The sequence below is a fragment of the Harmonia axyridis genome, chromosome 1 (genome assembly GCF_914767665.1).
Source record: "Harmonia axyridis chromosome 1, icHarAxyr1.1, whole genome shotgun sequence".
Taxonomy (NCBI): domain Eukaryota; kingdom Metazoa; phylum Arthropoda; class Insecta; order Coleoptera; family Coccinellidae; genus Harmonia; species Harmonia axyridis.
Window position 1 is genome coordinate 26,179,866 of NC_059501.1, and position 58,068 is coordinate 26,237,933.

The following is a 58,068-nucleotide window of genomic DNA, read 5'->3' on the forward strand; positions in this document are numbered from 1 at the left end:
ATCAAGAAGGAGACCACATTTCCAAAATGGTTGTTACGGCGAGTCGACTACATTTCCTTGCGTCACATTTTGGAGCTTCGTGACCCCAGGAATCATTACACTCATCGATTAAATCATTTGTTGTAAATTATTTGTCTTTGTGACTTTGAAACTGGGCACAGATGGCAACTGATCAACTTAATTAAATTAAAAACAATATTTGAAATAGATCGTTTATTTAAGAACATTACTGCTTATGAATTAATTACGAAGAAATTGTTGTTCACAACTCAATTAAAATTAAAATAAATATTTAAACTAGGTCGTTAATTTAAGAATATTACTGCTTATGAATTAATTTGATAAAATAACCATTAATTAATTATGTTCTGCAAGCGTTGATATTCACACTCTGATTGTTAAGAGGTACATCAGGTACATTTTTCGTCACGATCAAATTATTCAATTCTGAATCGTCAATATCATCAGGTACTAGAGGTAGTTCCTCATTTTTCACATGACAATTTTGTTACCAACCTCAGTAAAGTTACATAGGTGATATTTAATTTTTTTTCATTCGAATGAATAATATTTATATGTTTTCGGAGGCTCTTATTTTTAACTGAAGCATACTCGTATGCGAGTATGAGTGTGGTTATGGGTATGAGTAGTTAAATATGTTAACACATATGTTCTTTTTTATTGAAGTGAATAACATTCATATCCTTATCGACTCCTCCCTTTTGTTCAGTTGCTTACTTCAAATGAACTGCATCTATATGCCTTTTCATGTTATGTTTATAAACTGAAGCAAATTTGCACAGGTGACATCTATGTTCCAGTTTATCCAAATGATCAGCCCTCATTTGTTTTTCAAGTACTTCCTTATGTTTAGCAGCATACTCACAAAACTCACATTCATGTTCTTGTTTATGCGAATGAACTCCAGCTATATGCCTTTTAAGGTTTTTTGTATAAGCTGAAGTATAGTTGCACAAGTGACATCTATGTTCTCGTTTATTCGAATGAACTCCAACTACATACTTTTCGATGTTCCCTTTATAAGCTGAAGCATAGTTGCACAGGTGACATCTATGTTCTCGTTTATCCAAATGAACAGCCTTTATATGAATTTCAAGTCCTGGCTTATGTTTAGCAGAATACTCACAAAACTTACATTTATATTCTCGTTTATTAAAATGAACTGCATCTATATGCCTTTTCATGTTATGTTTATAAGCTGAAGCATAATTGCAGAGTGAAATCTATGTTCTCGTTTATCCGAATGAACAGCCTTCATATGAACTCCAGCTATATATATGCCTTTTGAAGTTCTTTGTATAAGCTGAAGTATAGTTGCACAGGTGACATATATGTTCTCGTTTATTCGAATGAACTGCAACTATATGCTTTTCGATGTTCCCTTTATAAACTGAAGCATAGTTGCACAGGTTACATCTATGTTCTCGTTTATTCAAATGAACAGCCTTCATATGAATTTCAAGTCCTTGCTTATGTTCAGCAGAAAACTCACAAAACTCACAATGATGTTTTCGCTTATTCAAATGAACAACATTATAATGCGGTTTAGATTTCTCTTGTCATTTGTTGTATACTCACATACTAGACATTCTTGTTCTTGTTCATTCGAAGGAACAGCATCCAAATCATTCCTAGTTTGATATTTATCAGAATGTTCATCTTCACTACTCAATAACTTAATTTCAAAAGTAATTCTCTCATTGAAACTATAATCTCTCTTCATTTCTGTTTCATATCCAATACCAAATAGAATTTTATTCCATTCTCATCAATGTACTGGTCAACAATATCTATATCTTCAGTCTTTACGTCTTCGGTCTCCATATCTTCAGAATACTGCCCGTCAATTGCATACTGAACGCTAGAATCAAAGAAGTTATTTGTTAAGAGGAACAATGACATTTTTAGGATGTTAGGAGAAAACACAATTTCAACATTTTTGGACTTGAAAGGCTGTTTCATATAATCTGTTACCTGCAAATTCGCTTCTTTATAAGAGAATAATTTATAATGGCAATCAGAAAATTTTCAATTCCGGAAAAAGTATTCCTATTATTGAAGTTATATTATTCTCTTATATTTATTTTCAGACGTTAAAACTATTATTTTCATTTTTATGTTTGGGTAACTTAGCATCTGAAGTGACCCAAATATTTCACAAGGATTATTTGCCATCTTTCCATTCATTAAAAATTATATAATTATCGTACCAGTTCAATTTGAACCATTATTGATTTGAAATTAATTTTGGAACACTTCTCATTGTTCAAAGAAATCATTCTTTTTGTTTTTGATTTGCGAGTAATCTCTGAATTTTTGAATATTTTTAGAGTGGAAAAACATTGTGGAATAAAAAATAATCAATCACCATCCAAAAATAATACAGTGTCTTCAAAAAATATATACACACAGGCAAATTTAGGGAAACCGAAAATATTTCAAGGAAGTTTGTTGTTCATTTTCCCTTGAATACTTTGGCCGATTTCAGCAACAATTTTTTATGTTTGTAGCTTGAAACACAACAGTTCTCGAATTTGAGAAAAATTTCAGCCCTTCATATGGTACTATTTTTCGAGAATAAATGTATAGAATCGCAAAACTCTTCAAGTTAAATTAAATTGATACACCGGAAAATGTATGTAAGTTCCATGAAAAAATTAATTGTATTGATTCATTACTATAATGTTAGCTTAGAACATAGAATTTGTAGTTTTGTAGTTAATATAAACCAAAACATATTATGTTCAAAATTCTTGTATCCAATGAATTATTCATCGAACAGCAAACGCTCAACATCAATTTTGATTATTACCATTCTTTAATACAATTAACACTTTTTTTCAGTGTACTGAAACCACTCAAAATTGAGATATCGCAATAAATAAAAAGAGAACATCTTCAAAACATATGAAGCAATGTGTAAGTTTGAAGTAATCATATCTCGTTTCAATTAATTTGAAGATTAATTTTTCCTCAACGATTTCGTGCCAACACGAAGTGTTCGTAAACACTTTCGTTTGTCAACAATTCACACCAAAGGGAGTTGTCAATAATTAGTTACTTTTCATTTTTTTTTTGTTCTCCTCTGTATATAACAACAATCAAAGTAGCTGAGGATGACATTCGAGTAGTTATAGTTCTGAGAAATCAAACTACAAATAAAAAAAATGATTTCTGAAATCGGCTGAAGGGTTCAGAAGAAAATGAACTTCGTTGAGATTTTGCCCGTTCCCCTATTTTTTCCGGTGTGTATGTAAATAGTTCCTAAAAAAGTGAAAATATCAGGTTCATTCAAGTAAGATACTCTAGAAATATTTCATTAGTTTGTTGTTCAAACCAGAGATGAATACTCACTTATAGTCAAATGATATCCTATCATAGTCTTGTTCCATTTCTTCCAATTCTATCTTAACTCTATTATGATTATTCTCATTTTTTTCTGGGTAAACATGATGTTTATTGGAATACTCTAACAACTCTTCAAATGGAATGGTTAAGAACGTATACACGCATATAATTTACTGGAGTAAACTGTAATTATGGATCGTTTTGAGATAAAGCGCTTATTAACACAAGTTAAGGTTTTCTATGCTTAGTTCTTTCTTTCGTAAGCTCTGCGAACTAAGCGAGTAAAACATTCAAATAAATTTTTTTAAATGAATATTTCATTTTAATTTTAAGGAGTTTATTGGAAACTAACAACTCCAAATTGAATGGAAGTAATATATAATCATCACCCTACCATCTGCGTCCACTGCGGGACATAAGAATCTCTAATAATAACAAATAAATTAAAAAAAAAATTTCTCCGATTGACAGCAAATATTAATTTTGCAGACATATATCAATCAGCAAATCATTAATTTTCTTGTCAGGCAGCAAAGTAAGGAGTTTCCTACCTTGGCAGCAAAATGTATTTATTCTCACGGGCGTAGCCAGGGGGGGGGGGGCTTTTGGGCGTTCAAACCCCCCCGAAATGTTTAAGATGTCAAAATTTATTGAAACGAAACGTCAAGTTAACAAGAGTATATACACTGTGTCCGTAAAGTATGGAACAAATTCATTTTTAGCTAAACAGACCATTTTAAAAAATAATCCTGAAATTTACCCTATTTTAAAGTAATAATCTAATATACAGGGTGAATTACTTTCGAGTAATGACGTCACCGTCATTTTTTTATATGGAACCACTTTGTCTCAGTAATCTCCGATTACTCTAGGTGAGTTGATTCCAAAAATGTATCACATGTTGATTCCAATTGGTACAGGGTGGACAAAAATACAATAGTTTTGTGTGTGCTCATTAAGTAACGTGTAACATTCTTTATTAGTTAAATGAACAATATTATCAAAAATACTTATTGTCTAGCGACAATTGGTTTGAATGTAACACCCTGTAGTTTGTTACATTTTTAGATCAATAAAAATGAGCTGTTTCCAAACATGTTTGGTACTCGTGATCTAGCAGACAGAAAATGAAAGAAATTATTCCTTATTTTTATACATTTTTATTAATCTAAAAATGTAACCAACTACAGGGTGTTACATTCAAACCAATTGCCGCTAGACAAACTCAGCTAGAGTAGTCGGAAAATTGAAACAAAACGGAGGTGTTCCATTTAAACAAAAATTACGATGACGTCATCACTCGAAAGTATTCACCCTGTATATTAGATTATTATTTTAAAATACGGTAAATTGAAATAAAAAATCGACATTTTTCAGGATTTTTTCTCAAAATGGTCTGTTTAAAAATGAATTTTTTCCATACTTTACGGACACAGTATATTCGTAGTACCTTCAGTAACTTCAGATCGTTCACTTTGAAACTTATTTTTTTTTCAAAATCTCGAAAGTATTTTTTTTAATGGAATTCGTAAAAAGTAATCTGAAATCTGAATCAGATAACCTCTACGTAATGTAGACAATTTGTGCTCAAATGTGCCCCTCAAGGGAAAGTTATGGGGTAGTTGTGATTTCTTTGATCGTATGTTTTTTTGTTTTTGGGTGCTGAATTCGAATCTGAGGCTTAGCACCCAAATTTCGTGACGGAACATTAAAAAAAAAATTCAGAATAAAATTTCTTCTTCTGGCGTTTTCTTCCATCAAGTTTTTTTTTCGATAAACCTGGCTCAAACGATAGTTCAAAATTGGCGTATTTTATCTATCTCTGCTAAAATCCAGTTGATGGGTTAGTTCTGATTTATTCAATTTATTTTCTTTGTTAATGGGGTACAGAATTCGAATCTGAGGTTTGCCACCAAGATTTCATGATAAATCTTTGAAATAATTCAAAAAAGGTAAAAATTTTCATTTTTCGCCGGTTTTTTGCATATAAATTTGAATTTGAGTACTCTCTTGTATACTACGACGGCAAAGGGATCATCAAATTCTTATGCTATCAAGAAGAAGGATGAGTTGGAGAGAGTAGCCAAATCCAACCGTTAAATTTTTTTTATGTATGATAATTCAAAGAATAAAAAATACTTAATTATTCGCTCCTTAAGTTCTTGTATTCAACATAGGATTCTATTGAAGCCTGTGTAGGTTCCAACTCAATCGGTATTTTCAAGATTTGAGTATAATGATCAGTGTCACTGATCATATCATATCATTATATTGATCATATTTTTTTGAAATGTAAAACACCTGAGTTCAAGGAAAAGTGTAGGCCAATAATTGTACACTCACATATCACTGATTCAGTGATATGTGAGTGTACAATTATTGGCCTACACTTTTCCTTGAACTCAGGTGTTTTACATTTCAAAAAAATATGATCAATACACGAAGCAGACTTACCTTGTACTCTAATATCTTTGTTTATCATCGATTCAAAACATTCACTCAATATGTTTAGATCCTCCGATACAATTTCGTCATCCTCAAGTCCGATATTTATGTTCATATCACCGACAATAATATGGTAATCTGATGTTTTTTGTCTTGATTGTTCCAGGTAAAGTTTGAGTTGATCCAGAAATAGTATTACGTTCGTGAAAGGAGGTCTATAAAGAGCTATGATTATTAGTTTCTTTCTGTTACGAGTATTGATTTGAGTTTCTATTGCTTTGCATTTATCAATGTGGATAATGTTCGTTACGTAATTAGAATTTTCCTTTATATATACAACAACACCATCGTTTTTATTGTCATCTCCTCCATTGTAAATAGTCACGTAACCATTTTTACTGAAGAAATTAATATATTGAATCAACCAAGTTTCTGTCAAAATGATATAATCGAATACTGTATCGGTTTCACCTAAATATAAATCGAATTCATCAATATTCTTTGCTATGCTTCTAATATTCTGGTGTACCAAAGAAAAAGTGTTGTTATCGCAAGAATCAACAGGGTAATCCAATATACTGCACATTTGCTCGACCTCGATCGTATTGACTGTCTAGTATTCGCAATCTCTAATGTACTGATCCATAGTGATTATATAATATATTAAATTACAAATGAAGTATAAGATAGTAACCCAGTATAAAACAGCATTATATATAGATAGAACAAAAATTACTAATGGCTTACAATTATGATGATGATAATATATTATTTTTTTTTTTTTATAATAATTCAACAACAATAATAACTGAAATGTTTATTTTATCTATTTCTTTATTAAGTACCTACTTTGATTTTTTTCCAATATGCAATGAAGACGAATCAGAACAAAGTTTCATAATTTTATCCAATTTTATTTGGTTTTTCTTGAGTTCGATTGATACGTTTTCTTTCGAAGCCACCAATGAGGTTCGTAGTTGTTCCCCCGGAGTTTCGGGCTGTAGGAGCAGTTTCTGTGTCGGTGTGGCAGAGGTACTTTTTGTCTTCGGTAAGGCTTCGTCTTCTTCAATTCCTAGTAACTCTTCAATAATAAACTCATTTCCATTTACAACCAACTTTTTTCCGTTCTCTGATAATACGTATGAATATTTCAAATAATTATATTTCAATGCTTTTCCATGGATTGAATCAAATGATTCTTCAGCCTTATAATGTTTTCTGTAGTACTCACGTGAGTATAAAATTTGGTTATTTTTTAAGCAGAGATTCCACTATTTTAGTTCACTTTTACACAGCAATATTGAAGAACATCTGTAAGCGAAGACTTATCTTATTAAATCATAATTATGAAGTGAATACTGTTGTAAGTAATTTTGTTCATGATCAAAACAATTTACTTTTCATAATATTTGAGTTAACTAAGACCACTAATATACTTTCTTTCAGAACAATGAAACTTTTCAAAAATATGTGTCATCAGAGTTGCTGACACCTGTAAGTCAGCTTCTGAGAGTCTCGGAGCTTGCATAGACTGAATGAATTTTAGAGAAAGAGACTCCTCCGCCCCCTGGAAATCAAGATATAAAAAAAGAAAATTTGATGGTAACAAAACCTATTTCAAAGTATCAATTGTTTATTACTATCATTCATTTTTTGTCAAGGGAACCACCATTATCAAGAAGGAGACCACATTTCCAAAATGGTTGTTACGGCGAGTCGACTACATTTCCCTGCGTCACATTTTGGAGCTTCGTGACCCCAGGAATCATTATACTTACCAATTAAATCATTTGTCTTTATTACTTCATAACATTACTGCTGCGCCCAACTGATATTTTGGTATAGTACTTTGAATGTGAAATGAAAAAAAGAAGGAGACTACAATTTCCAAGGCTCTCACTCGAACAGAGTTTGTGGAGAAATATTACACTCCTTGATAAGAGATTGAATCTCTTAAAAACAGGAAGAAAATTAATGAAGGAATTCTTACTACATTAAAGGATAGAGAAGCGAAAGTTATGATCAATACACAGATAATTAAAATAAAAGTGGAGTAGTGAGAACCGTTTTGCAATCACAGAGTCAAATCCAAGGTGTCCCACCCTGAATTTGTCTTTGTGACTTTGGGTGAGGCACAGATGGCACCTGATCAACTTAATTAAAATCAAAATCAATATTTGAAATAGATTGTTTATTTAGGAACATTACTGCTTATGAATTACTTATGAGGAAATTGTTGCTCACAAATTAATTAAAATAAAAATCAATATATTTAAAATAGGTTTATTCAATGATATTACTTCTTATGGATTACTGCTTAAGATTAATTTTGAAGAAATTGTTGTTCATAAATTTATTAAAATGAAAATCAATATTTGAAATAGCTTTATATAGGAATATTACTGCTTATGAATTAATTATGAAGAAATTGTTGTTCAGAAATTAATTTAAAAAAAATCAATATTTAAAATAGGTTTCTTTGAGAATTTTACTAATTAATTCGATAAAATAAATATTGATTATTTCTGTTCTGCAAGCGTTGATATTCACAATCTGATTGTTGAGAGGTACCTCAGTTACATTTGTCCTCACGATTAAATTATTCAATTCTGAATCGTCATAACATCATCAGGCACTAGAGGTAGTTACTCATTTTCCCATGACAATTTTGTTACCAAACACAGTGAACTTGTATAGGTGATATTTTAGTTTTTTTCATTCAAATGAATAGTATTTATATGCTTTTTTTAGGTTTCTTTTATAACTGAATCATACTCGTATGCGAGTATGAGTATGATTATGAATGATTATGAATGAACATGAGTAGTTAAAAATGTTAACACATTCGCGTTTATTGAAGCGAATAACATTCATATCTTTATCGACTCCTCCCTTTTCGTTTATACTTCAAATGAACTTCATCTATATGCCTTTTGATGCTCTGTTTATAAGCTGAAGCATAGTTGCACAGGTGACATTTATGTTCTCGTTTATCCAAATGAACAGCCTTTATATGGTTTTCAAGAACTTTCTTTTCATTAGCAGCATACTCACAAAACACACATTTATGTTCTCGTTTATTCGAATGAACTGCAACTATATGATTTTTGATGTTCCCTTTATAAGCTGTAGCATAGTTGCACAGGTGACATTTATGTTCTCGCTTTTCCAAATGAACAGCCTTCATATGATTTTCAAGTTGTCATTTCTGCTGAGCTACATACTCACAAAATTCACATTTATATTCTCGTTTGTTCAGATGAACTACTTCTATATGCCTTTGGATGTTCTGTCTATAAGCTGAAGCATAATTGCACAGGTGACATCTATGTTCTCGTTTATCCAAATGAACAGCCTTTATATGATTTTCAAGGTTTCCCTTCTGATTAGCTACATACTCACAAAACCCACATTTATGTTCTTGTTCATTCAAATGAACTGCACCTATATGCTTTTTGATGTTCTGTTTATAAGCTGAAGCATAGTTGCACAGGTGACATTTATGTTCTCGTTTATCCAAATGAACAGCCTTTATATGGTTTTCAAGATGTTTCTTTTCGTTAGCAGCATACTCACAAAACACACATTTATGTTCTCGTTTATTCGAATGAACTGCAACTATATGCTTTTTGATGCTATGTTTATAAGCTGAAGCATAGTTGCAGAGGTGACATTTATGTTCTCGTTTATCCAAATGAACAGCCTTTATATGGTTTTCAAGTTGTTTCTTTTCGTTAGCAGCATACTCACAAAACACACATTTATGTTCTCGTTTATTCGAATGAACTGCAACGATATGCTTTTTGATGCTATGTTTATAAGCTGAAGCATAGTTGCAGAGGTGACATTTATGTTCTCGTTTATCCAAATGAACAGCCTTTATATGATTTTCAAGGTTTCCCTTCTGATTAGCTACATACTCACAAAACCCACATTTATGTTCTTGTTCATTCAAATGAACTGCACCTATATGCTTTTTGATGTTCTGTTTATAAGCTGAAGCATAGTTGCACAGGTGACATTTATGTTCTCGTTTATCCAAATGAACAGCCTTTATATGGTTTTCAAGATGTTTCTTTTCGTTAGCAGCATACTCACAAAACACACATTTATGTTCTCGTTCATTCGAATGAACTGCAACTATATGCTTTTTGATGCTATGTTTATAAGCTGAAGCATAGTTGCAGAGGTGACATTTATGTTCTCGTTTATCCAAATGAACAGCCTTTATATGGTTTTCAAGAACTTTTCTTTTTTTTAGCAGCATACTCACAAAACACACATTTATGTTCTCGTTTATTCGAATGAACTGCAACTATATGCTTTTCGATATTCTGTTTATAAGCTGAAGCATAGTTGCGCAGGTGACATTTATGTTCTCGTTTATCCAAATGAACAGCCTTTATATGGTTTTCAAGTCCCTGCTTATGTTTAGCAGAATACTCACAAAACTTACAATTATGTTCTCGCTTATTCAAATGAACAGCATCAAAATGCCGTTTTAGATTTGTCTTGTCATTTGTTGTATACTCACATACTAGACATTCTTGTTCATGTTTATTCGAAGGAGCAGCATCCATATGATTCCTAGTTTTATATTTATTAGATGAGTCATGTTTACTACCCAATGGCTTAATTTCACAAGTAATTTTCTCATTGAAACTACAATCTCTCTTCATTTCAGTTTCATATCCAATCGACGATCTTATTCCATTCTCATCAATGTACTGGTCAACAATATCTATATCTTCCGTCTTAACGTCTTCGGTCTTTATATCTTCAGTATACTGCCCGTCAATTGTATGCTGGACACTAGAATCAAAGAAGTTTATAGGAAATTTTTAGGATATTAAAAGAGAACACAATTTCAAAATTTTTTGGAATTTGAAGACAGTTTCATGTAACCTGCAAACTTTTACATTTTATGTTTGGATAACATAGCTTCTGAAGAGACCCAAATATTTTAAAAGGATTATTTTTGCCATCTTTCCATTCGATAAAATTGTATGAATATCGTACCAGATTAATTTGTATCGTCCGAAGCAATGTTTTTTTTTTATTCGTATCTCATTTTCCCTTGAACCCTTTGGCCGATTTCAGCAATTAATTTCTTGAATTGTAGCTTCATTCCTCTAGACAGTGGCGTACCCCGACATGAGCCTTGGGGGAGGGGGGCGGATAAAGAAAAAAAATCGTTTCCGATATGCTTTGAATTTGTATATACTTTCTGAGATTGATTTTCAATGAGAGAAGTTCGGAGCTTTTACTTTGAAATCTCATTATTTTTTATCAGCTTGCTTATTTTCATCAATAATTTGGAATTTTTGGCTCGTAAATAAATAATGATCATGCCGAAGACAGTCAGATCAGATCAAGCCTTTTAATATAGCAGCTGGATGAAGAATTCGTTGATTAAATTTTCACACGAATAATTTATGGAGCGTTGTGACTTGTTGTTTCGTCTTGATGGGGATAACATTGAAATTGTTGTATGTATTTTGTACTATATTTAAGCACATTGTAATTGTGGTTTGAATCTCAAATAAATTGAATTGAATTGAATTGAAAATTTACAAATTTACACATTACAATGGATATATCCTCCTTTGCGTAGGCCACTGCTTCAGGTACATAAACGATTTAGATGCCATCTTCATTTAATCCGTTTTTGTTAAATGCAGGGGTGAACAAAAAAAGTAAATACAAGCTTTTATTCGAAGCAATAAACAAATAAATAAAATAAAATAAATAAAACAAAGGTCGGACGATGTCGGCACCGTTTGGCTAAAGATAGGGAAAATTGGAAAATTCAGGGGGAGGCCTATGTCCAGGAGTGGATGCAGACAGGCTGTTGAAAAAGATTCGAAGTAAACTCAAATGTTGGCCCATCTTTTCTGAACATTTTCTCTTTTTATTTTTTATTGCGATATATTAAATATGAGAGAACGCTTCATATGGTACCTTTGTTGAACAAGAAATTCATGTTTTGAATGGCAAAGCTCTTCAAGTTCATCATTTTGAAACTGTTTTGAGGTCTAATATTAATGATTTAAAAAAAAAACCTATGAACTGGGATATTAATACAATGAAAAGTCATTCATCATATTGATGAATTGTTCTCATTGAATCAAGCAACAATTTCCGTTTTACCAATGAAATGTTGATTATTACAATGTTATGTTCATTATTCGATCCGTTGTACTTGTTGTAACTTGCTTCAGTAACCCCCTAATTTTTTTGTACCTATAATCGATAGAAATAATGAAAAATATAGTTTCTAATTTGGAAATCTTGAGTTTTGATGAATTTGATTTGTCCAAGTTCATGATCATCTTATAAACAACTTACAGTCCATTCAGGAATTATTGACATCGAAGAAGGCCTTGAACGTCTAATCGCGGCTTTATTTCTGGTTACGAAAATATCACTAAATATTGCTATGGTTCATCATAGAAATAACCAGTTTAAATTATTTTCATCATATTTGTATCCGAAAGATCCCGAATTTTCGAAATTACGATTATTACGATGGGACGCATACAGTCATGATTTCATAAATTGAAGTTCAGATTATATAACGTAAAAATATAGTGAAATGCTATCTCATTTCTTAGAAATCCAATGAAGAGATATCTATTCATTTAAGAGTCGCCCATGAAAGATCCCATTGAAGATCATTAGAATATGCATATTTCATTTTCACCAAAGGCTCTTCAAAAATTGTTGCATTACTGATGGACACTGAATACCAACCTGCTTGCAAAATTCTTATCAAATAACTCTTATGGATCATGTTAACAGTGGTGTCTAAACTGGTGAAGAAAACAGAAAAAACTGGTTGATAAATTTAAATAGTGTAGCTTAGTGAATGGAAGAGCCATATCATAATAAGACAGAAATAAAATTCAAAGAATCCATTTAGTATACGAAAAATTTTGATATTCCAGTTGTACTGTAACTTTCAAAATTGGAACCAATTTATCAGACAATGTGTAAATTACTTTCTAAAGTCACTATTCTTTGAAACTGTTCATGACATGAATGATTGATTAAATTTGTATGAAAAATATAGGTACTATTTATTCTCAAGTTTTCTGTTTTTTATTGAAATGCTTTTATACTAGTTACTATTAAATTACATAAAGTATTTTGCCCATAACAGCTTTAACTCACTCACTAAAAGCATTCTTGCATGAAATTATTTTTAATTTGTGAATTTTAAAATTTTATTGCATTCTATTATTATCTTCAAGTGGGTAAGAGGTGAAGAAATTCTTGAAGTTACTCTTCTAAATATATTTTTCGATAAAATACTCAGTAAAAATTCTATAAAGCCATTGAAATTTATTAGATTTTTGGATTACTCATTGAAGAACAAAAAACAAATATAACAATACTTAATTTCAATATAGAATATAAATAAACTATAGATGCAATGCAATAAACTTTGTTTAGCAACCCAATTATAAAATAATTCTTCCTTCATAGATTTATATAATCCTCATGATCACCACTGTCAAAACAAAACATCCAGGTAAAAATCCAAATATCCAGCATTCAAAATAGTGCTCCTTCTACTTTTACCCTTGAATATATTTGAAAAACTTTTTGTTTTCTTTCTAGAGTCCACTGTTCAATAATGCTGCCATTTTCAAATAACCAAGTTTCCTCCAGATGAATGAATTTCACATTTTGTTGCAAATATTCTTTGTATTCACCATAAAATCGTACTCAACTTATTATATTTTTTTGTTCATCAATAAGAATTTTCCTTTTATTAACTGTTTTGAACTTGTAACGAATTAATTATATGTAATGTTGTGTTCGATGGATTAAAATCTAGATGCTTTTTGGTCAAATTTTATCCAGACTGATATATTGGTTGCTTTTGGTAACAATCAAATCATTTAATGATTCTTTTAAGGTGAAATCGTATCGCACAGGTTTTCTTCCGCTAATAATACAGGCCGTACTGACTTGCTTTCTTCTTTTTTCAAACAGTATTGCGAGAAATACTCAAATAAACTAATCAATGTGTGTTTGAAATTGATACAACTTTTCAATTTCAAAATTTCTTGGATCAAAACCAATAACACAAACAAACTGAAATCTGACATCCTGTCAATGACATTTCCAATGCCAACCCGAAATCTGCAATTCAAAATGTTACTGAATGAGCCAATAGCAACTTTATTCCGATTTTCCAAAGCCACCCGGGATTTCAATAATTCCTGAATGGACTGTATACATTTTTGTCCAAACCGCAAGCAGTCTTATAATACTATGTACTTGCAGAATTGAAAAAGAAAAATATTTTTGCGAAAAAAGCTTTTGTAGAGGACTGAAAATATTTTAGGAAGAAAGATCATTGTCAAACGCCAATATACAAACTTTCAGCTCAAAATAGTGAAAATTATGATCAGCTTTCCATAAACGTCTAATAGAGGCCATCCCGGTGAATCAGCCTGTATAACAACAAACAAGTAGCTAAGGATTTCAAACAAGTATGTTCCTGGGGAATCAAATAATTGCTAAAAATCGACCGAAGGGTTCAAGAGAAAATGAACTGCTAACTTCGTTGATCTTTTTTTTCGTTTTTCCGTTTTTTCCGTTCTCCTAATTTTGCCAATGTTGTATCATAGTATGAAGAACTATACTATGGTTATACATATATAACACAAAAAAAAGAAAAATGCGGGTTCATTCGAATACCTTACTCATGAAATATTTTAAAGGTTTTTTGTAAAAAACAGATATAAATACTCACTCATAGTCAAATGATATCCTATCATCATCTTGTCCCATTTCTTCTAATTCAGTCTTAACTCTTCTGTTGTGAATACTCATATATTATTCTTGGTACACATGGAGAATAGACCCTCGAATCTGTCACATGAAATTGGCAGCTACGTTGCCAAATCGAAAAATTAATCAGGTATTTGAAGTATTCATAGAAAATAGAAATATTTCACCAGTTCCCGCTACCGGTCTCGACAGTTATAATATCAGGTTACCTATATCTTTGAATATTTATTCTGATTCTAAATACGACAGTTACTGCTGCAACTAAATTCATCCTTGAAGCCAAGATGTTTATAGAAATACTCTGACAAAACTCTTCAAATTGAATGGTTATAAGAACGTATAGGTAAAAGTACAAACTATAAAAAATGATACATATATAATTTTCTGATGTATGGAACGTTTTTAAAGTGGAATTTAGCGCTTGATAGCGCAAGTGAAGGTTTTCTTTATTCAGTTCTTCTTCGTAAGCTCTGTGAACTGAGTGATTGAAATATTCAAATGAATTTTCTGAAATGAATTTTTCTCTTTAAGTAGTTTATTTGAAGACTGTAATGAAAGACTACTCATTATCATCATTAGGAATTGGGCTGGTGTGAATTATTTTTCCTGTAAAGTTGAAAGAAATTTTGATAAGTTCAATATGGCCATCAGACCTAGCCTATGGTGGATGAGGCAGTGAAAAAAGACTACTTAATTACAGTCAAGGCAAAAATCTTATAGGTGTATCCACCTTCAGTTCTTCCATATGTTTAATGTAAAGTACATACAAATTTGCTAAGTTTCAGATATCGCTAACATATCACTGCGGTTGTAGTAGGAGTTCCCAATAAAATACCTCTATATCATCAAAAAGCTTTCTTCAATCTGCCAAGACAGTTGCCAATTTGACGTAGAAAATTGGACGTCAATCGAGGGTCTCAAAGTGTTGTGCCTATTCTATATGTTTTCTTTCTTCTGACACTGAAGAAATATTATTAGAAGTCAGTTCATCAATTGATAATTATGTAGATAAGGACAAAACGCTCTAAGGTTAAATTTTCCAGATTTACTAATTTTGGGGTGTGAAATGCGAATTCGTACACAACAAATTTTGTCGCATATTGTTTGTCAAAAAAAAAAAAATAAATAATTTTTCGCCAAGGTCACTCCATTTATTTCACTTATACGCCGTTGATTTTTGTTTTATTATGGATATTCGACCAAAATTCACTATCATTGATATTTCACGCATTTTCCAACATCAATATACCTATACGATAAACCTTTAGAATTAATATTTATTTTGTTTTGAAGTGTCAATTGTCGGTCGTGATGAATTCACATACTAACAACGCGAACGACTCAAATCGAAAACTATGTGCGCTTTGTTGCCGGTTCCAGCAGATTTCAGATGGTCCAAGAATATAATAATAATAACAACCTTTTTTATCAGGTGAAAGTTTAGCTATAGCTACTTTTACACTTTCACCTAATATTCAATAAGAATAATATATTCAACTATACGACAGATTGCCAAAAATATATATTTAATTTCAACACCGCATTTTTCTAGGGAAATCATTGGTCCAAAATGTAACAACTCATGCACATTTTATGAGGATCTTATGGATATATCCACTTTCTCCCTATAATTCTACCTGATTGTATTATTTTTTCTCAAATTTTGCATCATTTCTGCGATTTTTCCAGGTCTCCCTTAGGGTTCAGTTCGGAATTATCACCCACTATTATAAAACAAACTCCCTTGCAAAAAATAACCTAATTTAGGTACTTCTATCTTATTACTCTATCGCATTCAAAATGCAAAGAACTGACATTTACCCCGACAGACTTCTTACTCTTAAAAAAATTGTTATTTTTTTTTACTAGACAGCAACAAGGGCGTAGATCTTTTGTTTTTTTCGGGGAAGGGGATGTTAATGAGAAAAAAATTTTTTGACGATAACGTTTACTCATATATGTAATGTGAGAAAGAGAGGTTTGATAACGAAGTTTGAACCAAATATTACTCGAAATATTTTTTTATTACCAATTCGATTGTTTTCACCTTATATTGGCCATTAGGTGTTCCTAAATTGAAGTTACGAAGGAAAATAAGAGGTTCCTCAGATAATTCTGAGAATAAAAAGCCCCAATAAGCATGAGCTCGCAAACGCTTTATTTTCGAGATACAGGGTGTTACTTGTAGTCTTACTTTTTGGTAATGCTCATTTCACTTCATGAAATCATTTTTAATCTTCGCCACATAGTGGGTAAATAAGTACCAAAACTCATAATTAATTTATTCATCACAGCTTATAAACTGGATCTTTGTAATGACTTGGATTTTCCTGAGGATTACTGGAGAATAGTTCGATATTATTTTTTCTCGAAATCGGTAGCATAGACGTCAAAACTACAAGAAATCGAAAAGTATAGTTCTGGACGAAAGAGAATCCCGAGCCCCGAGTTTGAATTGCCAATAATTTGGAGTCATAGCATAATCATTTTACCGAAAGATGTAAGAACTCATACGAAATGAATGAAATAGCAAAATATGTAAATTTCAAATTTTTTGCATGTTTTAGCGGTTTTCGTAAATTGTTCACCTTTTCTTCTTTAGCTCTTTTTGGGGGTTAAAACTCTGCATATTGAAGAAAATTCATCACTTCTGGCAACACTGGTTTGTCTGCTCACAAAACCTATGAAAACTATCTTAATGGCATCTTTGAACATACGATGGAACCTAATTAGCAGGTTGTTTGAATTGAACTACATCCGATCAGAGATTATTTAGAGAATAGGTACTTAACACAGAATACTAAGTACTGATATGGTTTCGATCAATCTGAAATGTATCTTTTTATGATAATTATCTATTATATCTTTTGAATATTGCTTATGTATTCATTTGAAAAAATAACAGTTAATTAATTCTGTTCAGCATATTTTATGGCTCCTTATCCCTCTCAAAAAGTGACTGTTCAAAATTAAGAAATGATTAAAAATTGTTATTCACAACTTCTTTAAAATAAAAATCATCTATTTTATTATTTGAAAATGTTACTATTAATTCAATATGTTCTGCAAGCGTTGATATTCACAGTCTGATTGTTGAGAGGTAGGTACATCAGGTACATTTGCCGTCACAATCAAATTATTCAATTCTGAATCGTCAATATTATCAGGTACTAGAGGTAGTTCCTCATTTCTTACAAAAAAATTCTGTTACAATTTGCAATAAACTTACATAGGTGATATTTATTTTTTTTTCATTCGAATGAATAATATATATATATATATGCTTTTGGAGGCTTTCCTCCTTAACTGAAGCATACTCGTATGCTTTAGTTGAAAAAATGACTCCTATATTCTCATCAATATGCCTTTGGATGTTCGTTTTATGGGCTGAAGTAGAGTTGCACAGGTGACATCTATGGTCACGTTTATCGAAATAAACAGCCTTTATATGAATTTCAAGTCCTCCCTCCTGTTTATGTTCATACATACTAGACATTCAAGTTCTTGTTTATTCAAAGAAACAGCATCCATATAGTTCGTTATTTGATCTTTATGATATGACGCATGTTCACTACTCAATGGCTTAATTTCAAAAGTAATTCTCTCATTGAAACTATAATCTCTCTTCATTTCTGTTTTATATCCAATAGATGATCTTATTTCATTCTCATCAATGTACTTTTCAACAATATCTATATCTTCAGCCTTCAAAGCATCAGTATGCTGCCGTCAATTGTATACTGAACACCGAGCTGAACACTAGAATCAAATAAATTATTGTTAAGAGGAACAATGAAAATTTAGGATGTTAGGAGAGAACACAATTTCAACATTTTTGGACTTGAAAGAATGTTTCATATAATCTGTTACCTGCAAATTTGCTATTCAATAAGAGACTTATTTATAATGGCAATCAGAAAATTTTGAAATCCGGAAAAAGTAATCCTATTATTGAAGTTATATTATTCTCTTATAATTATTTTCAGACGTTAAAAACCATTATTTTCACTTTTATGTTTGGGAAACTTAGCATCTGAAGTGACCCAAATATTTCACAAGGATTATTTGTACCATCTTCCCATTCATTGAAAATAATATAAATATCGTACCAGTTTGATTTTGAACCATTATTGATTTGAAATTAATTTTGACCCACTGCTTATTGTTCGAAGAAATCATTATGTTTGTTTTTGATTTGCGAGTAATCTCTGAATTTTTGGATATTTTTAGAGTGGAAAAACATTGTGGAATAAAAAATAATCAATCACCATTCAAAAATAATACAGGATCTTCAAAAAATATATATACACACAGGTAAATTTAGGGAAACCGACAATATTTCAAGAAAGTTTATTGTTCATTTTCCCTTGAATACTTTGGCCGATTTCAGCAATTATTTTTTAGGTTTGTAGCTTGATCCCTCGAAAACATAACGGTTCAGAAGCCATTCTTCTTTGTGATTTCTCGAATTTGAGAAAGAATTCAGCACTTCATATAGTACTACTTTTCGAGAATAAATGGTTTGAATCGCAAAACTCTTCAAGTAAATTTAAATTGAAACACCGGAAAATGTACGTAAATTCCATGAAAAAGTTAATTGTATTGATTCATTACTATAATATTAGGTTATTCGATCAGTTGTACTTCGTAACAATAACATAGAATTTGTCTAAAGTAGTTGATATAAACCGAAACATATTATGCTCAAAATTCTTCTATCCAATGAATATTTCATCGAACAGCAAACGCTCAACATCAATATTGATAATTACCATTCCTTAATACAATAAACACTTTTTTTCCTACTGAAACCACTCGAAATTGAGATATCGCAATAAATAAAAAGAGAATATCTTCAAAAAATATAAGGCAATGTGTGAGTTTAAAGTAATCATATCTCATTTGAATCAATTTGAAGATTAAATATGTAAAGAGTAGTTTTTCCTCCTCGATTTCGTGCCAACACGAAACACTTTCGTTTGTCAACAGTTCACACTTCACACCAAAGGGAGTTGTCAATAATTTATTACTTTTCATTTTTTTTTTGTTCTCCTCTGTATATAACAACAATCAAAGAAGCTGAGGACGACATTCAAGTAGTTATATTTCTGAGAAATCAAACTACAACTAAAGAAAGCATTGCTAAAATCAGCTAAAGGGTTCAAGAGAAAATGAACTCGTTGAGATTTTGCCCGTTCCCCTAATTTTGCCGATTTATATGTGAATTGTTCCTAAAAAAAGAAAAATATCAGATTCATTCAAGTAAGTTACTCTAGAAATATTTCATTAGCTTGTTGTTCAATAAAATAATAATAATAATACTCACTCATATGATGTCCTATCATCATCTTGTTCCATTTCTTCTAATCCAATCTTAACTCTGTTGTGATTATTCTTATTTTTTCTGGGTAAACACGAAGAATATTCATATGACGTTGAGACACTCGAATCTGCTACGTCAAATTGGCAGCTACGTTGCCAAATCGGAAAATTAATCAGATATTTGAAGTATTTCATGGAAAATGGAAATTTTTTACCATTTCCATTTTCCATTTATATTTTCAAAGAGTTATTTTGATTCTGAGTACGACTGATACTGCTACAACAAAATTCATCCTAAAAGCAGTTCTTCAAGTGAAATGGTTAAGAACTTATACACGCATATAATTTACTGAAGTAAAATGTAATTATGGATCTTTTTGTGAATAGGAGGAAGCGCTTTTCAACACAAGTTAATGTTTTCTTTGTTTAGTTCTTTCCTTCGTAAGCTCTGCGAACTAAGCGAGTAAAATATTCAAATAAATTTTCTGAAATAAATGTTTCATTTTCTCTTTAAGAAGTTCATTGAAAACTAACAACTCCGCATTGAATGGGAGAAATATATAATCATCAACCTACCATCCGCGTCCACTGCAGGACATAAGACTCCCTAAAAATAAGGAATAAATTTAAAAAAATTCTCTCCGATTGACAGTTATTACTCAAGGTATTATATCTATTCTAAATGTTCAGCAAAATGAAAAGTCGGACCAAATATAATCCTGTTATGACTCTGTCTGCACGAGAGGTGGCGTTATGGGCGTCTACTAGCCACTCTACTACGGCCCCGGCAGGTTTATGAGCGTCACCGCGTTACAGCCGAGTCACCCCTACACGATGGTGTAGGAGGGTGTCTTAGGCAAAGATCGCTGGATTGCCTAACTGAAGAGTCCAAAAGTGATCTCGGGATGAAACACGCATAATCCTTAGGGTGAGGGAGCACCTACGTGATTTTGGCTCGAGAATTTCTCACCAAAATCACACCTGAAAAAACGGAGTTCGAGAAAAATTACAGCAGAGGTAAATGCCTCGAAAAGCTTATGCATATTGCGGTCCAAAGAAATGTTAATGAGATTATAAAATTGAAAGAGGGAGGGGGGAAAATTTGCGGCCAAATAAAGAAGAAAAATTCAAAAACCAGGTTCTGACTGGGCACTGATATCAAAAAACTATGAATGCAATGACATTTTCTTATCTTTGATGAACAATAAGGCCTCCAATGTGAGGTAGGAGGAGATATGGAACACCAGGAAGAAAATTTTATATTATTAGTATGAAGTGAATACTGTTGTAAGTGATTTTGCTCATGATCAAAACAATGCACTTTTCTTAAAATTTGGGTTATCTAAGACCACTTATATATTTTCTTTCAGAACAATGAAACTTTTCAAAAATATGATGGTACAGTAAATCCAAAGACACTTGGAGGAAGCTGAGTATTTCGATTTTACAAGGGTTGTCCAAGTCTCCAGAAATCCTTTTGGGTCCGGTATATTTATTGCCTAAAAATACTTTCAAATAAACCCCGGTATCTAGCAGATCGCGGTATCCACTTCAAAGAGACATCTGGCCAAGCGTTTTTATGGACTAGTTCAAGTGACTTTTGATATACTATAACAAAACCTATTTCGAAGTATCAATTGTTTATCAATATCATTCATTTTTTCAAGGGTACCACCATTATCAAGAAGGAGACCACATTTCCAAAATGGTTGTTACGGCGAGTCGACTACATTTCCTTGCGTCACATTTTGGAGCTTCGTGACCCCAGGAATCATTACACTCATCGATTAAATCATTTGTTGTATATTATTTGTCTTTGTGACTTTGAAACTGGGCACAGATGGCAACTGATCAACTTAATTAAATTAAAAACAATATTTGAAATAGATCGTTTATTTAAGAACATTACTGCTTATGAATTAATTACGAAGAAATTGTTGTTCACAACTCAATTAAAATAAAAATAAATATTTAAACTAGGTCGTTAATTTAAGAATATTACTGCTTATGAATTAATTTGATAAAATAACCATTAATTAATTATGTTCTGCATGCGTTGATACTCACACTCTGATTGTTAAGAGGTACATCAGGTACATTTTTCGTCACGATCAAATTATTCAATTCTGAATCGTCAATATCATCAGGTACTAGAGGTAGTTCCTCATTTTCCACATGACAATTTTGTTACCAACCTCAGTAAAGTTACATAGGTGATATTTAATTTTTTTTCATTCGAATGAATAATATTTATATGTTTTCGGAGGCTCTTATTTTTAACTGGAGCATACTCGTATGCGAGTATGAGTGTGGTTATGGGTATGAGTAGTTAAATATGTTAACACATATGTTCTCTTTTATTGAAGTGAATAACATTCATATCCTTATCGACTCCTCCCTTTTGTTCAGTTGCTTACTTCAAATGAACTGCATCTATATGCCTTTTCATGTTATGTTTATAAACTGAAGCAAATTTGCACAGGTGACATCTATGTTCCAGTTTATCCAAATGATCAGCCTTCATTTGTTTTTCAAGTACTTCCTTATGTTTAGCAGCATACTCACAAAACTCACATTCATGTTCTTGTTTATGCGAATGAACTCCAGCTATATGCCTTTTGAGGTTTTTTGTATAAGCTGAAGTATAGTTGCACAAGTGACATCTATGTTCTCGTTTATTCGAATGAACTCCAACTACATACATTTCGATGTTCCCTTTATAAGCTGAAGCATAGTTGCACAGGTGACATCTATGTTCTCGTTTATCCAAATGAACAGCCTTTATATGAATTTCAAGTCCTGGCTTATGTTTAGCAGAATACTCACAAAACTTACATTTATATTCTCGTTTATTCAAATGAACTGCATCTATATGCCTTATTCATGTTATGTTTATAAGCTGAAGCATAATTGCAGAGTGAAATCTATGTTCTCGTTTATCCGAATGAACAGCCTTCATATGAACTCCAGCTATATGCCTTTTGAGGTTCTTTGTATAAGCTGAAGTATAGTTGCACAGGTAGGTGACATATATGTTCTCGTTTATTCGAATGAACTGCAACAATATGCCTTTCGATGTTCCCTTTATAAACTGAAGCATAGTTGCACAGGTTACATCTATGTTCTCGTTTATTCAAATGAACAGCCTTCATATGAATTTCAAGACCTTGCTTATATTCAGCAGAAAACTCACAAAACTCACAATGATGTTTTCGCTTATTCAAATGAACAACATTATAATGCCGATTTAGATTTCTCTTGTCATTTGTTGTATACTCTCATACTAGACATTCTTGTTCTTGTTTATTCGAAGGAACAGCATCCAAATCATTCCTAGTTTGATATTTATCAGAATGTTCATCTTCACTACTCAATAACTTAATTTCAAAAGTAATTCTCTCATTGAAACTATAATCTCTCTTCATTTCTGTTTCATATCCAATACCAAATAGAATTTTATTCCATTCTCATCAATGTACTGGTCAACAATATCTATATCTTCAGTCTTTACGTCTTCGGTCTCCATATCTTCAGTATACTGCCCGTCAATTGCGTACTGAACGCTAGAATCAAAGAAGTTATTTGTTAAGAGGAACAATGACATTTTTAGGATGTTAGGAGAAAACACAATTTCAACATTTTTGGACTTGAAAGGCTGTTTCATATAATCTGTTACCTGCAAATTCTCTTCTTCATAAGAGAATAATTTATAATGGCAATCAGAAAATTTTCAATTCCGGAAAAAGTATTCCTATTATTGAAGTTATATTATTCTCTTATATTTATTTTCAGACGTTAAAACTATTATTTTCATTTTTATGTTTGGGTAACTTAGCATCTGAAGTGACCCAAATATTTCACAAGGATTATTTGCCATCTTTCCATTCATTAAAAATTATATAATTATCGTACCAGTTCAATTTGAACCATTATTGATTTGAAATTAATTTTGTAACACTTCTCATTGTTCAAAGAAATCATTCTTTTTGTTTTTGATTTGCGAGTAATCTCTGAATTTTTGAATATTTTCAGAGTGGAAAAACATTGTGGAATAAAAAATAATCAATCACCATCCAAAAATAATACAGTGTCTTCAAAAAATATATACACACAGGCAAATTTAGGGAAACCGAAAATATTTCAAGGAAGTTTGTTGTTCATTTTCCCTTGAATACTTTGTCCGATTTCAGCAACAATTTTTTATGTTTGTAGCTTGAAACACAACAGTTCTCGAATTTGAGAAAAATTTAAGCCCTTCATATGGTACTATTTTTCGAGAATAAATGTATAGAATCGCAAAACTCTTCAAGTTAGATTAAATTGATACACCGGAAAATATATGTAAGTTCCATGAAAAAATTAATTGTATTGATTCATTACTATAATGTTAGCTTAGAACATAGAATTTGTAGTTTTGTAGTTAATATAAACCAAAACATGTTCAAAATTCTTGTATCCAATGAATTATTCATCGAACAGCAAACGCTCAACATCAATTTTGATTATTACCATTCTTTAATACAATTAACACTTTTTTTTCAGTGTACTGAAACCACTCAAAATTGAGATATCGCAATAAATAAAAAGAGAACATCTTCAAAACATATGAAACAAGTAAGTTTGAAGTAATCATATCTCGTTTCAATTAATTTGAAGATTAATTTTTCCTCAACGATTTCGTGCCAACACGAAGTGTTCGTAAACACTTTCGTTTGTCAACAATTCACACCAAAGGGAGTTGTCAATAATTAATTACTTTTCATTTTTTTTTGTTCTCCTCTGTATATAACAACAATCAAAGTAGCTGAGGATGACATTCGAGTAGTTATAGTTCTGAGAAATCAAACTACAAATAAAAAAAATGATTTCTGAAATCGGCTGAAGGGTTCAGAAGAAAATGAACTTCGTTGAGATTTTGCCCGTTCCCCTAATTTTTCCGGTGTGTATGTAAATAGTTCCTAAAAAAGTGAAAATATCAGGTTCATTCAAGTAAGATACTGTAGAAATATTTCATCAGTTTGTTGTTCAAACCAGAGATGAATACTCACTTATAGTCAAATGATATCCTATCATAGTCTTGTTCCATTTCTTCCAATTCTATCTTCACTCTATTATGATTATTCTCATTTTTTTCTGGGTAAACATGATGTTTATTGGAATACTCTAACAACTCTTCAAATGGAATGGTTAAGAACGTATACACGCATATAATTTACTGGAGTAAACTGTAATTATGGATCTTTTTGAGATAAAGCGCTTTTTAACACAAGTTAAAGGGTGTTACATTCAAACCAATTGCCGCTAGACAACTCAGACAAACTCAGCTAGAGTAGTCGGAAAATTGAGACAAAATGGAGGTGTTCCATTTAAACAAAAATTACGATGACGTCATCACTCGAAAGTAATTCACCCTGTATATTAGATTATTATTTTAAAATACGGTAAATTGAAATAAAAAATCGACATTTTTCAGGATTTTTTCTGAAAACGGTCTGTTTAAAAATGAATTTTTTCCATACTTTACGGACACAGTATATTCGTAGTACCTTCAGTAACTTTAGATCGTTCACTTTGAAACTTATTTTTTTTTCAAAATCTCGAAAGTATTTTTTTTAGTGGAATTCGTAAAAAGTAATCTGAAATCTGAATCAGATTACCTCTACGTAATGTAGTCAATTTGTGCTCAAATGTGCCCCTCAAGGGAAAGTTATGGGGTAGTTGTGATTTCGTTGATCGTATTGTAACGTTTTTCGGTTAATTAAATCGATACTTCTGGCTAATACTAATTTATTTCAGGTACACAACTATAAATAACTATTTACAGATGATTTATTTCAACTATTACACTAATTTATTTTCACTACTATAATAATTTATTTCTACAACTTATATCTAATTGAGTGTACGGCACTGACCGCCGTTTTCCGTCGCACTGCCCTGCTCTGCGGCTTCGATTGGTTATATACCGCTCGCATCTCTCTCTAGAAGCGTCTTGATCTTTCTATCCAGCTTTCGGTGCTTCCGGTACCTTCTAGAAAGAGGCAGTGGCGTAGGGCTTGCGAATTCGTTACACTGCCCCCTTCCTAGGATGTTCAGTCCCTGAACATATCCGGCACGGTGGCTAAAACTACAGGATTCTCCGTTTCTGCAATTTCCTTGTTCACAGAAATAGCACCTAACAGTCTTCTCTTGAACTTTGAACCTCTCCTCAAAGTCGCAATACCTCCCGATCAGATCTTCCAGTTTCTCTTCCTTGAGAGCGTCGTCCCTCGTTATCAGCCAATTCACGAATACGGACACCTCCTTCTTGAATAACTGAACGTCCAGGTTCTGATCGCAGATATCCTTTTGCTTCTTCCAAGTCCCTAATCCAATCTTCAGGATCTTGAACTTCTCGGCAATATCTTGGTTAATATAACCTCGGGATGGTCCCAATTGCTGCAAGTTATATTTCTTTCTCTCTGCGCACACAACAAGATATTTGTAAGCTTCCAGCGTATCTTCTCTCTTGCTGTCAATGTGCTCATTGGTTTCTGGGAATTCCTCGACAAATTTCTTGGCCTCTTGTTCTCTAAAGTTCGCCTTGTCCTCGATCACTTCCAACTCGCCCTCAAAAGTCTGAGGTTTTCTGAGCAAATCTTGGTTACTTTCCGAGTCTTGACTATTGGTTTCGTAGCACAAGTCAACTTCTTTCTCGCTTATCCAAGAGATTATTTCTTCAGCTCTTCTATCGAACATATGCACATGTTTTGCTCCGACCAATAGTTCATTCAGACCGTTTACCAGCTCCAAAAGATCCTGCCATTGAGTCTGGACCTCAATCATCTTCTCCTGGATCTTGGCGCTATATCTGCATTTAGCTTCTATCAGAGCATTTCCACTGATTAAACATGATTGGAGCCTTGCCTCGCTATTCATTAAACTAGCGTAAAAAGTGTCGAAGGCATGAATTAGAAGTTCCACATGCTCGACATCAACTCCATGCTTTTCAATTTTGGAATTGGTCATCTGGTCCTTGATCCATTCTTGGAGCTTGGTGCACTCTTGGAGGAACCCGAAATACTGGAAGGCTTCAGAGAGGGAAACTTCCCTCTGAGCCACTAGCTGACCTAACTTCTTGAACTTGTGCACTATTTCTTCCTCTCTTTTCTTGATGTTATCTGCATCGTAGTGCTCTCTTCCCACAAGATGGCAACATCTCTGGGATAATTTATCGATCGTTTCCTGGTAAGCTTCAACTTCAGCAGTTATTATATCCAGCTCTCCCTGCAACGTCTGAATGGAAATCTCATCTCTACCAACCTCACTTGTTGCCAGAGCCAACAACTTGTCATCAATCCAGGCCTCAGCTTCTGAACTCTGCTCGTAAAACTTTTCCAATTCAAGGGCATCTTGTAACCTCAACATCTTCAGACTGGCCATATCCCTTACCATCACAAATCGATTCTCCAATTCCTTCACCTTCTCACTGATATCATTGGAGATCTCATGACCGGATCTCATCATGTTGACCGCCCTATCCATCAAACTTTTCACGATGTGTTCCCTCGAGTTCAGCTCGACCTCCAGCGTCCGATACTTTTTCTGTAAGCTCTGGACCGCGGTAAGACTGATACTCATGTCCAAAGACGCTGCCAGCGATTTCCTATCGCTCAACCACTGTACCTCCTCATCTATCTCGTTGATGCTCTCGTAGTTCTCTAGGTGATGTTGGTAGTCATTTTCCAAAGCGGGATGGCACCTTAGGATGTTGTTGTCTGAAGCCAAGTCGTTTCCGAAATCGTTACTAACTTCAATCTCGACTTCACCTAGCCAAACCTCAAACTCTTCGACGGGCCTCCTGAAGAGCAGTGCTTGATATGCCTCGTTCAGCTTTTCCCGTTTGATCTGCTTGAGTTCCAACAGTCTTTTCCAATCCTCTTTGATTTCTTCTAGCCTTATGGCTATTTCATCTTTGGCATAGTGATTCGAATGTAGTAACTCTTGTCCCTCGTTTATTACGCTCTGCACTCTTTCATCGCTGTCCATAACCTCTGCTTCAAATGTAGAATGCTTCTGGATTTCACTTTCCAGGTTATGAGGTTCCCTATTGCTCTCATCTGCCGTTATTTGAAGCTTTTGTTTCAACCAGATCTCCACGCTGCAAACATTCTTCTGGAATTTCTGAAGGGCCCTGTATTCTTTCAGTTTCAGTCTTCTGGCTTCCGTCATTTGCAAACTTTCTTTTTTTCTATCTGGTATAGCTTCCATCATTTTTGACACTTCCTGATTATTCTGGTTCCTTTCATGGTCCTCCAGTTTCTTCGATTCAACCTCATTCCTAGTATTCTCTAACCTTTTCGTGTTATCCTTATCCATCATTCTTCTACAATTATCCTTTATTTCATTTTTAATTGATTTGATGCTTTCCTTTATTGCTGTTCTGGTGGATTTAATTTCTGTATGGTTATCCTGTATTTGCTTGGTTAGTTGCTCAAAAGCTTGCTTGAAGAAATCCAAGGTTGTCTGATCCATTTTACTTGACTGCGATCTCGTAACTGGCATTCAAAAATATGGCCACAAAAAGTGTTCGCACTACTGTCCACAAAAATGCCCACGAGAATGTCCACTAAAAAGAAATGTCCACGATAATGTCCACAAAAATATCCACAGAAATGTTCACGATTTAATTAACTCTCGGTTCGAAAACACACGCGAACCCCACTTCTGACACCAATTGTAACGTTTTTCGGTTAATTAAATCGGTACTTCTGGCTAACACTAATTTATTTCAGGTACACAACTATAAATAACTATTTACAGATGATTTATTTCAAATATTACACTAATTTATTTTCACTACTATATTAATTTATTTCTACAACTTATATCTAATTGAGTGTACGGCACTGACCGCCGTAAATTTGAATTTGAGTACTCTCTTGTATACTACGACGGCAAAGGGATCATCAAATTCTTATGCTATCAAGAAGAAGGATGAGTTGGAGAGAGTAGCCAAATCCAACCGTTAAATTTTTTTTTATGTATGATAATTCAAGGAATAAAAAATTCTTAATTATTCGCTCCTTAAGTTCTTGTAATCAATGTATTCAACATAGGATTCTATTGAAGCCTGTGTAGGTTCCAACTCAATCGGTATTTTCAAGATTTGAGTATAATGATCAGTGTCACTGATCGTATCATATCATTATATTGATCATATTTTTTTGAAATGTAAAACACCTGAGTTCAAGGAAAAGTGTAGGCCAATAATTGTACACTCACATATCACTGATTCAGTGATATGTGAGTGTACAATTATTGGCCTACACTTTTCCTTGAACTCAGGTGTTTTACATTTCAAAAAAATATGATCAATACACGAAGCAGACTTACCTTGTACTCTAATATCTTTGTTTATCATCGATTCAAAACATTCACTCAATATGTTTAGATACTCCGATACAATTTCGTCATCCTCAAGTCCGATATTTATGTTCATATCACCGACAATAATATGGTAATCTGATGTTTTTTGTCTTGATTGTTCCAGGTAAAGTTTGAGTTGATCCAGAAATAGTATTACGTTCGTGAAAGGAGGTCTATAAAGAGCTATGATTATTAGTTTCTTTCTGTTACGAGTATTGATTTGAGTTTCTATTGCTTTGCATTTATCAATGTGGATAATGTTATATTTTTTTTTTATATTCATTTATTCACAATAATATACAAGTGAATAATTCGTTACGTAATTAGAATTTTCCTTTATATATACAACAACACCATCGTTTTTATTGTCATCTCCTCCATGGTAAATAGTCACGTAACCATTTTTACTGAAGAAATTAATATATTGAATCAACCAAGTTTCTGTCAAAATGATATAATCGAATACTGTATCGGTTTCACCTAAATATAAATCGAATTCATCAATATTCTTTGCTATGCTTCTAATATTCTCGTGTACCAAAGAAAAAGTGTTGTTATCGCAAGAATCAACAGGGTAATCCAATATACTGCACATTTGCTCGACCTCGATCGTATTGACTGTCTAGTATTCGCAATCTCTAATGTACTGATCCATAGTGATTATATAATATATTAAATTACAAATGAAGTATAAGATAGTAACCCAGTATAAAACAGCATTATATATAGATAGAACAAAAATTACTAATGGCTTACAATTATGATGATGATAATATATTTTTTTTTTCTTTTTTATAGTAATTCAACAACAATAATAACTGAAATGTTTATTTTATCTATTTCTTTATTAAGTACCTACTTTGATTTTTTCCAATATGCAATGAAGACGAATCAGAACAAAGTTTCATAATTTTATCCAATTTTATTTGGTTTTTCTTGAGTTCGATTGATACGTTTTCTTTCGAAGCCACCAATGAGGTTCGTAGTTGTTCCCCCGGAGTTTCGGGCTGTAGGAGCAGTTTCTGTGTCGGTGTGGCAGAGGTACTATTTGTCTTCGGTAAGGCTTCGTCTTCTTCAATTCCTAGTAACTCTTCAATAATAAACTCATTTCCATTTACAACCAACTTTTTAATGAAGCTATTCTTTTCTCCTTTCTCTCTTTTTGTCAACAGTCATCTTCTCAAAATTATGTATTCTTCTTGTTCTTTTATTGTAAGGATCATGTACGATGGAAATACCAGAACCTTTCAACTTCTTAGCATTTTGTAGGACATTCTTTTTCGTTAAGTAGGAAATTAAATTCAATTTTAACAGGACATTCTTTATTTTTTCCTAAACGGTATATCGTCGGCTAAGAGTGTAAATCTGCCATGTCCATAATGAACAATTTTACAGGAGACCAAAAAAACCGTACAGTACATTGTTATAATAATAATAATGAAAGTGTTTATTAATGAAAATACATCCAATAAACTCTATTGAATGTATTTTCATGAATAAACTCTCTTATTATTATTATTATAACACTGTACTGTACGGTTTTTTCGGTCTCCTGTGAAATTGTTCATTATGGACATAGCAGATTTACACTCTTAGCCGACGATATGTTATTGATATTTTTGTAAGTAATATCAATCTCAAGACGGTTATTTAGTTCTTGAAGAACATGTTCTACTGAAACTTCCTCGTCTAAGTCTATTCCAAAAATGACAATATTGTTTTCTTTACTACCTTTCTCAAGAAATTCAACCTTATTTCTCAAGGAGAAATTTTCTTTTTCCAAATCGTGAACTTTAGTTTTGAGATTTTCGTGCGTCAACAATAGCCTAGTTTCACTTGCCTTGATTGCATTTTTCAATTCTTCTTTATTTTTTTGGATTTCATCCATTATTTTTTCAACGGCAGCGTCATTCATAATTTTAGTTGTTTCAATTATCTATAGTGTATGAACGCCTTTAATTAACGAGATAGCTGTGTTCTTCTTTGCAGGATTTGTCGCAGCTGTTCCCTTTTTTTGCCGAGTACGTCGTTCTCTGATAATACGTATGAATATTTCAAATAATTATATTTCAATGCTTTTCCATGGATTGAATCAAATGATTCTTCAGCCTTATAATGTTTTCTGTAGTACTCACGTGAGTATAAAATTTGGTTATTTTTTAAGCAGAGATTCCACTATTTTAGTTCACTTTTACACAGCAATATTGAAGAACATCTGTAAGCGAAGACTTATCTTATTAAATCATAATTATGAAGTGAATACTGTTGTAAGTAATTTTGTTCATGATCAAAACAATTTACTTTTCATAATATTTGAGTTAACTAAGACCACTAATATACTTTCTTTCAGAACAATGAAACTTTTCAAAAATATGTGTCATCAGAGTTGCTGACACCTGTAAGTCAGCTTCTGAGTGTCTCGGAGCTTGCATAGACTGAATGAATTTTAGAGAAAGAGACTCCCCCGCCCCCTGGAAATCAAGATATAAAAAAAGAAAATTTGATGGTAACAAAACCTATTTCAAAGTATCAATTGTTTATTACTATCATTCATTTTTTGTCAAGGGAACCACCATTATCAAGAAGGAGACCACATTTCCAAAATGGTTGTTACGGCGAGTCGACTACATTTCCTTGCGTCACATTTTGGAGCTTCGTGACCCCAGGAATCATTATGCTTACCAATTAAATCTTTGTCTTTATTACTTCATAGCATTACTGCTGCGCTCAACTGATATTTTGGTATAGTACTTTGAATGTGAAATGAAAAAAAGAAGGAGACTACAATTTCCAAGGCTCTCACTCGAACAGAGTTTGTTGAGAAATATTACACTCCTTGATAAGAGATTGAATCTCTTAAAAACAGGAAGAAAATTAATGAAGGAATTCTTACTACATTAAAGGATAGAGAAGCGAAAGTTATGATTAATACACAGATAATTGAAATAAAAGTGGAGTAGTGAGAACCGTTTTGCAATCACAGAGTCAAATCCAAGGTGTCCCACCCTGGATTTGTCTTTGTGACTTTGGGTGAGGCACAGATGGCACCTGATCAACTTAATTAAAATCAAAATCAATATTTGAAATAGATTGTTTATTTAGGAACATTACTGCTTATGAATTACTTATGAGGAAATTGTTGCTCACAAATTAAATAAAATAAAAATCAATATATTTAAAATAGGTTTATTCAATGATATTACTTCTTATGGATTACTGCTTAAGATTAATTTTGAAGAAATTGTTGTTCATAAATTAATTAAAATGAAAATCAATATTTGAAATAGCTTTATTTAGGAATATTACTGCTTATGAATTAATTATGAAGAAATTGTTGTTCAGAAATTAATTTTAAAAAAATCAATATTTAAAATAGGTTTCTTTGAGAATTTTACTAATTAATTCGATAAAATAAATATTGATTAATTCTGTTCTGCAAGCGTTGATATTCACAATCTGATTGTTGAGAGGTACCTCAGTTACATTTGTCCTCACGATTAAATTATTCAATTCTGAATCGTCATAACATCATCAGGCACTAGAGGTAGTTACTCATTTTCCCATGACAATTTTGTTACCAAACACAGTGAACTTGTATAGGTGATATTTTAGTTTTTTTCATTCAAATGAATAGTATTTATATGCTTTTTTTAGGTTTCTTTTATAACTGAATCATACTCGTAGGCGAGTATGAGTATGATTATGAATGATTATGAATGAACATGAGTAGTTAAAAATATTAACACATTCGCGTTTATTGAAGCGAATAACATTCATATCTTTATCGACTCCTCCCTTTTCGTTTATACTTCAAATGAACTTCATCTATATGCCTTTTGATGCTCTGTTTATAAGCTGAAGCATAGTTGCACAAGTGACATTTATGTTCTCGTTTATCCAAATGAACAGCCTTTATATGGTTTTCAAGAACTTTCTTTTCATTAGCAGCATACTCACAAAACACACATTTATGTTCTCGTTTATTCGAATGAACTGCATCTATATGATTTTTGATGTTCCCTTTATAAGCTGTAGCATAGTTGCACAGGTGACATTTATGTTCTCGTTTTTCCAAATGAACAGCCTTCATATGATTTTCAAATTGTCCTTTCTGCTGAGCTACATACTCACAAAATCCACATTTATATTCTCGTTTGTTCAGATGAACTACTTCTATATGCCTTTGGATGTTCTGTCTATAAGCTGAAGCATAATTGCACAGGTGACATCTATGTTCTCGTTTATCCAAATGAACAGCCTTTATATGGTTTTCAAGATCTTTCTTTTCGTTAGCAGCATACTCACAAAACACACATTTATGTTCTCGTTTATTCGAATGAACTGCAGCTATATGCTTTTTGATGTTCTGTTTATAAGCTGAAGCAAAGTTACAGAGGTGACATTTATGTTCTCGTTTATCTAAATGAACAGCCTTTATATGCTTTTTAAGATCTTTCTTTTCATTAGCAGCATACTCACAAAACCCACATTTATGTTCTTGTTCATTCAAATGAACTGCACCTATATGCTTTTTGATGTTCTGTTTATAAGCTGAAGCATAGTTGCACAGGTGACATTTATGTTCTCGTTTATCCAAATGAACAGCCTTTATATGGTTTTCAAGATGTTTCTTTTCGTTAGCAGCATACTCACAAAACACACATTTATGTTCTCGTTTATTCGAATGAACTGCAACTATATGCTTTTTGATATTCTGTTTATAAGCTGAAGCATAGTTGCGCAGGTGATATTTATGTTCTCGTTTATCCAAATGAACAGCCTTTATATGGTTTTCAAGTCCCTGCTTATGTTTAGCAGAATACTCACAAAACTTACAATTATGTTCTCGCTTATTCAAATGAACAGCATCAAAATGCCGTTTTAGATTTGTCTTGTCATTTGTTGTATACTCACATACTAGACATTCTTGTTCATGTTTATTCGAAGGAGCAGCATCCATATGATTCCTAGTTTTATATTTATTAGATGAGTCATGTTTACTACTCAATGGCTCAATTTCAAAAGTAATATTGTCATTGAAACTATAATCTCTCTTCATTTCTGTTTCATATCCAATAGACGATCTTATTCCATTCTCATCAATGTACTGGTCAACAATATCTATATCTTCAGTCTTTACGTCTTCGGTCTTTATATCTTCAGTATACTGCCCGTCAATTGTATGCTGGACACTAGAATCAAAGAAGTTAATAGGAAATTTTTGGGATCTTAAAAGAAAACACAATTTCAACATTTTTTGGAAATCAAAGACCGTTTCATGTAACCTGCAAACTTTTACATTTTATGTTTGGGTAACATAGCAGTGTTCTTTTTTATTCGTATTTCATTTTCCCTTGAACCCTTTGGCCGATTTCAGCAATTAATTTCTTGAATTGTAGCTTCATTCCTCTAGACAGTGGCGTACCCCGACATGAGCCTTGGGGGAGGGGGGCGGATAAAGAAAAAAAATCGTTTCCGATATGCTTTGAATTTGTATATACTTTCTGAGATTGATTTTCAATGAGAGAAGTTCGGAGCTTCTACTTTGAAATCTCATTAATTTTTAACAGATTGCTTATTTTCATCAATAATCTGGAATTTTTGGCTCGTAAATAAATAATGATCATGCCGAAGACAGTCAGATCAGATCAAGCCTTTGAATATAGCAGCTGGATGAAGAATTCGTTGATTAAATTTTCACACCAATAATTTATGAAGCGTTGTGACTTGTTGTTTCGTCTTGATGGGGATAACATTGAAATTGTTGTATGTATTTTGTACTATATTTAAGCACATTGTAATTGTGGTTTGAATCTCAAATAAATTGAATTGAATTGAAAATTTACAAATTTACAGATTACAATGGATATATCCTCCTTTGCGTAGGCCACTGCTTCAGGTACATAAACGATTTAGATGCCATCTTCATTTAATCCGTTTTTGTTAAATGCAGGGGTGAAGAAAAAAAGTAAATACAAGCTTTTATTCGAAGCAATAAACAAATAAATAAAATAAAATAAATAAAACAAAGGTCGGACGATGTCGGCACCGTTTGGCTAAAGATAGGGAAAATTGGAAAATTCAGGGGGAGGCCTATGTCCAGGAGTGTATGCAGACAGGCTGTTGAAAAAGATTCGAAGTAAACTCAAATGTTGGCCCATCTTTTCTGAACATTTTCTCTTTTTATTTTTTATTGCGATATATTAAATATGAGAGAACGCTTCATATGGTACCTTTGTTGAACAAGAAATTCATGTTTTGAATGGAATGGCAAAGCTCTTCAAGTTCATCATTTTGAAACTGTTTTGAGGTCTAATATTGATGATTTGAAAAAAAAAAAACCTATGAACTGGGATATTAATACAATGAAAAGTCATTCATCATATTGATGAATTGTTCTCATTGAATCAAGCAACAATTTCCATTTAACCAATGAAATGTTGATTATTACAATGTTATGTTCATTATTCGATCCGTTGTACTTGTTGTAACTTGCTTCAGTAACCCCCTAATTTTTTTGTACCTATAATCGATAGAAATAATAAAAAATATAGTTTCTAATTTGAAAATCTTGAGTTTTGATGAATTTGAGTTGTCCAAGTTCATGATCTTCTTATAAACAACTTACAGTCCATTCAGAAATTATTGACATCGAAGTAGGCCTTGAACGTCTACACGCAAAAAAATCTATTCTCAAATTGAGTGAATAATATTTGGTTGAAGTATATGGTAGATTCATATATAAGCAAGAATATAATAAATTTGGGTCAAGTATACTTTATTCTCCAAATTTAAATATACCAAGTATTCCAAATAAGTATATTTATGATATTCTTCAATTTAATAAAGTCGGTATTATTGGTCCAAAGAAAATTCTTATATTTGATGTGAGTGAATGACTATACTTGAAATAAGTGGTTGATAAATTTCGTTAGAATATAAAATATTTTCAAGACAAGATATTGAATTCCTCAATTTCAATCATTTCTTCGTTTGAAGGTAGTGAATCATATACTCGAATGAAAGAATTGATATACTCAAACCAAAATTAAGTTAGTGTTAGAATAAGTATATAATATGGTAAATTCAAAATTAATTTTATGGTTGTTCCGAAGAAATAGTAAACTTACTTGAAATGAATATTAATTTCAAATAAATTTTTTGAAATTATTCGAAAGAATAAATGCAATTATCTATCCAATCCATTAGATTTCTTAATCTGAATAATAAATACAATACAGCATATATTAAAAACGAATTTATTTCTCAAATCATCATATAAAAAATGAAAACCAACAAATAAACAATATCTACATTGGAAAAAAATTTCATTACATTTATACAAATACAGGATAAAACATTGTACTACAAAGGACTAAAGGGACATAGTTAGTTATCTCTCAAAGAATGAATTATTTAGGTGGAGAGAATTCGAGATACAATCTTAAAAGTTTAAAAGTTCATCTACATCTATACAACAATTTGGAAACTTTTCGGCTATAATAGATTTTCCCCTGATACCAAAAACAGGTTGGGCTTGGCGGTTTGATTAATCTGTGTTGCTCTATTTTTCTGTTCTTGAATGATTTGTCCAATATCACTTGAGATCTGCAAAGAAAGAAGAAATTTGTGATTAATAAATTTTATCGACTTTTTCGAATGAAAAATACTACCTGGTCCTGAAGAATTATTCCAAAATTGTATCTCACTCATATCGATAGATGTCTATTGATTTACATTTTCATCAGCAAATGATAACGTAACTCCCAATTGTTCATGAACAATTTCCATATTCTGCAAAAAAAAAGAATCAAATTCAATTAACATTCATCAATTATGAACAGGAAGTTGTATTCAAAAAGTGCATTAATATTTCGAAAATAATTAGAAAGCTCTAGAAAATCTTTATAACAGATCCTATTAAATATTAACGCACTTGTTGTCAAAAATTAAGAATTTTGTTGAAAATATCAATTCAAAAATACCTAGTCCTCAAAGAAATAATACAAAGATATCAAGCTGAATAACAATAGTAAAAAACACGAAGAGCATCATGAAAAGGAAAATGAAATCCGAATTAATGAAAAAAAATTTAATGAGTTGAAATTATTACTAAATAAAAACTTACCTTGAAATGTTCCAATCAGACACTCCATGTATCCCTAATTAAATTTTGCTTTTTGCAGTATGTATTCAGAATCTAACACTTATAACACAATCAAAACTTCCGTAGACCGTACACCGATCAGTCCTATCACCTAAATGAGACTGAAGGGGATCGAAAGAGATATTTTCTAATGCAAACTGCACAGAGGGCGCATTTTAGTATATCTTCGAATAATATTCTTGAATCTAGTGGATGAAAGCATTTATATACTTGTATTACGACAAATACTGCCAACAGGTGGATAAGAACGTTTTCATTGGCGCGGCATATCAAACGAGTCGAATCATGTTGACGAAGATGCAGGGAAAAGAACTCGCGTTTTAGTATATTTCGGTATAATATACTCAGATCTAGTACATGCAAATATAATTCAGATTATGAATGGTTTATTCTGAACTGGATCATTTGAATTTTTCAAAAATCAAAACAAATTTTGTCACTCATCTTATTCAAAACGGAATCCGTCCTCAAAATATTTTAGTTTTTTTTTATTTAAATATTTCACTGATCAAGCACTTGGGTCATTAGACACCACTCAAAAGAATTATATTTTGTAAAATACATTTATATCCATTAAATAATTTTTGGCTTATTCTATATCACACATATAATATAACGTAAACTGTTAACGATTATTTCCATGTTGTGTCGGTCAAGAGAACCTTGCTATTTGGGGCAATCCCAGGTGTTTGATTGCTAGTACCACCTCATCCATTTTTGAATGTTGAAACAAAAGTTATTTCAACAGACTGGTCAAAATTCAAATAAGATGAAAAATGTGTTTTTCTTATCATTTTTTAGGTTCATGATGGCTCACCAAAATCAATTTCACTTATATTTTTATGTATTATTAACACATCTCAAAAAATCACATAACTTACCTCAATATGGTATGACAATTTTTAGCGTCAGAAACTAGTTGTATTGTGAAACGGTATATTAACAAATTATCTAGTATGGCCTTTATTGAGTTGGTTAGCTACAATGAACATAAAAAGAAAGATTAAATTCATATTATCTGCTAATTCAATCACAGGGTGGAGTTCAGATGGATCATTCACTCCCCTTCTAACACTCAAACCCTAATATTTAAATATTAAAATGAAATATGTCTCACTATGACGAAATTTTGTCCACACAATTTCATATTTTCATTTATTATGATTAGTCTCGAACATGAAAAATGAGCAAATAGGTCTCCAATTCATCTTTGTGACTTGGGCATATTCTAATTACAACTAAAATGTATCACTCGCAATAATTATTATAATGTGTAAACCAATTCTTCAAAAATATAATTTGGAATGAGTATATTTCAATTTTCAAAATGAGTAAATGATATCTTCGAAGTCGCAATATAGTATGTTTAAACAAAATGTAATAGTATTCTTGAATCAATAAATTTATTCCTTCATTTCGAATACATCATTTACTTGTATGGAGTATTATATATTTCTATGAAGTATATGTATTCGGTATTCTATTTATTCATTCCAAGTATACCAAATTTCTTACTTCACTTTTTCTGATTCAATATATACTTGGATCAAGTTTAATATTTCAAGAATATCCTGTTTCTTGATTTGAGAATAGATTTTTTTCCGTGTAATCGCGGCTTTATTTCTGGTTACAAAAATATCACTAAATATTGCTATGGTTCATCATAGAAATAACCAATTTAAATTATTTTCATCATATTTGTATCCGAAAGATCCTGAATTTTCGAAATTACGATTATTACGATGGGACGCATACAGTCATGATTTCATAAATTGAAGTTCAGATTATATAACGTGAAAATATAGTGAAATGCTATCTCATTTCTAAGAAATCCAATGAAGAGATATCTATTCATTTAAGAGTCGCCCATGAAAGATCACATCGAAGATCATTAAAATATGCATATTTCTTTTTCACCAAAGGCTCTTCAAAAATTGTTGCATTACTGATGGACACTGGATACCAACCTGCTTGCAAAATTCTTATCAAATAACTCTTATGGATCATTTTAACTGTTGTCTGAACTGGTGAAGAAAACAGAAAAAACTGGTTGATAAATTTAAATAGTGTAGCTTAGTGAATGGAAGAGCCATATCATAATAAGACAGAAATAAAATTTAAAGAATGCATTTAGTATATGAAAAATTTTGATATCCCAGTTGTACTGTAACTTTCAAAATTGGAACCAATTTATCAGCCAATGTGTAAATTACTTTCTAAAGTCACTATTCTTCGAAACTGTTCATGACATGAATGATTGATTAAATTTGTATGAAAAATATAGGTACTATTTGTACTCAAGTTTTCTGTTTTTTATTGAAATGCTTTTATACTAGTTACTATTAAATTACATAAAGTATTTTGCCCATAACAGCTTGAACTCACTCACTAAAAGCATTCTTGCATGAAATTATTTTTAATTTGTGAATTTTAAAATTTTATTGCATTCTATTATTATCTTCAAGTGGGTAAGAGGTGAAGAAATTCTTGAAGTTACTCTTCTAAATATATTTTTCGATTAAATACTCAGTAAAAATTCTATAAAGCAATTGAAATTTATTAGATTTTTGGATTACTCATTGAAGAACAAAAAACAGATATAACAATACTCAATTTCAATATAGAATATAAATAAACTATAGATGCAATGCAATAAACTTTGTTTAGCAACCCAATTATAAAATAATTCTCCCTTCATAGATTTATATAATCCTCATGATTACCACTGTCAAAACCAAACATCCAGGTAAAAATCCAAATATCCATCATTCAAAATAGTGCTCCTTCTACTTTTACCCTTGAATATATTTGAAAAACTTTTTGTTTTCTTTCTAGAGTCCACTGTTCAATAATGCTGCCATTTTCAAATAACCAAGTATCCTCCAGATGAATGAATTTCACATTTTATGCAAATATTCTCTGTATTCACCATAAAATCGTACTCAACTTATTATATTTTTCTGTTCATCATAAGAATTTTCCTTTAATTAACTGTTTTGAACTTGTAACGAATTAATTCTATGTAATGTTGTGTTCGATTGATTAAAATCTAGATGCTTTTTGGTCAAATTTTATCCAGACTGATATATTGGTTGCTTTTGGTAACAATCAAATCATTTAATGATCCTTTTAAGGTGAAATCGTATCGCACAGGTTTTCTTCCGCTAATAATACAGGCCGTACTGACTTGCTTTCTTCTTTTTTCAAACAGTATTGTTAGAAATACTCAGATAAACTAATCAATGTGTGTTTGAAATTGATACAACTTTTTAATTTCGAAATTTCTTGGATCAAAATCAATAACACAAACAAACTGAAATCTAACCTCCAGTCACTGACATTTCCAATGCCAACCCGAAATCTGCAATTCAAAATGTTACTGAATGAGCCAGTACCAACTTAATTCCGATTTTCCAAAGCCACCCGGGATTTCAATAATTCCTGAATGGACTGTATACATTCTTGTCCAAACCGCAAGCAGTCTTATAATACTATATACTTGCAGAATTGAAAAAGAAAAATATTTTTGCGAAAAAAGCTTTTTCTGCCGAAAAGTTCGAAAAATCATCGCCCTCATTTTTTTCATGATAATCCAATTAACTCATGAACCGTTGAGTTTCTACCTAAGATATGGCGTATTGCCGAAATTGTCATCAAAAATGCTATCTAATGATGCAATAATATACTGGATGTGACATTTGAAATTAGGAAGTAGTAGTCTGTTTCCGGCATAACCAGGAGTTGTAGAGGACTGAAAATATTTTAGGAAGAAAGATCATTGTCAAACGCCAATATACAAACTTTCAGCTCAAAATAGTGAAAATTATGATCAGCTTTCCATAAATGTCTAGTAGAGGCCATCCCGGTGAATCAGCCCGTATAACAACAAACAAGTAGCTAAGGATTTCAAACAAGTATGTTCCTGGGGAATCAACTAATTGCTAAAAATCGACTGAAGGGTTCAAGAGAAAATGAACTGCAAACTTCGTTGATCTTTTTTTTCGTTTTTCCGTTTTTTCCGTTCTCCTAATTTTGCCAATGTTGTATCAAAGTATGAAGAACTATACTATGGTTATACATATATAACACAAAAAAAAGAAAAATGCGGGTTCATTCAAATACCTTACTCATGAAATATTTTAAAGGTTTTTTGTACAAAACAGAGATAAATACTCACTCATAGTCAAATGATATCCTATCATCATCTTGTCCCATTTCTTCTAATTCAGTCTTAACTCTTCTGTTGTGAATACTCATATATTATTCTTGGTACACATGGAGAATAGACCCTCGAATCTGTCACATGAAATTGGCAGCTACGTTGCCATATCGAAAAATTAATCAGGTATTTGAAGTATTCATAAAAAATAGAAATATTTCACCAGTTCCCGCTACCGGTCTCGACAGTTATAATATCAGGTTACCTATATCTTTGAATATTTATTCTGATTCTAAATACGACTGTTACTGCTGCAACTAAATTCATCCTTGAAGCCAAGATGTTTATAGAAATACTCTGACAAAACTCTCCAAATTGAATGGTTATAAGAACGTATAGGTAAAAGTACATAGTATAAAAAATGATACGTATATAATTTTCTGATGTATGGAACGTTTTTAAAGTGGAATTTAGCGCTTGATAGCGCAAGTGAAGGTTTTCTTTATTCAGTTCTTCTTCGTAAGCTCTGTGAACTGAGCGATTGAAATATTCAAATGAATTTTCTGAAATGAATTTTTCTTTTTAAGTAGTTTATTTGAAGACTGTAATGAAAGACTATACATTATCATCATTAGCAATTGGACTGGTGTGAATTATTTTTCCTGTAAAGTTGAAAGAAATTTTGATAAGTTCGATATGGCCATCAGACCTAGCCTATGGTGGATGAGGCAGTGAAAAAAGACTACTTAATTACAGTCAAGGCAAAAATCTTATAGGTGTATCCACCTTCAGTTCTTCCATATGTTTAATGTAAAGTACATACAAATTTGATAAGTTTCAGGTATCGCTAACATATCAATGCGGTTGTAGTAGGAGTTCCCAATAAAATACCTTTATATCATCAAAAGTCAATCGAGAGTCTCAAGGTGTTGTGCCTATTCTATGTTTTCTTTCTTCTGACACTAAAGAAATATCATTAGAAGTCGGTTCATCAGTTGATAATTATGTAGATAAGGACAAAACGCTCTAAGATTAAATTTTCCAGATTTACTAATTTTGGGGTGTGAAATGCGAATTCGTACACAACAAATTTTGTCGCATATTGTTTGTCAAAAAAAAAAAAATAAATAATTTTTCGCCAAGGTCACTCCATTCATTACACTTATACGCCGTTGATTTTTGTTTTATTATGGATATTCGACCAAAATTCACTATCATTGATATTTCACGCATTTTCCAACATCAATATACCTATACGATAAACCTTTAGAATTAATATTTATTTTGTTTTGAAGTGTCAATTGTCGGTCGTGATGAATTCACATACTAACAACGCGAACGACTCAAATCGAAAACTATGTGCGCTATGTTGCCGGTTCCAGCAGATTTCAGATGGTCTAAGAATATAATAATAATAATAACCTTTTTTATCAGGTGAAAGTTTAGCTATAGCTACTTTTACACTTTCACCTAATATTCAATAAGAATAATATATTCAACTATACGACAGATTTCCAAAAATATATATTTCATTTCAACACCGCATTTTTCTAGGAAAATTATTGGTCCAAAATGTAACAACTCATGCACATTTTATGAGGACCTTATGGATATATCCACTTTCTCCCTATAATTCTACCTGATTATATTTTCTTTTCTCAAATTTTGCATCATTTCTGCTATTTTTCCAGGTCTCCCTCAGGGTGCAGTTCAGAATTATCACCCACTATTATAAAACAAACTCCCTTGCAAAAAATAACCTAATCTAGGTACTTCTATCTTATTACTCTATCGCATTCAAAATGCAAAGAACTGACATTTACCCCGACAGACTTCTCACTCTTAAAAAAATTGTTATTTTTTTTACTAGACCGCAACAAAGGCGTAGAAGTAGATCTTTTGTTTTCTTGGGGAGGGGGTTGTTAATGAGAAAAAATTTTTTTGACGATAACGTTTACTCATATCTGTAATGTTAGAAACAGTGGTTTGATAACGAAGTTTGAACCAAATTACTCGAAATATTTTTTTATTACCAATTCGATTGTTTTCACCTTATACTGGCCATTAGGTGTTCCTAAATTGAAGTTACGAAGGAAAATAAGAGGTTCCTCAAATAATTCTGAGAATAAAAAGCCCCAATAAGCATGAGCTCGCAAACGCTTTGTTTTCGAGATACAGGATACAGGATGTTACTTGTAGTCTTTCTTTTCGGTAATGCTCATATCACTTCATGAAATCATTTTTAATCTTCGCCACATAGTGGGTAAATAAGTACCAAATCCCATAATTAATTTATTCATCACAGCTAGTAAACTGGATCTTTGTAATGATTCGGATTTTCATGAGGATTACTGGAGAATAGTTCGATATTATTTTTTCTCGAAATCGGTAGCAGAGACGTCAAAACTACAAGAAATCGAAAGGTTTAGTTCTGGACGAAAAAAAATCTCGAGCCCCGAGTTCGAATTGCCAATAATTTGGAGTCATAGCATAATCATTTTACCGAAAGATGTAAGAACTCATACGAAATGAATGAAATAGCAAAATATGTAAATTTAAAATTTTTGGCATTTTTTAGCGGTTTTCGTAAATTGTTCACCTTTTCTTCTAAAGCTCTTTTTGGGGGTTAAAACTCTGCATATTGAAGAAAATTCATCACTTCTGGCAACACTGGTTTGTCTGCTCACAAAACCGATCTTAAATGGCATCTGTGAACATACGATGGAACCTAATTAGCAGATTGTTTGAATTTAACTACATCCGATCAGAGATTATTTAGAGAATACTTAACACAGAATACTAAGTACTGATATGGTTCCGATTAATCTGAAATGTATCTTTTTATGATAATTATCTATTATATCTTTTGAATATGGCTTATGTATTAATTTGAAAAACTAACAATTAATTAATTCTGTTCAGCATATTTTATGGCTCCTAATCCCTCTCAAAAAGTGACTGTTCAAAATTAAGAAATGATTAAAAATTGTTATTCACAACTTCATTAAAATAAAAATCATCTATTTCATCATTTGAAAATGTTACTATTGATTCAATATGTTCTGCAAGCGTTGATATTCACAGTCTGATTGTTGAGAGGTAGGTACATCAGGTACATTTGCCGTCACAATCAAATTATTCAATTCTGAATCGTCAATATTATCAGGTACTAGAGGTAGTTCCTCATTTCTTACAAGAAAATTCTGTTACCATTCGCAATAAACTTACATAGGTGATATTTTTTTTTTTTCATTCGAATGAATAATATATATATGCTTTTGGAGGCTTTCCTCCTCAACTAAAGCATATTCGTATGCTTTAGTTGAAAAAATGACTCCCATATTCTCATCAATATGCCTTTGGATGTTCTTTTTATGGGCTGAAGTAGAGTTGCACAGGTGACATCTATGGTCACGTTTATCGAAATAAACAGCCTTTATATGAATTTCAAGTCCTCCCTCCTGTTTATGTTCATACATACTAGACATTCAAGTTCTTATTTATTCAAAGAAACAGCATCCATATAGTTCGTTATTTGATCTTTATGAGATGACGCATGTTCACTACTCAATGGCTTAATTTCAAAAGTAATTCTCTCATTGAAACTATAATCTCTCTTCATTTCTGTTTGAAATTGAAATAACTAGAAATATTTTTGATGAAGAATATTGTTTACAATGTTTTCTTTACGGATAAGTTATCGAAAAGCATTGATGAAATATATTGTAATATAACTAACCTAACAATTTTAGCATAAATATCATTAGTGTTCAGAATAAATGATTGAGAGAATTATTATTCTCATCAACAATATTAATGTACTTATATTTTTGATTACTAAAGAAGAATTACTGCAATTGAGCTAATATGTGATTTTATGAAAATAAATGAGATTTGTTTTGATATATTCTATTCATTCTATAATAATTTGAAGATTGAATGAACTCTCAGTCCATATTTTTGAAAGTACATTTATTGAAAATTTTGATTGTTACATTATAATGCATAATACATCCCTGCATTAAATGATAATCCAGGTATGAAGTGGTTACGTTTGTAGTACCTTTGTCAATTTTATTTATAATGGGAACGTTCAAAGTTTGACTACTCGATGCAGGAATATAGCTAGCCAGAATTTTAGCAATATCCAGTTTTTTCTGTGCTGCAGTTCTACATAACTTTCAGCAACAGAAGAGCTCTTCCATCCTCCATGTCATTTTGAAGATATTATATTTTCTCCTTTATTTAAAAGGTGAGAGGTAGATAATTATTTATTGTTATGCTGCTTAACTCGATTCTTCTGAATGCACCAGAATATCTGATAATTAATATTATCTGCAATTTTGCCCCAAAATTATGATCATGTCCTGCCAAAATTCAGATAAGATAAAATGATAAGATGTGATAATATTGACGATGATATACATATCTTGATATCGAGGAATTCAAAAACTTTTCAATGTCTTCAAATTCTAAAACCTCAGATTTTTTTGGAATATATTTTCTTGACAAAGATTTTAATAAAGGTTGTCATTTCGAATAATTTGATTTCGAAAATCAATATTATGTTATCGGTTGAGTACCTATACAACAATACATCGAATACAACTGATAACATAATATTGATTTTCGAAATCGAATTATTCGAAATGACAACCTTTATTAAAATCTTTGTCAAAAAAATATATTCCAAAAAAATCTGAAGGTCAAACTTTACTTTAACGCCCCCTCCCCAATTTTGATAATATTTCGTATAGTGATTCGTTATGATGTTTTCATGCTATATTTCCAATAAGAGCACTGGCAAATAAATAGTTCCCGAGATAATCGATGAAGAAAATTGCTATTTCTAACACTTACTTAATACGGGCCTGATAATTTCTTTTTATATTTCTATGAATATCTATGTTCATATTTTTCTCCATCAAATTTAGCGCATAATACACATTCTAATTTAATAAATTTCAACGGTTTCAACACATTTTCACAAGAGAATCACCTTTAAATTAACAAAAAATCATCCCTCTTAAGATATTTTTTTCTCGAACAGTTTCGGCGACTTTATCTTAACAATCGTGGTGAAAGACTTCGATGTTATTTCAGGAAATTCACGAGTCTCGGTACATATCCTTCGTTGTTTTAGGGAATTCCTCAATCCGTTGTCCTGGCTTGACGGATTGAGTATTGGCGCTTATGCAAACAAGTGCCCATTGTCCAAATTGCCTTCGGTTGAAAGGATCCTGCATATATCAATGGTGTCTTTCATGGGCGACACTTATAGGAATATATATCTCTTCATTGGATGTCCTTGAAATGTCTTCTCACGTAATTTCAAAAAATTTGGATTTCAATTTCGGCTTTCATTTTGACATTATAGCTTTTATTGGTTATGGGTTGATGTTATTCTATGAATATATATAAAGAAAAAAATATTGAGTTTGCCATCGCTTAATATTATCATGCCATGGAAACGTTCTTTTGTAAGTAGCCATTTTTGAAATTGTCTGAAATGTATTCACAAGGAAACAAGATTCGTGTTTTTGAAGCTATTATTTGAAATGTAAGTAACTTACGAACATTTTTAACTTGAAATATTGTTCTTTCGGAAAAGTTCGCTCAGGGCCCCCGCAACCGCGCGTGCAACGCGTGCACCGCACGCGGGCGCCAAAACCTCTTATAGACCTCATGAAAAACCGATGGATCAAAGGTTTTCGAATAAGATTCTTTCAAATTTTTTCAACAATTTTTTTTCCAAAGTTCTTTCTTGCAATTTATACAAGTTTCCGAACGTCGCAATCGGTATGAAATAGCCAGATTGCTATTATACGATCCTTTATGAGTAAATAAATCATAGATAATAATTATCCTTTTGTCGGCACGAGATTTCTTTATGAGCACCCAGCAACCTGCATCTGACGGCGGACACCCTTTCTTTGATTATCACTAACACACGCATATGGTAAACAAAAAAAAATCCTAAATACCGAAACGACGGCCTTTAGTCAGGGGAATTACTGAAACTTTCGACACCATCTGTAGAAAAAATACTACAAGTTACGCAGAAAATATCTGAAACTACCAAAACGAGAGGCGGCGTAATCCAAATAATAGATTTTATTTCGCAACGTTTAAGTGTAAATAATTTGAATACTTAGATAATTAAAAATTGACAAGATTTGTATTTTGTGCATTGTGTTTTGCTTAACTGTGATTAAATTAAATTTTATGAAATGGTAAGTACCTTTTCAAGGCTCTCCTAAAATACTTTTTGAATATGATAATGGAAACTTTCTCAAAACTGTCTTGGATGATTTCGTCTTTTGATCCTGTGATCGACATTAGTCGAGTGCAAAACTCACAAACAAATTCTTTAAGAATGACCCATTATTTAGGCTCACAGATTCGAAATAAAATTAGATATTAAAATCATGAGAGGTCAAGGGCCTGATAATGGGGCAAATATGCGCGGAAACCATATTGGTTTACAAAAACGCATACTCGATGCTAATACTAGGGAATTTTTTGCGCCATGTGCTGCACACAGCTAAAATTTTACTGAAAATGATGCTGCTAAGATTTCAAATGAAACACTGGACTCTTTTGATACTGTACAAGAACTTTTTATATATTTCTCTCCATCCACAAAAAGATTGGAATTACATCTAAAACCCCTAAGTGATACAAGATGGTCAGGTAGAATTGATGCTAAAGCTTCATTTTATTCAAATATGTGATAGCCTTTTAGAAATAGCAGAAAATGATACTTATTATTATTATTATTATTATTTCAACATAGAAACTAGACAAAAAACAAGTTCTCTTTTATTAAATATTCATTATTTTAAATTTATTGGAAGTATAATAATTTGGTATGATGTTTCATTCCAGATAATTATTGTAAGCAAAATGATGCAAAGTGTAGCGATTGACATTGAAGTGTGCCAAAACTATTTGAAGAATTTAGTTGATCATTTCAAAAATTATAGGGATGATTGAGTTTCTCAATGAAAAACTTGCGGAAGCTGGAAAACTAGCGGCTGCTCTTGAGATAGATCAAGGTTTTTCTCCATTATATACTGTAAGACGAAAGTAAACAAAATTGTTCGATTATGAACACACGAATAAGGCACCTCAAGATCCAAAATTCGCTTTTAAAATAAATTTCTTTTTGAAAAGAATTGATCAAACACTAAGTTCCTTAAATAGTAGGTTTGATATGATATCTGATTACAATAACGTTTTTTGTTTTATTTGTGAAAAAATCAAATGACAAATATCTATTAAAATGCTGTCATGCTCTTCAACAAAAGCTAACTGATCAGAAAAAAAGGGGCTGACGTGAAAGAAAATGATTTATTCAACGAGATAGAAGCCCTAAGATTGTTTTCATTACCTAAAGTGTCAAATCCTCTTGAAATTCTACAATATATTTTTTAAAATAATACAACTTCTTCTCTACCGAATCTTAGTATTGCCTTAAGAATCCTTCTCCCTTTACCCGTGTCTGTTGCTTCTGGTGAAAGATCATTCACTAAATTAAAGATTAAAAGATTAAATTAAAAACTATTTGAAGTCTACCATGTCATAAGAAAGATTTTCTGGTTTGGCAATCTTAGGTATAGAGCAAGAGATACTCGATAAAATTGATTGATTGATAATATAAAAGTATTTGCAGCAGCCATATCTAAAAAGCATTCATTCAGTTTCTGGATTGATCCTAATCAAATGTTTATGCTTTTATGAATAATTTATAGAAGAATACAGCTTAAGTATTGAAATACATTTGAAATGTATTATGTAACAACTAACACCATAAAGTTCTTAAGGCAATAAAGGTTGCTGCTGGACTTTTCAACCATTCTACACTAAATTCTTAACAAAACTAAAAAAAAAAGTCCGATTATCCAGCAGTGCTTTTCTCCACCTCCCCCCTTTAAGGGGCGCCAAAATATGTTCTGCACGCGGGCGTTGATGTCCCTTGCGGGGGCCCTGATCATGACTACACCGAAATTCAACGAAGTTTTAAAATATTAAGCTTGGAGAATCGTAGAAGACTGAATGATATGTATCTGCTTTTCAAATTAGTAAATAATATACTTTATGTCCCAGAAATTCTCGAATCTATCGATTTTAGAGTACCGGAGAGGAGACTAAGATCCCGTGATTTATTCGCGGTTCCATTCCGTAGAATTAATATAACCCAAAATTCGCCACTGTGTAGAATGCTGTCAACATTTAATTCTTTTTCATGTGATGTTGATATTTTCAATGTTCAACTCCATGAATTGAAGAGAATTTTGAAATTAAAGTTGCCCTTTGTTTTTTCAGTATGCTGATCATTTTCAGATAATGTTATGTTTAATTTTTAGTTTATAGTTCATAGCATAGCTTGAATTTTGTTTTCATTATTTGAATATCTTGTATGATATATTAATTGTCAAACTGGGAATGCTGTATTGGGTTTTACCTGTTTGTATTCCTATTCGTCTTGAATAAATAAATAAATATATTATCACAACGAACAATATCTACAATTTATTTTGCGTTAGCGCAGTCAATTTTGGAATATGGTATAGTTGGTTGGGGTGTAGCTTATAGAACTCATCTCGAAAGTTTGGAAACCACTCAGAAATTCATTCTGAGGATAATAATGAAAAAAGATCGTTTTTACTCCTCTCACTCTCTATTCAATGAAGCTAAAGTGTACACAATTGGACAACTATTCCACAAAAATGCTTTGTTGATGATATATAAACACCGTGTAGATTATGTAAGGTATGAGCATACTTATGGCACAAGAAGTCAATCCCAAAATCAAATGAAAACACCAGAAATACAGAAAACAATTTCTCAAAAACATGCCTCACACGTGGGTATACGATTATACAACGCCTTACCTCAGGAGATAAAGCGTGTAGGTGACCTCAGACATTTTGTCAGAAAAATAAAAAGCACAATTCTTAATTCTTGAGTTGTACTGTGCTGCATTCATCTCTGTCGATAAATAGGGGGGAAAATCAATAAAATGGGGAGAAAATAATTAAAAAAAAAGGAAATAATAAATGAGAGAATATGTGTATATAATTATAAGCTAGTGAAATGAAAATACTAAAATGGGTTCATGTATATTTGTTGATTTTGAAACTGTTTAGATATAAAGATTGTTACTGTCAGGCACAAACCATTGGTTTAATTGACAGTATTTTATGAAAATTATTGTACTAAATTTGGTAAAATAAATAACATTGATTGATTGATTGATATCAACCAACAATTCCCACGATTGCGATTTATATCAAATTTCCTTATAATTTATCACTACAGGAAAAATAAAATGATTCTGGGAATTGTAATGATTCGCAAATACAATATCCAAAATATATCATTGGAAACAATCGGAGAAAAAATTATATATTCAACTCGGCAGCAAAGTAGATTGACTGCCGCGGCTATATAGGCAGTCAATCTACTACTTTACTGCCTAGTAAAACAAATATCTATTTCCAATCTTGCATTGTACCTGCCAATTTGACGTAGGAAATTGTACGACATTCGAAGGTCTCAACGTATTATATCTATTCTAAATGTTCAGCAAAATGAAAATTCGGACGTATAATCCTGTTGTGACTCTGTCTTCCCGAGAGATGGCGTTATAAACGTTGAGTCACTCTACTACGGCCCCGGCGGGTTCATGAGGGTCACTGCGTTGGAGCAGAGTCAACTCTCCACGATGGTGTGGGAGGGTGTCTTTGGCAGAGATCGCTGGATTGCCTAACTGAAGAGTCCAAGAGCGATCTCGGGATGAAACACGTATAATCCTTAGGGTGAGGGCGCACCTAAGTGAATTTCGATCGAGAACGTCTCACCAAAAGGAATCCAAAGTCCAAAGAAATGTTAATACGATTTTAAGAAATAAAGAGGGATGGGAGAAAAGTTGCGGCCAAATAAAGGAGAAAAATTCAAAAACCAGTTTCTGGCTCGGCACTGATATCAAAAAAATATGAATGCAATGACATTTTCTTATCTCTGATGAACAATAAGGCCTTCAATGTAAGGTAGGAGGAGCTGTGGAACACCAAGAAGAAAATTTTATATTATTATTAAGAAGTGAATACTGTTGTAAGTTCATGATCAAAACAATTTACTTTTCTTAATATTTGAGTTAACTGAGACCACTAATATATTTTCTTTCAGAACAATGAAACTTCTCAAAAATATGTGTCATCAGAGTTGCTGACACCTGTATCTCAGCCTTTGAAAGTGTCGGAGCTTGCACACACTGAATTAATTTTAGAGAAAGAGACTCCTCCGCCACATGGAAATCAAGTAAAAAAAAAAAAATTGATGGTAACAAAACCTATTTCAAAGTATCAATTGTTTATCAATATCATTCATTTTTTTCAGGGGATACACCATTATCAAGAAGGAGACCACATTTCCAAAATGGTTGTTACGGTTATGGTCAACAATATCTATATCTTCAGTCTTTACGTCTTTGGTCTTTATATCTTCAGTATACTGCCCGTCAATTGTATGCTGGACACTAGAATCAAAGAGTTAATAGGAAATTTTTAGGATGTTAAAAGAGAACACAATTTCAAAATTTTTTGTTTCAGTTTCATGTAACCTGCAAACTTTCACATTTTATGTTTGGGTGACATAGCATCTGAAGAGACCCATATTTTCAAAGGATTATTTTTTAAAGAAAAAAAATTCGTTTCCGATGTGCTTTGAATTTACAGACACTTTCTGATATTGATTTTTCAATGAAAGAAACTCGGAGCATTCAATTTGAAATCTCATTAATTTTTATCGGATTGTTTATTTTTATCAATAATTTGGAATTTTTAGCTCGTAAATAAATAATGATCATGCCGACGAAAGTCAGATCAGATCAAGCCTTTTGATATAGCAGCTGGTTGATTAATTCGTTCATTAAATTGCCAAACAATTAAATTATGAAGCGTTGTGACTTACAATGGATATATCCTCCTTATCCCCCCTTTGCGTACGCCACTGCCTCAGGAACATAAACTTTTCAGATGACATCTCCATTTTATCCGTTTTTATTAAATGCAGGGGTGAACAAAAAAAAAGTAAAAATGAGGTTTTATTCGAAGTAAACTCAAATGTTGGCCCATTTTTTCTGAACATTTTCTCTTTTTATTTTTTATTGCGATATATTAAATATGAGAGAAACTACAACACTTCATATGGTATCTTTGTTGAACAAGAAATTCATGTTTTGAATGGCAAAGCTCTTCAAAATCATCATTTTGAAACTGTTTTGAGGTCTGATATTAATGATTTGAAAAAAATAAAAGAAAACCTATGAACTGGGATATTAATGAAATGAAAAGTCATTCATCATATTGATGAATTGTTCTCATTGAATCAGGCAACAACAAATCAGCTCAAACTGCGACTTTTCAGTTAACAGCCAATATTTTGAAATTTTTGGAAGAAAATAAACTTGTTGCCGGTCTATTTATAGATCTCTCAAAGGCATTCGATTGCATTAATAGAGACTATATGGTTAAAAAATCAGAACAATATGGAATAGTGGGAAGTGTCCTGAGCTGGTTTGCCTCCTATCTGTCCAACAGATGGCAGTGCGTTAAAAGAACAAAATGTAATGAAACTCACTTTTCTGAATGGCTAAGTAATGAATTTGGAGGTTTCCAGGGTAGCATCTTAGGGGTGATACTTTTCTTAATATACATAAATGAGCTGAGTGATGTAACAAATGAAGTAGAAGATTCAGAAATTATAAATTTTGCAGATGACACTAATATTCTGGTGGCGGGACAGAACACTGAAAGCTTGAGTGAAAGGTGTAATTCATTATATAGTTGTGTAGATAATTGGTTTTTAAAAAATGGTCTGGTTATAAACACAAGTAAAACTAATGTCATTGTATTCAGAGCGAGCAATTCAAAAGAAAAACCTGCAGAAGTAAGTCTTAACAACCGAGTCAATAACACTGTTGAGAATACTAAATTCTTAGGAATGATAAATCACGAATTTCTGAAGTGGAATACACATATTAATGATCTGTTAAGAAAATTTAATAGGATGATCTTTGCCTTCAGAGTGGTAAACAAATATATAAATGAAAATGTAAAAAAAAATTTATATTATGCCAACTATGAATCTAAAAATTTTTTTCCGAAAACTTCGAAAAAATGTGAGTCATCATCGCCGCCATTTTTTTCATTAAAATCCCATAAATTGATGAACCGTTGAGTTTCTACCTAAGATATGGGGTATTGCCAAAATTGTCATCAAAAAAGCTATCTAATGATGCAATAATATACTGGGTGTGCCTTTTGAAATAAGGAAGTAGTAGTCTGTATTCGGTTTAACCGGAAGTTGTAGAGATCCGAAAATATTTTAGGGAGAAAGATCATTGTCTCAGAACCCAATATACAAATTTTCAGCTCAAAATATATACAGGGTGTTTCCTAAACATGCGGCAAAAATTCAGGGGGTTGTTCCTTGGACTATTCTAAGAATATTTTGTCCTTTGATGATTTTTGAAAAACCTATTTGTTTCGAAGATATAGGGGAAACAAAATTTCAGATAATAACATTTTATTATGAAAAATTACATGAAAATTCAACTCAACCTACAAAAACTGTTGAAAATGACCACCTCTAGCCAGCATACAAGCATCCAATCTTCTCCTCATTGACTGCCGAACCCTTTCAAAAACACCAGGATCATTTCTTATTAAGTTACACCCAGCAAACGAATTCAAATGAAAACCGTGTTTAATCTGTATTCCTTTACCATCTGCACTTATCAATTTTTAGTCAAAAAACTGGCCGTTTTTAGTAATTGGAATGTTGTTAAACAAATTTAAAAATAAATTGTACCTACTTAGTAAACACAGTGCGGTACGCATTTTTATTTAAACTATTATTAATTTTAAAAATATGAAAAATGTTGTTCGCCCTGTATCTTCGAAACAAAGAGGTTTTTCAAAAATCATCCAAGGACAAAACATGCTTAAAATAGTCCAAGGAACAACCCCCTGAATTTTTGCCGCATGTTTAGGAAACACCCTGTATATAATATATAATTTTCTGAAATAAAATGTTATTATGGATCTTTTTTTAAATGAGATAGATCGATTGTTAGCATAAGTGAAGGTTTTTTTTTTATTCAGTTCTTCTTCGTGAGCTCTGTGAACTGAGCGATTGAAATATTCAAATGAATTTTCTTAAATAAATTTTTCTTTTCAAGTAGTTAATTTGAAAACTCACAGCTCCGAACTGAAGGGTAGTAATGACAGACTTTTCATGGTCATCATTAGCAATTGGACTGAAGTGAATTATTTTTCCTGTAATGTGAAAAGAAATTTTGATCAGTTCAATATGGCCATCAGACCTCCCCTATGGTGGATGAGGCTATGAAAAAAGACTTAATTATAGTCAATGCAAAAATCTTATTGATGTATCCACTTTCATTTCTTCCATATGTTTAATGTAAAGTACATACTAATTTGCTAAGTTTCAGATATCGCTAACATATCACTGCGGTCGTAGTAATAGTTCCCAATAAAATACTTTTCTATATCATCAAAAAGCTTTCTTCAATCTGCCAAGATAGTTGCCGATTCAGGGCCGTCGCTAGGGGGTAGGCAGGGTAGGCGGTTGCCTAGGGCGGCAAAATTCAAGTTTGATCTACAAAAATTACATGTGTAGAAATTCAACAGACCGGAAGAGATTCAATTCAGTACATTTTACTCAAAAATATCTAGATGTGGCGTGATCCCCTCATAGTGCTGTTTATAAGTTATTGACGCTAAGAAAAAAACAGATGCACTCATCAGGCTTGTCGACGTTCGCTTCACGTTGCCGAATTTTATTGCCACTTTGGGTTCTGGAATATTTTCTTTTCAATTCTCTAATCAGAATGTTGATTCCTCAGAATGGAACGCGAAATATAAGAAAACAATTCCGTTACATCACTTCCAACTGATCCTTCTTAAGAAATATAAGATGTTTCATTATTTCATACCACATTCCATTATTTTATAATATTCTTCATTTTTCATATCAAATTATCTAGTGTTGGGCGTGGACGCATTCGAATTAAATAATGGTTCATCCGCATCATCCGATTGTTTTATTCGATAATCCTAAAAAAAACAAATTTTCAAGCTTTTTCTAAAGTCGAAACTGAGCTAGGAACCTGAAACTGCAGGGCCCTCTCAAGAGGGCCGCCAAATAAAGGAGGGCGGCATTACCTACTTTTTCTGGGAAATCTGGATTACTGGAAGAACGAATTAAATAATTTTTTTTCTTATTCAAACAAATTTCACAAATGATTTTTCTTATCAAATTTACTAATCTTGAACATCTTTGCATTGTGAATATCTGTAACATCTATTCGAATTTAAATAATCGTTCATTCGCATCATCCGGTTGTTTAATTCAATCATATCAAAGGAAGGAAAAACGAAATGTTCGAGCGTTATATGTAGTCAAAACTCGGCAAAAGGATCCAAGGATGTGAAACCTGAAATCAATTCATATATTTTATCATTAATTCATTAGAATTCAGTTGAGCACGTTTATTGTTTATTGCATTCCACTTATTCTAAATTATAATTTGAATACATGAAAAATAATTACACTTAAAATACATTTTTTTCTTGCTAAAATACTCCTCCCCCCCCCCCGCTGTTTTGCTTAGTACAAAATCCCAAACCTGAAAGGATTTCGATTTGTATTTTTGCCGGGGCGGTTAAACGCTTGAGCAGGCGCTAGACCTCGATTATCCAGTTTTAGCATTCTGCAGCAGAGTCAGCTTCTGTTAGGGCGGCGCAATGGGTCTCTGCCTAGGGCGGCAGTTTGGCCAGCGAAGGCCCTGTGCCAATTTGACGTAGAAAATTGTACGTCAATCAAGGGTCTCAAGGTGTTTTACCTATTCTACATGTTTTCCTTCTTCTGACAATAAAGAAATATTATTAGAAGTCACATCAGTTGGTAATTATGTAGAGTATGTAAGGTTAAATTTTCCAGAGAATTTTGGGGTGTAGAATGCGAATTCGTACTCGCATCCAGTTTCTCAAAAAAAAAAATTTGTTTAAATAATTTTTCGCCAAGGTCACTCCATTTATTCCACTTAAACACCGTTGATTTTTGTTTTATTATAGATATTCGACCAATATTCACTATCATTGATATTTCACGCATTTTCCAACATCCATATATACGAAAAACCTATAGAATTAATATTTATTTTGTTTTGAAGTGTCAATTGTCGGTCGCGATGAATTCACATACTAACAACACGAACGGAGCAAATCGAAAACTATGTGCGCTCTGTTACCGGTTCCAGCAGATTTTAGATGGTCTTAAGGAGGCCCTACACTATCAAGCGGCTTGATCACATGCTTGAGCAAATTGATTGTATCAAGCGTGATTGATAGTGTAGAAGCCCATTTGACGCTTGAAGCAAGCATTGACGGTGATTGATAGAAAATTTGAATGACTCAAGCGGTTGATCAAGCGGCTTGATAGTGTAGGGCAATTTTCGTCAAGCATTGAGTCAGTTACTCTTTGGAAACCATGGCGTCAACATCCCTAACCGCGTCTCACTTCCAAACCAATCCAGAAAACTCGGAGCGGGAGTTTATTAGTTTGTTGATTGATTTATATCGTGATTGTCATTCGTATTCAGAATGTCAACGTGTGAAGATGTGCCATATGATCGCGCAGCGAGTCCAAGTATTTCAGCGGAAAATACAGATAAAATTTGCAATTACTGCAATCGCAAAGTGGGTGAATATGTGAAATGCATAAAGTGCGATGATATTTTTCACCCCTCTTGCTTAATTAAAGCAGCAAGCAGGAAAACCACCACCTGTCAGCATGTAACAAGTGAGGAAGGGAATGAGGAAATCTCTGCTAGGACGGAGAATAAGATATTGCATATCGAAATTGGTTATTTGAAGTCCTTATTAGAAGAAATCAAAAGTAAGAATATAATTTTGATTGATAATAACAATCTTTTGAAAGACAAAATATCCAGCCTTGAAAATCAAATAAAAACTGGTAAAACTCCAGCAAAAAAATCTGTAAACACAACATCTCAAGCACAGAATAACAGATCTCAAGATAAAATAACTGTACCCGCCACTGTCGACGCATCGTTCGCGAACGCATACAGTTCTGTGGTGAAGGAAAATTCCATTAAGGCGCATGCTCTCCGACCACAAATGTCATTCGAAGGTCCGGAAATAATTGTAAACAAGCCCGTTAATGTCGAATATGGAATAAATGTCAAAAAGAACGTTTCAAATGTAAATGAGTCTGCATCAAGCTCTAGTATAAAGGAATTAGATGATAAGGGAGAATGGATTACAGTTGAAAAGAAAAA

The 58,068-nt window shown here is 32.1% G+C and overlaps 4 protein-coding genes and 3 long non-coding RNA genes across 7 annotated transcripts in view; 3 read left to right on the forward strand and 4 right to left on the reverse strand.

The window, feature by feature from the left end:
* Positions 1 to 6,973: 6,973 nt before the first annotated feature.
* On the forward strand, positions 6,974 to 7,581 carry LOC123671027. Its single transcript, XR_006746039.1, has 4 exons — positions 6,974 to 7,045; positions 7,110 to 7,177; positions 7,261 to 7,416; positions 7,476 to 7,581. It is a non-coding gene; the product is annotated as an uncharacterized LOC123671027 (long non-coding RNA).
* Positions 7,582 to 9,645: 2,064 nt separating this feature from the next.
* Positions 9,646 to 15,019, reverse strand: LOC123671023 (RE1-silencing transcription factor B-like). The gene is made up of 2 exons (XM_045604668.1): positions 14,582 to 15,019; positions 9,646 to 10,626 (listed from the first exon to the last, which is right to left on the reverse strand). Exons 1-2 carry the CDS (start codon positions 14,659 to 14,661, stop codon positions 10,053 to 10,055), a joined length of 654 nt encoding a protein of 217 aa, XP_045460624.1. The 5' UTR covers positions 14,662 to 15,019; the 3' UTR covers positions 9,646 to 10,052.
* An 8,343-nt stretch (positions 15,020 to 23,362) lies between these two features.
* LOC123682283 (spectrin alpha chain, erythrocytic 1-like) lies at positions 23,363 to 28,455 on the reverse strand. The gene is made up of 2 exons (XM_045620869.1): positions 26,117 to 28,455; positions 23,363 to 23,504 (listed from the first exon to the last, which is right to left on the reverse strand). The coding sequence occupies exons 1-2, from the start codon at positions 28,453 to 28,455 to the stop codon at positions 23,363 to 23,365; spliced, it is 2,481 nt and encodes an 826-aa protein (XP_045476825.1).
* Positions 28,456 to 31,138: 2,683 nt separating this feature from the next.
* Positions 31,139 to 32,377, forward strand: LOC123671026. The gene is made up of 4 exons (XR_006746038.1): positions 31,139 to 31,484; positions 31,549 to 31,616; positions 31,700 to 31,855; positions 31,915 to 32,377. It is a non-coding gene; the product is annotated as an uncharacterized LOC123671026 (long non-coding RNA).
* Positions 32,378 to 33,056: 679 nt separating this feature from the next.
* On the reverse strand, positions 33,057 to 41,849 carry LOC123671022 (zinc finger Y-chromosomal protein 1-like). Its single transcript, XM_045604667.1, has 2 exons — positions 41,694 to 41,849; positions 33,057 to 34,541 (listed from the first exon to the last, which is right to left on the reverse strand). The coding sequence occupies exons 1-2, from the start codon at positions 41,771 to 41,773 to the stop codon at positions 33,131 to 33,133; spliced, it is 1,491 nt and encodes a 496-aa protein (XP_045460623.1). The 5' UTR covers positions 41,774 to 41,849; the 3' UTR covers positions 33,057 to 33,130.
* LOC123671024 lies at positions 36,664 to 38,692 on the reverse strand. Its single transcript, XR_006746036.1, has 3 exons — positions 37,478 to 38,692; positions 37,023 to 37,143; positions 36,664 to 36,957 (listed from the first exon to the last, which is right to left on the reverse strand). It is a non-coding gene; the product is annotated as an uncharacterized LOC123671024 (long non-coding RNA).
* A 15,521-nt stretch (positions 41,850 to 57,370) lies between the features above and the next one.
* Positions 57,371 to 58,068, forward strand: part of LOC123682365 — a 3,999-nt gene continuing 3,301 nt past the window's right edge. Inside the window, exon 1 of the mRNA XM_045620986.1 lies at positions 57,371 to 58,068. This exon is cut by the window's right edge and continues 170 nt beyond it. Coding sequence (XP_045476942.1) covers positions 57,371 to 58,068 — 698 coding nt within the window.

Coding starts and splice junctions, on each gene's coding strand:
- LOC123671023 (XM_045604668.1), bottom strand. CDS start 14,661: ATGAGTATTCACAACAGAAGAGTTAAGACTGAATTAGAAGAAATGGGA. Junction 10,627..14,581: donor AGGATATCATTTGACTATGA/GTGAGTATTTAT, acceptor CTTTGATTCTAG/TGTCCAGCATACAATTGACG.
- LOC123682283 (XM_045620869.1), bottom strand. CDS start 28,455: ATGGATCAGACAACCTTGGATTTCTTCAAGCAAGCTTTTGAGCAACTA. Junction 23,505..26,116: donor GTTCAAGAGAAGACTGTTAG/GTGCTATTTCTG, acceptor CTTTGATTCTAG/CGTTCAGTACGCAATTGACG.
- LOC123671022 (XM_045604667.1), bottom strand. CDS start 41,773: ATGAGTATTCACAACAGAAGAGTTAAGACTGAATTAGAAGAAATGGGA. Junction 34,542..41,693: donor AGGATATCATTTGACTATGA/GTGAGTATTTAT, acceptor CTTTGATTCTAG/TGTCCAGCATACAATTGACG.